The sequence below is a fragment of the Protobothrops mucrosquamatus genome, unplaced genomic scaffold (assembly GCF_001527695.2).
Source record: "Protobothrops mucrosquamatus isolate PMUCROS unplaced genomic scaffold, P.Mucros_1.0 scaffold156, whole genome shotgun sequence".
In the NCBI taxonomy this organism is placed as follows: domain Eukaryota; kingdom Metazoa; phylum Chordata; class Lepidosauria; order Squamata; family Viperidae; genus Protobothrops; species Protobothrops mucrosquamatus.
The window spans coordinates 94,381-166,469 of record NW_015386520.1 but is presented as its reverse complement, the minus strand read 5'-3'; the positions used below and the strand labels follow the sequence as shown (position 1 = coordinate 166,469).

At 39.9% G+C, this 72,089-nt stretch overlaps 3 protein-coding genes and 1 pseudogene across 3 annotated transcripts in view; 2 read left to right on the top strand and 2 right to left on the bottom strand.

The window, feature by feature from the left end:
- SFXN3 (sideroflexin 3) overlaps positions 1–2,391 on the bottom strand; it is an 18,850-nt gene extending 16,459 nt beyond the window's left edge. Inside the window, exon 1 of the mRNA XM_015813433.1 lies at positions 2,301–2,391. The gene's annotated coding sequence lies outside the window, so the exon portion shown is untranslated. The remainder of the gene's footprint in view (positions 1–2,300) is intronic.
- Positions 601–9,534, top strand: LOC114922388 (annotated as a pseudogene).
- Positions 9,535–13,337: 3,803 nt separating this feature from the next.
- Positions 13,338–35,060, top strand: PDZD7 (PDZ domain containing 7). The gene is made up of 15 exons (XM_015813427.1): positions 13,338–13,527; positions 15,016–15,156; positions 15,758–15,932; positions 19,107–19,283; positions 20,952–21,099; positions 21,530–21,590; positions 22,313–22,780; positions 23,135–23,320; positions 24,861–25,006; positions 26,421–26,512; positions 27,256–27,347; positions 27,542–27,628; positions 28,193–28,795; positions 32,013–32,113; positions 34,914–35,060. Exons 1-15 carry the CDS (start codon positions 13,338–13,340, stop codon positions 35,058–35,060), a joined length of 2,814 nt encoding a protein of 937 aa, XP_015668913.1.
- Positions 35,061–38,454: 3,394 nt separating this feature from the next.
- LZTS2 (leucine zipper tumor suppressor 2) lies at positions 38,455–45,263 on the bottom strand. Its single transcript, XM_015813431.1, has 4 exons — positions 44,861–45,263; positions 42,888–43,478; positions 41,205–41,474; positions 38,455–40,220 (listed from the first exon to the last, which is right to left on the bottom strand). Exons 1-4 carry the CDS (start codon positions 45,239–45,241, stop codon positions 39,552–39,554), a joined length of 1,911 nt encoding a protein of 636 aa, XP_015668917.1. The 5' UTR covers positions 45,242–45,263; the 3' UTR covers positions 38,455–39,551.
- Between the last annotated feature and the right edge of the window lie 26,826 nt (positions 45,264–72,089).

The following is a 72,089-nucleotide window of genomic DNA, read 5'->3' as shown; positions in this document are numbered from 1 at the left end:
TCTCTGGCATGGTTCGCACCCCATGCTAAATCAAATTGTGATTTGTGTGGCAGCTCACAAGTTCAGGAATATTTCTGGAGGACCATACACTCCCTTCGAAGGAGCAGGTGACCATCAGTGGAATTCATCTGTCACCCAGATCCAGGCGATTTCAGTGATCCACAGTTTGACCAGCTGCAACTGACTCATTGACTACAATGACTTTGATGGAGGGGTGAGCTAAACTAAGCTAGTCCATTTCTGGCCTGTCAGATTACAGTATTGCAATGTGCATGGAACTGCCCCCTTGAAGGTGGCTTGGAACTCACACCTAGAAACAGGGGTGTCCACAGATTTTATCAGAATGATGAAACAACATTACCATATTACACTTTAAGTTCTTCAACTTTGAGATGTGCATAAGATGCCACGCAACACACATAGAAAAGCAGTTGGATTTGTGTTGCAACCCCAAGATACTATGTTAATTTCTCAGATCCCTTTTGCACCTTCTCTCCCATGCAGACACCGTTGGCTAGAGATGATAAAACACTTAAATAGATCCTAAGGGAACTACCACTGACTGCTACAAAGGTCTACAATGAACTTTAAAATGTTGTAATGTTCTTTAAGGGAGCATCTCTGCCAGCATGTACCAACTCAAACATTAATATCTGTGGACGATTGCAGCTCACTGCCTCAGAAGAATGTCCTGGGAAGATTCAGGAGAGCACCTTCTCTATTGTGTCATTTCAGTTTTGGAGGTCAGTGTGGGCCAACACTTGCTTCTTGATGCCAAGTGAAGAGCTGGCTTTTTAGTCTCATGGGCTGACAATGAGGCAAAAGGTGACATTGTGAGTTAGGCATATTTTCTAGGTTCAGTTAGCAGGGAGTCTTCACACAAGGGATGAATCCTGTAACTACTGCTGTTTTAATCTTTGATCATTTATTTTTTTTATATTTTTTTATAATTTTATATTATAACTTGAATACACTTGAAATCCTTAATTTGTTTTTCTCTTTGTTTTTTTTCTTTTGTTAGTTTGTTTTGTCTTTGTTTTATTTTGTATTTTAACTTTGGAAATAAAATAAATGGTAAAAAGAACATACCTGAAATCATAAAATACCAAGCAAGCAATATTTTAATGAATAATAAACATGTGTGCCTATAATATGTATGCTTTGAAGGATTTACAGGAATATCATATGATCTGTGGTTGCACAAGTGGCAGATGATCTCAAGCTGAAGCCTATTTCAGTGTCGTGCACAGCAATTTTCATCATTTTAATTGTTTTCTTAATAGACATTGGCTGTATATGACAGTGAAACAAGCACTGAAATTTGAGCACTGAGCACAAAACAGTCCTTAAATTATAGAAGAATCAAAGCTACTCTTAGACATCACCTTTAAATTGCTATAACCCAATGGGTTGACCAAATGGGAGAAGCAATTCCAAGGGAGGATTTCTTTCAAAAAAGCACCTCTCCCTTTTCCCAACAATTTATTGCAAGCATACAGAAAACCTCAATTCTATCAAACAGAATTCACAACCCAGGTTGCAAATTAGCTTTTTAAAAATCATTGCCTCCTACATAATCATTTAATCAATCAGAAGGTGTAGGTAGCCCTTCCACCCAACCTGCTCGATCTTCATGGGACAGCAAAGTCATCCCCTGAGGTATCACTTTCAGATGTTGGGGTTCAAGTCCCAAAGAACCAACAGCCGTGCTGGACAGGTAAGTTAGATAAGAGAAAGCGGGTGTGATGGGCGATGCAAGCTGAAATCCCAGTAAAGTATGACGGTCACAACGCAGATTAAAGCAAATTTAAGCCAATCCTGGAACTTCAACCAAACCCTTCAGTTTCGCAAAACTCACAGCCTTGGTGCGGGTACAAAAACGGGGAAGCTGCGAACACAGAAGAGCAGAAATCCCTGTGCCGTTGAAAAGAAGGAAAGATCCTCCGTTACGGTCGGGATAAGACCTCCTGGCGACGCGGGGCTAATCTGGGAGGGATGGACGACGCCCCATCCTAGATTAGCCCGCGAACAGCGCTCCCTCTCCCCTCCTACGGGACTGGTGGGCGCAGGCGGCCGATCTCCACCCAAAGCCCTGACTCATAGGAATGGATGGAAAATATCCGGCGGCGAGAAGGGGAAATCGAAAGAGGCGGTGGACAGCGCCCTGCAAGCGGAGCGCGAAAGGAGGAAGAGGCTGGATCCGCAAAGGCGCCGCTTTAAGAAAAGGCAGGAGGCAGAGACAACGGCGAGCAAACGATGGGCTCGGGGAAGCGCGCGACCTTTACGACTAATCGACTCACTTGTTCCTGCGAGCGGCGGCTGCAACCCGATCGCGGCGCTGAGACTGCGGAGCGCTCTCCTCCTAAGACCGGCCCCTCCCTGGCGCTCTCCTGGCTCCGAGCGCAGCAGCCCCGGGGGGGGGGGACCGAGAGAGCCAATGGTCGCCGCCGAAGCCCATCGAAGGGGCAGGGCCGGGACAAGCACGTTACTTTGAGCTACGGGGCGAGAATTAGAGCGGGGAGGGGCCGGGGCCGCCCGGAGAGGGAGGGAGGCGGGAGGCGGGAGGCCTCTCCTTGGCACGGCTCGCCTGAAATCGGATTAGGACGGGTGGAGTGGAGAACGGCGGGCCTGTAACCAGCCGGCGCCGCTTGTTGCTTTTACCCGGAGGGAGGGCTGTCCCCTGCTTATGCTGCGGGCTTCCTGATACAAGCCGCGGAAGGCACCGACAAAGCCTTGTGCAGTGCAATCCCTCGCAACGATTCGCACCCTGCAAGTGAAAGCTGTAGACTGCAAGATCGGGGGGGGGGGGGGGGGGGGGGCAGGATTCAGCCTGGAGGGAGACTTGATGATTAGTACCTGGTTTATCCTCTGGAAAGGATCTTCTCAGGATGTGCAGCGTGCCTTCTAGTAAAAACCATTACTCCAAAGAAATGTCTAAGACAAGACCAACTAGTACAGTGGTTCTCAACCTTTTTAATGCCGCAACCCCAACCGGTCGTAAGTCGAGGACTAAACCGGTCGTAAGTCGAGGACTAAACCGGTCGTAAGTCGAGGACTACTCAACCAGTCGTAAGTCGAGGACTTTCCCTGCCCCGGAGCGCCGCACATGTGTGGTTCCGCCCCCTGTGCCGGCCGAGGTGTAGCTGGCAAGTGGCAGTGACGGAGCAGGCCGACCACTAGCTGGCCCAGCCCAAGGGAGGTAAGGCACCCGCCGGAAAAGGGGAAAAAATGGCGGACAAAAAAAAATGGCGGACAAAAAAAAATGGCGGACAGCCTTGCTTGGCGACCCCCGTGAAATGGTCGATCGACCCCAAATGGGGTCCCGACCCACAGGTTGAGAACCACTAGACTAGTAGAACAGTTTCAGGAAACCTATTGACTGTGCCAGATACAAAACGACCCCCAAGAACTTTCTCAGGGCAGGTTGGGGAATTCTGACAAGCGGCTACATCATCGTTTTCTCCTTTTTCGTAAGATGAAGCGGGAGCATCTAAAATGCTGGGAATCTGTGGAATCAGCAGCCGCACAGTAATCATGAGATCATCTAAGCAGCTTAGCCTTGAGTAATTTAAGTATCTTTGAGGATAGTGTGGAATAGGAGAACAGAGTGGTGATGCTCCTTTCAGATAGGGATATTGGTCGTGGTTAGTGTTTGTGAAATATTTATAATATTTGTTTTCCCCATATATGGCTTCAATATTGTTCATCCCTGCTGTTTTGTTCATGATGAAATTTGGGAAATAATTAGGTTATGAAAATATGTTCAGTGGGATTAAATGTTTTGACAAAAAAATAGGCTGAAATCCCATAAACACTTTCTTTCTGAAGAGTATGTTCTGAACCAGGTGGGACTTCTAATAAACAAATAGAAGATTATGTTGTTAATGTTACAGTACTTGAAAAAGTATGGGGTGTTACATGCTTTGCATTCTGTTTGATATTTTTAATATTTAATCTGAGTAAAATTCATTTTGTCATAATTTATAACCTAATACGATTAAGTGTGCTGTCATTGTATTGAACCTTGCGATTATGGTATTTTTAATTTAAGCAATAACAAATATAAAGATGTATTGTCTTGATTACAAAAAATAGATGTTTGAAATGAAATACTTTGAGATTTATTTCTTCAGGCAAGTTAAAAATCATTTACTTATTTATCTGCTTGCTGCAATTCAAACATCTTTTTTGGGCTGCTCATGGGAAACATGCCTGTTGGTTTATCTAGTTGTGTAAGGCATGATTTTAAAAAATCAGCATTAGAGCCCTTGCTGTGGACACCATTAACTTGAAAGCCGGGAAGGAGCATAGAAGGAAGGAGCAAAAACAACTGAGAAAGTCTTGATCTGCTCCAGATTATACTGGTGGGGTGGTCCCAAGTTCTCCCCTCCCCCAGACCATCTTCACTGGTATGTTAATATATTGCCTTGTCAGGTGGCAGACTTGTTAGTTGATAGGAATGCATGCAAGAATTATGATCCTAGGCAGTAGGACAATAACAGGTAAGTGTCTAATGAAAGGGGGTTGAGAAGGGTGCTGTAAGCTGTATCTACATCTGTTTATACAAATACATGCAAGGATTCCAAAATAATTATGGTTATTCTTGGGTAAAGACACTGATTTCATTTTCAGGAGTTGCAAAAAGGGGTTTCAGTACAACAGTTATCAGTGTTAATTTGCAGATGTTTAGTTCATACATATGAACTACATACAAACACATTTGTTTGGATAAAATATGAATAGACATGTATGAAAGATGGAGTACATGAGACCTGTGCAGAGCAAACATACAGGCAGATGATTGTGTTTTGGAAGACTTCATCTTGCTGGTTGGAAAATACTAGAATGGAGATCACGAAGAATAACAGAATATCAGAGTTGGAAGGGACCTTAGAGGTCTTCTAATATGCTCAGGCAGGAAACCCTATACCATTTCAGACAAATGGTTGTCCAATCTTTTCTTTAAAATTTCCATTGTTGGAGCACCCATAACTTCTGAAGGCAAGTCGTTCCACTGATTAATTGTTCTTGCTGTCAGGAAATTTCTTCTTAGTTCTAGATTGCTTCTCTCCTTGATTAGTTTCTATCCATTGTTCTTGTTATGCCTTCAGGTGCTTTGGAGAATAGCTTGACTCCCTCTTCATTGTGGCCACTCCTGAGATATTGGAACACTGCTATCATGTCACCCCTAGAGCATCTTTTCATTAATCTAGACATGCCCAATTCAAGAACAGTTGTGTATATGTTTTATCCTCCAGTCCCCTAATCATCTTTGTTGCTCTTCTCTGTATTCTTTCTAGAATCTCAACATCTTTTTTACAAGATTCAACAAGAGAAGGTAGACATGTTCACTGGATGAGGGAATAATACTCATGACAAAATACCAAAAGGCATGTTATTGGTTTTATTAAAAGTGATAAAAGTGGCTGAGAACTGATGTGGTTTGGAGTCATTACATAAAAGATGTTAACATGCACAGCAGATGCACACCTCAGCTGTTCTGAAATTCAGGCCTGCAAAACAACTTTCAATTGTGATGCATGCTTGTGATGCATCTTGTGAATGAACTTCTAGTTCCTAAATTAAACAGTAATAATCTCCATTTGTTTCTACATACAAGGGCAATTTGGAAATAAACCTCTGTTTGGTTATCAATGACAGACACTTTTATTATACACATTAGAAAACTACAACATTACATTACTTTCCGACGTAATCACCATTCAAATTGAGGCACTTGTCATGACATCTTACAAGGTTTGAGATTCCTTAGTAGTCGCTTGGCACCAAATCTGGGTTGGGGGGATCAAAAACATCCCAACGGAACTACTTCAACAGTACTTGGGTGCGTCTAGCAGTGTGTGGGCGAGCATTATTGTGAACCAACTCCACACTGGAAGTCAGCATGCCCTGACGCTTGTTATGGATGGCTCGTCTGAGTTTTCATAATGTTTCACAGTAGACTTCTGAACTAATGATCAAACCACACTCCATGAATTTCACTAGCAGTACTCCTTTGGCATCTTCATATTTGGCGAGATTTTCTATGGCACCACTTCCAGTGTGGTGTTGGTTCACGATAATGCTCACTCACACATCGCTAGACACACCCAAGAACTTTTGCAGCAGTTCTGTTGGGATGTTTTTGATCACACCCCCTATAGTTTGATTAGATAAATAAAGCAAGAAAGTAGGATGAAGAAAGTGTTTCTTCTGGTTGGGATAGGCATCTGCAATGTTTACCTTTTGTTCTATTACAATTAAACAATCCAGCAAGCATGTTTTTCATGGTGTCTCTGCAGGTGGTCCCTGTACAATAGCTGCATCTGTACCACCAATCTTTGCCACAATTTCTCAGAACGTGCTGCCTATCTACATCCCTTCAATATTGAGTTCGGTCTATTCTCNGTATTGTTATTTGCCATGCTCTTGGCAACTTTGATAAGCATCATTACCTACTGGATGAAGAAAAAATCTGTCACTGGACACTCTAAGAGTGTGATAAGAAGGTTAGATGTGACCTTGCTTTTGGGAAGCTCTTCTGGACCACTCCTGATATCAATCTTCTCTTTGGTTGCCATATTTTTTCTTCATGCCAATGACAGCTGCTATCTTCTGGATTTCTGCTTCTCCCTCTGCAAGACTATCCAGATCTTAGGTCAGAATCTGTTTATTACTGAAGCCTTGTACTCTAGTCTGTATCATGAACCAAATGCACAAGACAACACTGACTGTATTAGTAGTAGCTGGGTCTTTTCCATTTCTGGAGGTCCTTAACAGGACAATAATGGACCTTTCTCCAAAGCCCATCTACTGATCAATTTCATGTCCAGTTTGGATAATCAGTCATCGATAAACCTACCAGATTATGGAAGTGACCAGTCTCTCTTCCAGAGTTCACACATCAAAGGAGAACAGAGGCAATCAAGGAAGATTCTACAAAATATTTCAATTCTTCTTACTTTTATAACATATTGGTGAGCTTGGTCATATCTAGCAAGATTCCTAGATCAAATGGCAACTGGAATTCTGGATAGGGGCAGCCTCTTAAGGAGTCCAAGATCTATAGTCTAGAACACTAGACTAGTGTCTTCTTGATGTCATTTTGAGAACATAATTGACCTGTTTCACTGTGGCAGGTCTTAGCTCAGGCCTAGTGAAGCCATGTGCTCTGTGGAGATAAGAATAGCTCCAATTAATTGGGCCAGGCATTGTACACTACCATGGAGAGATGCCATTTTTCAATGGTTAATTTATGAACAGTTATTAAATTACAACTATCAGCACATCTACTATAGAAATACATTAGAAGCATTTCATAAATAAGATTAACTATTAAAAGAGAAAGAGAATATATTAAATGCCAGCTCATGCTTAATGCTTACAAACATGGGACAGAATTAGAAACATATCAAAACCTTAAATAAAGTCTTTTGAACAAAGGAAAAGAGTTATTTGGCATCTAAATGTTCTCTGTTCTTGTTTTCCATCAAATTAAGTCTCCTTAATTCTCTCTGATCTGAATAAGTGAAAACTATTTCCAAATCCCACAGCTTGGCATCACATTTTCATATTCTAGGCTTAGCTTGTGGTGATTATGTAATAGCTTTATGATGGATTTCCAAGGCTGGAACTGATTTACCCGTGGTGCTATCTCACCACAAAGGAAGGGGAAATGATGGGAGTGATGGAGAGCAGGTGGGAGAAAGGCAGCCAATGGGTATTGAAAATGTGTTACTTTTATGGAGATAATTAGATATTTTCAGTTAAATATCATCTGCAAGCAATCATTTTAGCTAAGCTTGTCAAATCTGAAGAGGATAAGACAGTGGGAATTTTGCTTTCTTTATAGCTTTTTTTCCCTACTAGTGAATTGTTTACAAGTAATTCTTGGTGGCTGTGTTCATAGAGAGCCAGTTTGCTATGACAGTTAAGGCGCTGCCTAGAAACCAGGAGACCATGAGTTTCATGTCTCCCACCTTAGACATGAAAACTGGCTGGGTGAATCTGGGCTAATTGCTTTCTCTCAGCCCAGCTTACCTCACAGCATTATTGTTGTGGGGAAAATAGGATGAGGAAGGTGGCTGTCCACCACCTTGAGTGACTTATAAAGTAATAAAGGATAAAAGTAAAATAAATAAATGACCAAAGATAAGACATGCAGCACATAAATCAAATAAATAAATTACCAACCCAGTCAGTCAAAGTTCCATAATTTGTAGCCTATGGTGCGCCACTGAGATTGAGCATCTTCTTGTTAAAGTGGTGCCTTGGTTTCCAAGACAAAGTGTTTCATTGCAGTTTCTGGGTAATCTTTGCATATAGAGTTATGTTTTCAAACAACAGATGAAAGAGCCCATGTAGAAGATTGTTGTCTGACTGTGGTATTTCCAACTATGAAGTTTGGATTAAGAGAAAATCAAAGAACTTGTTTATTAATGGAAAGTTTAGAACAAAAGACATATTTCCATCACCCTTTCAGGATGACTCTTCTAAAAAAAATACTGTCTGGGGAAAAATAACTATTCTTTCCATGATCATGAGGTGTACATTGTGTAAGTGCATGAATTAATATATAACAGCATTCAAATATACATCACCACCAATTTTCTTTTTTGAACATATCTGTTTTATATAAGTTTACTTAATATATCAAACTGTTGGCCCCAATAAGACAGACCAGCACTTCTCCCTCCCTTTCTGTGGACTAGGAAGGGGCTTTTTTGAGACATTTTCTCAAGTTATTTTCTTGGCTCTGGCTCAAGCCTTGCTTCTCTGATCATTGCCTTGGTAGCAGCTCTTCCTCCTGATCTTCAAGGGCCAGACCATTCCCTATGCACCCTCCACAAACTTTAACCCTGCCACAATCCATTTATTCTGAGTTGCTTACATAGCATAGGTAAGACAAATATGAAACCATCCATAATCATTGAAAACCAATCACAATTACAACTATAGCATAAACCCCATGCAAAAATAAATTCGCCTCCAAAAATAATAAAAAATAAATGTGTCAAATTAAAAAGTAATAGGTAAGAGGAAAAAAGAACAAAATGTTATCAAATATAAACATAAGAAAAAGTCCTCAGAAATGATTCCATTTTTAACAATAATCAAATGTGCTAGGGCAGTAGCAGGGTTGGGTAGACTAATAAAAGTGGGATGGCAGTGTCATGATACAAATCCGGCCTGTTTCTACATACCTTGTGATGTTGCATGTCCAATGTAAAAGAGGTGAAGCTATTAGCTTCAAAAGGTTTCTACTTGTATCCTAAAATACGATGGACCTTGACCTAATGAATGCCTATGCATAGAGCTTCAAAGTTTGCTTTACTAACCTGTCTCCTTTTCTTTGGCTAGGTGTGGATTCTACACACCTATGGAACATGCCCATACTTTGTGAGCCAGATTGAACAGTCTTTCTATGGTTTTATTTTCTGGGCCATTGTGGTCAATATTTCCCTGCCATTGAGCATATTTTATTGCATGCATTCAGTGGCCAGTCTCTTTGAAGTCTACTGCAACACCTGCTGAGAGAGAGCATACCAGCTCTGAGGATAATGAATGCCTAATTACCTCATGAGGATGATACTAAAAGTGGATATATGAAGGAAAATAGCTATTATTTACTTGTAAATCAAACACATCACAATTCCTCTCATGTATACAAATATAACAGTATATATTATCATCATCACCATCGGCATATAATTTATGGAAATAGATTATTTGATATATTTTCTGGAGAAACCAAAACCAAACCAATTGACCCAAAATGATTCAGAAATCAGTTTTCATAAGTCTCTGTATGCGCAAGTGGGAAGTCCAGACTCAAATTGGTTCCAAATAAATACTTAGAAAGAAATTAATATCAGACTGGTCACCTTTTCTGTACAAGGGGTTATAAAGATGTTCAACTACAGAATCTCTGCTCAAAAGCTGCAGTCTAAGTAAAATTTCAATATATCCCTAGGTATTCCTAATGATAGAAATCATGGGGTAAATAGTATGAGGAATTTCTAAAGGCACTGAATTTAAGGAAGAGTTTGCTCTGAATTATAAAGTGATTTCCTCTCTATTATTGCTCTTTAGTCAGACTAGTGTCAAAGAAGAGACAGATTGATAAATATTTGGCTGTCAAAGTATTAGGAACAGACTGTTCTCCCACAGCTGAGTCTGAAAATTGGGATAACTGAAGTAAGTGGAACTTACGACTATTCGGTTGGCTTCTTAATTGAATGTACTTATTCTACCATCCTCAGTTAAGTTTCACCTGATAATTCCATCTTTCTCATTTAATTGCAAGACAAATTCCGGGAAAAATCTAATTTATTTCTGCATCTCCTATGTTCCATCTGATAAAAATCATCTTTCCCATTTAGCTGCACATGCTTTAAGGACCTTAATATAGAAGGAACAAAAAGGTGTTAATTATTTTAATAAATTTATATGTTTTAATGACTTTGTTACACCAATGTGTCACTTGCTAAAACATAAGTACATTTTAATCTTTTGTAATTAACCCTTTTGCTAATGAAAGTATAAATATGATACATAAATAATCAAAGTGCTCAAGACTCGTGTAGCAATTCCAGTAAAATTTAATGGTATCTTAAAAAACAATCTAGCAATTAGTAAGCAAAAACTGTTTTCTATATTAAAATATATGCATCAGTTCAAAACTTTAAAAACAAGATTTTGATGATTGGTTTTGATTTCTACAGCTATTTGGGTTATTATCTAAAGTGCTCATATTTTTCTCTGTTAAACTCCCAGTCCCACATTTTACTCCTCCACTGAGCTGTTTTTTTCTACCTACAACTAATGCAGTGAGGAAATACTGTGAATAATTGACAGGTAGTCTAACCTATGAGAGCCTTTGTTCCTAGTTGGATTAACCAATCCATCTGACATGGTGGGAGGTACCTGTTGCAAACACTAGCTCTGCAGGTATCGGTGTGTGTTTTTCCCAGGTAAGGAAGTTTACTGAGCAACGTGGAAACAGGTGAGGCATTTTTAACGGGTTAGATTAGACATTTTAAGGGTTTATCTTTCCCTTTCTGTCTCTTAACTATTTTCATTTTTTTTTGTGCTAAGTAAGGATGAACTGTAGTTTTAACAAGACAAGTAAAAAAAAAAAAAAAGGATTACCTCAACAAGGTAGAGCATAATTTAATCCAAGTGGTTTAGAGGTTCTGTCCAAGGTCCTGAAAATTCTTGCCCCTCTCAAGCAAAAGGAGCAGAAGAGAGTATTCTTGGAAAAATATCTACCAGTGGCCTTGTATTAGATGCAACATGCTCCGTATCTCATCTTCTCTCATAGTTCTTTGTAAGTTCCCCACCCTTGTGCTGTGTCTCTAATGGAAGGATGAAATCACTTATTTATTAGGGTCAGGTCACTGAGCAAGCAAGCTGTTTCCAGATAATGTGCAAGCAAAGAGGCTGTTGTGGAGGGAGGGGAGGGGAATGGGCCTAGTATATCATTCATGCTGAAGAGCCTGGAAAATCCCTTCTCTCTTTCCTGTGTGAGATTATGTAGCAGAAGGGAGAACTCTCCTGATTCTTAGACATAACAATGCTGTCAATTCTGCTGCCTATAAACAAAGGGCACGTATTATTGAGAGTACAATAGAGCTTGTAATTAATAAAATTAAAATGGTATATATTAAGAGCAAAATATTTTGCTGTGACATGTTCAAGTCCTAAGCATGTGGGGCTTAATGAATATGGGATGCCAGATGTTTCAGAGATTGCAACAGACTTCCCATGTTGTCAAACAGAAGTACTGAATGAATTTTAAATTCAAATCCAGCTTGATGTGCAACTGTGAAATAATCTTTCAGTGTAAGCTTAAAGTGAAATTTCAAAATAAGATATTGATCTAAATGAATATCTGTGCTGCAGGTTCTGTAATTTCATTTTGATGAGGGTCTCACTGTTTACTGTTTAATATCCATTTGTCTCTACCCGCATTTCACATCTTCCTGATTTGTAATTGGTCTGTGCCTGCCAGTAGATGTGTGAAAAATGCCTGTTTTAGTTACTCCTGCTCATTTAATTTGTACTAAGCAGGGAACAAAGTGGTATATGTTTAAGTATAAGAAAGTAATAGGGTGCAAACAAAAATATAGTTTTAATTTCTATAACTTCATAAATCTTGTCTAATTATTTGTCTTCTCTGCCTTGTTTTTATTTTTGTGAATATTGCAAATTGAAATGCTAGGGTAGCGAGCATTTAGCTGGACCATAGCAACAGATTCTTATGCAATTCAGTAAAAGATTTTGAAATATATTCCTGATTTCTAGTTTCTGATTATTTTCCAGAAAATAATAATAATTTTAAAAGAATTGTTTTTCTTGTCATTAAAACATTTAAATTTGCACTGACCCCAGTCAATTACTGTAGAAATGTCAGGGTGCTCTGATGTAATCATGAAAAAATGAAATACTTTCAGTCTAGAATTCAGTTCTGGTCTCAGTTGAATATGGAACTATGGGAACTCACCAGATTTGTTTGAAATTTCCAAGCTATACACCTAATGCTACAGTAATAAAATAAACAGGTACACTAGGCTTTCATTTCCCAACCTGACAGATGTGTATGTGCTGCAACTTTTGGAATCTTGGATAATTCCCACCCAACACATTTGGAGAATACCAGATTGTGTAAAGTTGCTCTCTGTTTAACTTCTTCATCGGACTGTGATCTTGGAAAGGAAAGACTCTGACCTCATCTTCCTTTCAGTTTTAAGTTTAACCATTTTTTTCCTGAATCAGCTTTATTCATAACTCTCTGCTCTTTGTTCTACATATACATTTCTTGCTGCATAATACTTTTGCTACTTTGAAACTGTCCATTCATCATGTTAATTCCTAATAATATGTCTGCAGAGAGTATATAAATGTTGTGTGTGTGTATGTATGTATGTATGTATGTATGTATGTATGTATGTATGTATGTATGTTTACATATTTGTGGTTAATATAGCACAACTGTATGGAAGGGAGAGCAAATCACAGATCAAACCCACTGAGAAGCAAGATGTTTTCACTAGATCCACTATTTTAAAGATAAGAACATTTTCTGTATTTTTTGTATTTGTATTTTCATGCAATTTTCATTAGCAAAATGAACTCACATGCCCAATAGCAAGATGCACTGGAATATGCCCAACAACTTTTTCCTCTGAAGAAAACAACCAAAGGGGCCAAAATCCAACTCTGTCCGCCTTCATGAGGAAAACAGACTCTTCCATCACCCAAAAGCTTCTCCAAAATATCTGTAGAATCAGATGGCTTGAAAGTCTCTCCAGGAGCAACCAAAGTCTGATCTGGCCATGGCTCATGTTTCTGATTCCTTCCGGAAGTTTTTTCCTCCTGCTCATTCTCAGGACTCCAGCAGTGACATCAGCACAGCTAACCTCCTTTTGCTGAGCAGGCAGAATCGTCTTATGAATGGGAATAATCAAAACTTCCATCCATCGTCACCTATGGGAAGAGTTATTCTTATTAACACACCACTAGAAGGTACTTTTGGGTTGAATAGGGGAGACAGTACACAGATGACATTTCTCATATCTTATTTCTGATTTCATAGCTCTGATTTCTGATGTAGTTTATGAATATTCACCAAAGATGAAAATCAAGTTTCCAAATCTTATTAGCAGCTTGTCTTCAAAGTTTAGTGTCCTTTGAATGGACAATAGTGAAAAGTTCTACCAGTTATGCATTTGCATAACATAGATAACCTTTATTCACAATTACGTAGCACTTGTGTATTCATAGACCTCTGCTCTACTTTTCTATGTACACAGATCACTGGATTAGTAAAGAAATATGGTTTAAAGATTTAATTCCAGTAATGAAGCATGACCATCTTCTAAATATTGTTGTGGATTTTAATATATGGACTTCCACAAAAATCTACACCCATCCAGATATGTTGGGCTATGACTTTTGCCAGTCCAAGCTAACAGGGTCAACAGATGCACTAAGAATTATCATCCCACACACCTAAAAGGCCTTTGGGAAGGAAAATTTGTTCTAATAGAAAAGAAAAAATATATGTATGAGGGGACAACTGCTAAATCTCCCTAGATTGTAATCAAGGAATGGATCAGGACCAACTTTACAGTTTGGGGAAACACAATGAGTGGGAAAATGATGGAATAGGCAGGCAGATGATGATAGATTAGATAGATAGATAGATAGATAGATAGATAGATAGATAGATAGATAGATAGATAGATAGATAGATAGATAGATACAACTATACAGATAGATGTAATTATATGTAGATATAGAGACATAGACATAGAAATATGCACAAATAGAGAGGCAGTTTGGTCTAGTGATTAAAGCAATAGGCTAAAATGTGGGAAACTGTGAGTTCAAGTCCCACCTTAGCTATGAAAGCTAGCTGGGTGACTTTGGGTCAGTCACTCTTTCTCAGCCTAACTCCCAGCATTATTGTTGGGGGGGGGAGGTAGAAGTGTTGGATGTGTTCGCCTCCTGGAGTATCTATAAAAATAAGAAAGGTTGGGTATAAATAAATGGACAGAAGCAGGATTTTCTTTTTTTTCTAAATCGAATGAGATATTTTTGTAATTTGTAAAACTATTTCAGGATTTAAACCAAATTTTTGTGTCTTACTTCAAAACAAAACCCATGGTATCCATGAGGAGAGCTCCGGGGTTTGATCTTATGCAGCAGCCATGGAGTCTTGGTTATTTGCTTTTTAAATAACCTGTCTGAAATTTATAACACAGTCTGAGGCCTTTGGCTCCAGCCTATTTCATTATTATTCTTAAAATTGGTCATTGGGGGGGGGGAAGGCTGATCTGCACATAGTTCAGAAAGATGTCTAAACATTTCTCCTGATTTTCTGTCTATGGAATTAAAAATGTCTTTTGGATGCAAGATTAAGCATCCCCTGGGCATGCCAGTATATTGAGGGGTTGTTGTTTTTTTGAAGCTATGCCTTCTTTACTATTTTGTCTTATATTCCCTTCACAGCTAACAGTGATGAGAGTGATGCTATCAATGCCTTTACGGTGGAGAAGAGCAAAGAGGGGAAGCTGGGTTTCAGTGTGCGTGGGGGCTCTGAACACGGCCTGGGTATTTTTGTCAGTAAGGTGGAAGAGGGCAGCAGTGCAGGTCAGTAAAAATGCTTCAACATTCCCAGACTCAAGCACGGGCAACAATCTGCTTATAAATTATGAATATAAATACATATTCTGGGTTCAATGCTGTCACTTCTTCACCAGTGCATGTGTCTGGCTATTGTAACAAAAAGATAAATAATGTCACTGAAAGGTCACTCATCAGATATTTTTCTTTGTATATCCTATTGCTAAATCTGACATTTTAGAATGTTTTTACGGATGTTCTGGGAAATATATGTCAGGATTCACATACTTGCTTATGACTATCATGAACAATCAGCATTTTGATAATGTGAAGACAAAAAGTTATGTATTTCAAAACCCTTGAAAAAACCTACAGCTTGACTGTATTTATCCATATAGTACAAAAAAGAGATAACCCAAAACTGATATTTACCTTAATATTTGGGTAACATACTATGTGTCCTGCAATATACTGCATATGAATGGATAATAATTCAAAGTTCTAATCTATTTTGATGTTAATAAGTTGCTGTAGTTTGTCTCTTTGTTGTTTAAGTAGTTCTTTAATTTTAGTAAGCCCAGAAAAAGAAAATCTATGACGCTGAGCATTCTCTGTTTAATATAAACAGAACAAGCTGGACTTTGTGTTGGGGATAAAATCACAGAGGTGAACAGTGTGAGCTTGGAGAATATTACAATGGGAAGTGCTATCAAGGTCCTGACAGGGAATAACAGGCTGCGAATGGTTGTGAGACGTATGGGCAAAGTGCCAGGGATAAAGTTTTCCAAAGAAAAGACTACATGGTAAGTTGAACTGCCAACTTATACCCATTGCCAATTTGTACCCATTGTTGTCAACTATGGATAACCCAAAAATCACAATTGTACTAATTCAGACAAACATACTGGCTTCAGAGGAGCCGTGACCAAGGGATCAGGTTTCCTAAGATGCAAGGAAGTGCTATTAAAGTGAACTGTGATAGGGAACCAGACAGGGAAAGGTCAAAAGGATGTGAGATTACTGGGCTAAACTTCCTCTTCCAAAATGAATTACTTTAAAACTATGGTTAAGAGGGGGCTTCATTTGTATAATGTGAAGGTAGCATATGAAGATTATATGTAGAATGGGGGAGAACCACCTAATTTAATAAAAGGTAAAAAGGGAATTGATGAAAGAGGATAATCATGCTGCCTGAGATCTGGCTGAAAAATTGAGTCCATTGGAACTCACCGCAGCATACAAACTGGGCCCAAGTAATCCCCTTGTTTGGATACTAACTTCCTTTGCTTCAGCAAGGCAGGTGTGTCAGATATCCTCAGATCATGCCTTGGGAATTGGTAAACTTGGGGTAAAAAACAACAAAACAAAACACCTGTGATGAGAATATTGGGAGAGGGGAAGTCCAAGCCAGAATGAATTTCTTGATGACATTTTATTTAAAATAATTTCCATCTATTATCAGCTCTGAAAATTCTCTGTGACATGTAAAACTTGAATACAATGCACCATTTAATATCAGATTATGGTACAAAATGAAGATGTGATGTCAGTACTAGATATCAGGCAGTTAATATTTGATAGGGCTTGATAGGTAATTTGAAATGCAGTGTTATTTAATATTGGGCAATACAGACAATTGATATACATTGATGTATTACAGTAGTTTTTGAACTTCCTGACTTCAGAGGAAGTTTAGAGTCTTAATATCTATGCCATAAAACCAACAAACTTCATAGAACTGGCATGGAATGTTCAGCTCATCCAGAAATGTGTTTTAGCCTTTTCCTTTCTCAACTGTGTATTTAGAATTGGCTCTGACAATGGGATACATTTTTGCTCTGATCATATTTGAATAATGTCTTGCAATAATAGCTAGTATGTAAGCTCATTTAATAGGTAAAAGGGAATGGTTTGTGATAACATGCAACTGACAAAAATAACAACATGTATATAGTAGAAACCTTTGAATTCATTTGTAATGTAAAAACAATTTTTAAAAAATAGAAATCAAATTAGTATTCAAAACACTTTAAATTCAAAACACAAAATAGTATTGAATTTGAATATCTGAAAATATTTATTTGTATTGAAGAAAAAATATTTCCAGATGAGCAATTTATAATTCATTTCTGCATTAATAATTTATATTATTATTATTATTATTATTATTATTATTATTATTATTATTATTATTATTATTATTCAGTCATCACTGTAGAAATAAATCACTAATAAGGAGATGGTTTATTTTGCCACAACAATTAACTACAGTTCACTAATGCAGAAATGCTCTTGTCTGGCTACTGCTCTTCATATACTAGTACAACAGGGGTGTCAAACTGCTGGCCCATGGGCCAGACGCGTCATCCAGAAGCTGCACCCACCCCATTGCCGGCAATGGCAAAACTGTCCCGATACGTTGCGTGACGTCCTAATAATCGCGAGTTTGACATATCTGTAGTACATTCTTCCCCAGCCTGGATACTGTTCAGATAAGTGACTAATTTCTACAATATGGTTGAGGAAATCTGGGAATTGAAATGGGAATTGAAGTCCATACTTTGGACGGCACCAAGTGGGAGAAAGCCTGCTGTCATTTGGTAATGGCAACAATTAGAAAATAAACACAGGTCAGCCTAGTGCAGGGGTAGGCAACTTTGGCTCTTTTATGAGTTGTGGACTTCAACTCCCAAAATTCCTGAGTCGGCTGACTCAGGAATTCTGGGAGTTGAAGTCCATAAGTCATAAAAGAGCCAAGTTTGCCTACCCCTGGCCTAGTGGAACAAGTTTTCATTCAACAAAATAATTTTATTTACAAAATATAGGTAGTCCTCAACTTACGACCACAACTGAGTCCAACATTTTTGTTGTTAAGCGAGATTTTGTTAAGTGAATTTTACAACCTACTTTGCCACAGTTGTTAAGTGAATCACTGCAGTTGTTGAGTTAGTAGCATGGTTGTCAAGTGAATCTGGCTTCCCCATTGACTGTACCAGTCAGAAGGCTGCAAAAGGTGATCACATGACTCCGGGACACTGCAACCGTCATAAATATGAGTCAGTTGCCAAGCATCTGAAATTTGATCAGGTGACCCTGGGGAGGCTGTGACGTTCATAAGTGTGAAAAATGGTCACAAGTCACTTTTTTCATTGCCATTGTAACTTCGAACGGTCATTAAATGAAGTGTTGTAAGTCCAAGACTACCTGTAAGACATATTTTAATTTATTCATACTATAAAGATATTTTAAGTGTTCTATTTTTCTTTAAAATTATGTTTCTTTCCCTTTCATCCAAATTCCACTCTACCCTTTCTTCCTACCTGTAAGTTCTTATTTTTCTTTTACCCTCTAGCCATTGCTAAATATCCCTTCATCAAGTGCTGATTTTATTTGGCCCTATTGCTGCTCACCTTGTGGGAAAGTTTTCTTAACTTCAGTTAACTTGGCAAGCTATGAGGATGTTTCTTTCCCCTTGTAAAAATGAGGCTGCAGTCATGCTCTGTTTCATTGCCTACTGCTTGCCCCCCTCCACCTCATATTTGGATCCCTGCCAATATGTTGATTAGTCACATCTTCAAAGTCATTAGGTTGTGTCACCATGTAAGTTTAAAAAATACTGTATATACAAATAAATAAAATCATAGGTATTCCCTTCCTGCTCTGGCTTTACACATACAGAGGTACAGGAATAGCTCCTGCTCCCCCTGCCTCCTTTTTCTGCCATGTGTTGGGAGGTGTTGATTATATAAATAAGGAGGGAGGGAATCACATATGCTGAAATGGGACTGTTTATATAAGTTTGAGGGCCACAGCCAGATATGCTCGTGCATTTTGATCAGCCTTGATTGAAAATAGCATCCACTCCCATGAAGCTGGAATGAGTTATCTATCAAAGTGGTAAAAGGGCAGTTTGCAGGCCTTTTCAAAGACTTCAGCTGCTTAGGAGAAATTATTTCTTAATTCTTTACCTCTCACAGGGTTGATGTGGTAAACAGGCGCTTGATTGTGGAGAGGAGTGGCTCAAGTCCCTCAGATACCAGCTCTGAGATAGCAAGGCGACGCATCATCCATCTCTACACCACATCTGATGATTATTGCTTGGGTTTCAATATCCGTGGAGGGAAGGAGTATGGCCTTGGCATCTATGTCTCCAAGTGAGTCTTGCTCTTCCTAGAGCAGGGGTGTCAAACTCAATTTCATTGAGGGCCGCATCAGCATTGCGGTTGCCCTCAGGGGGCTGAGTGGGTGTGGCCAGGGTGAGTGGGCTTGGATGGAGTGGGTGTGGCCTACTGGTTGGGTGTGGCCAGCTCTACATCGTTCGCATCAAGGGTGCCTGTGGGGGCCTGGGCAGGAGTGGGATATCTGAGGGTCTCTGGCAGAAGGGGGTGGGGCCAGGGCAAGTATCAAGGCATGGTCCACTGGAGGAGCCTCACTGTTCATCTCAGGCCATGGGGGGCGGGCTTATGGAGCTAAGACTGAATGCATTTCAGCATAGATGGCCACCACAAAATTGTATATTGGCTCCCAGCTGGTCTGGCCAGGGCCAAGGCAGCGGGGGCCGTTCCCTCACTGTTTCCAGGATGGCTTCTCGGGCCACATGAAACCACTTCACGGGTTGCATCCAGCCCCCGGGCCTTGTGTTTGACATGTCTGTCCTAGAGCCTTCTCTGTTGAGTATTTCAGATCCTGATTTAGATTTAAATTTTACTTTAGCTGTGATGTTTCCTTTTCAGGGAAATAAATTGCCTATTGCAAAACAACAGTGCCCAAGATCTTCATTGGTTTGTTAGTGGCTGAATTGATAACCTCCACTTCAAACACTGTTTAGTTTCAATAGGAGATTTTATGTTTTTGCAGATAGTAAGCATGCAGGGGGATGATCCAAACTGGGATTTCAGAGGGAACAAAACTTTCAAAACCTGATCATGACTGCCATTGCAATTATAGATTTGGGCTAAGGCTTTCCCCCCCTTATAATTAGAATATAAATCACCCTTTAGGGGAAGGTAGAAAGGTTAGATAGACATTATGATTATCAGTTTAATCACTTAATCCATAATAATATAATCTATAGCATTAGCATGGGCCACCCTAACCCCATAAAGCGTTATCCTTTGGTCTTCTTTCAGCCCAATTTCTTCTGTTTCACTTATGGTTGATTTTTCAGAAGCCAAGAGGAACTGTATGTTTTTTTGGCATACTAATCACATCCTCAGGGTCAGAGATGGGAAGACACTTCTATAAGCACGTAGCTCATGGTCTGATACAATTTGGGAATCTAATCATATTCAGCACTGTATAAGCTTGGATTTTATTTATCCAAATATTCTCTGTTAACTTAAAGCATGTCATTATCTGTACAATAAAATATTGAATATTAGGAAATTTATCAGAAATGAATGTTTATTGTCTACCACACTGATTGTTGGAAAAATGTGCAGGCTGTTATGTAGCCTTCCACAACCTATATGCTCACCAGATATGCTGAATTATAACTCACATTATTCATAATTATTTACAGTGGAAGATTTCAGTCATTGTCCAATATATCTGGCAAACACTAGGCTGAAAAACAGTTTTATTTATTGAATACTGACATCAAGATTGGTAGAATGCTATGAGAAAGCCGGAAGAAACTGACCTAGGGGAACTTGCCTTCCCATTTTTAACATAGACATTTTATTTCTTTTCAACATTGTTGCTCTCTTTCCCATTCTTAAAATGTGCCATTTTCTTCTGCTCCTACCTTGTTTGCTCAGGAAAAGCCTGATCTTTCTCTCAAATGCCCCCCTTGTGCTTGTTCGATGTTGTATCATTCCCAGAGTGGATCCTGGCGGGCTGGCTGAGCAACATGGGATCAAAGTTGGTGACCAAGTCCTTGCAGCCAATGGAATCAAGTTTGATAACATCAGCCATAGCAGGGCAGTGGAAGTGCTAAAGGGGCAGACCCACATCATGTTGACCATTAAGGTGAGGCTGATGTCTTCCTAAGTATTAGTAAAAAAAAAAGTGATAGCAAGGGGTATTAATCATAGAAGGGCTAAGATTATCCAAATTATATCCCATTCTCATTGTTATTAAATAAATGATAATTGCTAGGAGGAGATAGAACTTCATCAGTTCTGGATTGGTGCAGACCAATCATCTCAGCCAGCTAAGCTTTCTAGTATACTTTTCTCCACTCCAAGTGTCCTTGGATTTCTTTTGCCAAGTGAATCCCTCCTTAAGTTGCTCTGGGACAAACATAGCAGATCCAATTTCATCTAGAAAAGGACTAACCATGAGACAAGTATTTATCAGTGTTTCTCCACTTGGTTAGTATCTTAAGCTTTCACACATTGTTTCTCAGGCAGCAAATGACCCCATGACACATTGCATCTCTTCTATCCCTCCCTTCTAGGAAACAGGGAGATTCCCGGCATACAAGGAAATGGTGGCTGAATACTGCTGGCTCAACAGATGTAAGACATCTTTTCTGGAGAGGTGGTTGCTTTATTAAGGAAGAATAAGGGATGCAAATCAATCTGCATTTTTTTCGTTATTGGATTTCAGAAAACATTCTTTTGCTCTGCTACCTTTGTACTTACATGAACCCAAGAACAGGTGCTGTGTTGCACAGAGAGATATTTATGTTGGCCAATTATCACATCCCAGTAGGTTCTTTAACCTAAATATTTCCTTGCAATATCAAGGATCAGTATACCAGTGGGTATCACTGTTTATTTTTATCCTTATGTTACGATTTTTATCCTAATACATAAACTACCTAAAGCTGTCTCTGTGATTGAGGCAATATACAAACTGATGAGATGATAGATAGATAGATAGATAGATAGATAGATAGATAGATAGATAGATAGATAGATAGATAGATAGATAGATAGATAGATAGATAAATATATAAATACATGTATGATATATATTAAAATCAAAATATTCTACAATACCATGTAGATATCAATGGCATCCACATAGCCAACTGAATGCAGCAGTAGTAATGGCAATACTTGCATTATCTTGCAAAATAATGTTTTTTTTCTTTATGCAAAATAAATATAGCACATTGAGTGCTGGGAAAACCAAACCAATGAAATGCATGAAATATGTACACCATGTGCAACAGCTATGTATTTGTTGTATATTGAAGTCCTCCTAACAGCCAACTTTTTCTTTTTCTTTGTAGTGACCAATGGCCAGTTGCAGCAGCTGTCCCAAACCTCTGAATCCAGCTCGTCCATGTCATCCTATTCCTCAGGGACCCCCTTAAGCTCCATGAATGGCCTATTTATGGCCCCAGTTCCCAGCTCAGCAGAAAGTTGCATGGTTGATGTTGGCATCTCCACAGAGTTGCCAGTTCAGAGCCATTTGTCACAGAGGGCAGAGACTGCCATGCAGACGGAACCATTGCCTGATGGGGCCTTCTTTTCAGGGAGCCTGATCTCAGAAACCCAGAGGATTGTGCAGCCCATGGAAATCCTAAAAGACACGGCCATTCGCACAGAAAGCCTCAAGGAGTCCTTCCACCTAAGAAAGCACCAGCCATTTGTTAGCAAGGAAATCACAGAGCCATCCCCCAAAATGGCTCTTCTACTAGCGCTCAGTCATCCCCGTCTGCCCATTAAGCGATCACAGAGCTATCTGACCATCTGTGGTATGTGTCACTAAGCCATTATGTCTACCTCTATTTGATTATTTACAAGGATAGATTATCTCAAAGGGCAACACCACATAAACAGCCAATTACTTTTTCAGCTCTATTACTAATTTGTTATTCTCTCTCTCTCTCTCTCTCTCTCTCTCTCTCTCTCTCTCTCTCTCTCTCTCTCTGTCACACACACACACACGCACACACACACATTTTTCTGATAATCTTTGAAAATGGTAGCTATAATAGTTTGTTGAAACGATAATGCCCTGAGGGCTTTGGAGGCAAGGCTCAGATGTCATGTTATTCCTATAGTTGTGATCATCTGATTTGACTTCCTGGATTTCCCCCCCCCCCCAGAGGAAAAGCATCAAAGAAAGAAAGGGAAGCTTGTATCATCAGAGAAGAAAGTCACTCTCCAGCGCTCCAAAACCCTGATGAACCTGTTCTTTAAGAGCACCCGAGTAGGGAGGCCAAGCTCAACAACTGGATCCCTGGAATCACAGAAGCAGCCCAAATTACCTGCACAGCCTGACGGGGAGAAAGGTAATAAAAAGCCAGCTTTTTAAACAAATTGCTAAGGGTAGGGAGTTTTTCAAATCATAGGCTGTATAAAAGCCAGAGGATTGTCAGGGTTCAGTTTTCAGTTTTCCAATTTTCTAAAGGGCTAAAGTAAACATTGGAGACTTTGGTTCAGTAGGTCCTTGGTATGCAAACAGTCATGTCTGGAGAAAGGTGCTAAAATCCTGTTCAAATGTTTTTCATTTAACTCATGCAAACAGGAGAAAAGATATCTGACAAATTGTACCCTGGCATGGTAATGCTGCTTTCCTTGGATTTCTGATGCAATTGGTGGCAGTTAAAAAAAAAATCAGACTTACAAGCATCATTTGCATAAAAGAATGCAAAATGAGAGGCAAATATTGCTTTTGCTCCTGAGCCCTATTTCTCAATCTTGGCAACTTAAAGAGAGACAATTCTGAGAGATGAAGTCTACGCCTCTTCAAATTGCCAAGGTTGAAATACTCTGATCCAGAAGCTAGCTCAGAGTTAGCTGCCCTCCAGGGGCTATTGGATCTGAGCTGCAAAAATCTGGACAACCAGATTTCTCCAAGGATTCAGAAAACACTTTTGGCTAGGTATCTTTCATGGATGGCAAGTACTATGTGCAAGTACTATGATAAATAGTACAGTATAGTAGCTCTATGCCAGTCTCTGCTCATCCACTCTTCTTCATTAGAATCATAATCCCTTTGCTGTCGGTCTTTCTCCCACTGCCCTTAACCTGCAGTTAACATTATCCAGCAATTTGTGAACCGGACTCTGAAACGGGGTAAATGAGCAGGAGTGCAGCATGTGCTTTGTGTAGTGTTCATATGTGTGCTTGGAAGTACAGAATGCTCATTGCAAATTCAACATTTGTTATTTACTTTCTTTAGACCTTGTCTTTCCATAATCATTATTAAGGGAAGGCAGAGTATAAATTAAACTAATCTCTATACCAAAGCATATATTAACAATTTATTACAACATAAGAATTTGGTGATCTAAGGTCACACTTGTTATAATTCCGTTAGTTTGCATGCCATATTTGTTCATCTTCCATGACAAAACTTGTCATTGTTTTTTTCTACAATAGTCAAATATAGGTTTTCCTCTGGTAGCTGAATCAGTATAAGTAACCCTTACTTGAGGATATTCTGGAAAAGACTGATTAACCTATCTAAAAACCCAAGCTCATTTAGTTGACCTTCACAATTGTCCTGAATCATTCACAAAATTTCATAAGGGCATAGGCAGTACATTAGTGTCCTGTTTTTTTTCATGCTGGCGTGCAAAACTGAAATGGCATCATTCCATCCGGTATCTGTATCCATATCCTGGCTCTGATAATCTTTCATTAGAGGATTTTGTGTGAGAGGGTTATTGGAAATTGCATGCAGAAATCTGGCAGCTTATTCAGACATGAAAGAGCATGTGTGTGACTTGCAGCTGTGCGCTTCCAAGTTTGAGCAGAGCCAACATGTTTTGTTCAGTGCTGATAAAACATATACACTCCTTGACCTTCTTTGGTCACCCTCTCCAGGAAAAGGATGCTCCTTTGTGTCTCTGAGCTCCAAGGCATCTAACAAACACAGTGGTGGTGACAGCCACCTGCTGCTCATTGAGGACATGGCCAGGAAGCTGCTGATGGAAGATGAAGTGGCAGCTGTATTGCGACACTGCACCCGAGTAAGGAGCATCCCTCATGCATGCCAAGGGGTTCTGATTTAAATATCATGCGGGGATTTCCAGCAGCCTTCCAAGTACTGTCCTCTAATTGTGCTGAACTACCACTGCTGTAAAGCTTTAACTCAATGTTCTATTTTCTATAGTTTCTTGCAGAACAGTATTGGTTGGCTTGCTTTCTCGTATTTGAGACAATTCACCCAGAGCCCCCTGTTTTATAAATATACATCTATGCACATAGACAGTATACTTACATAGTGTGGGGATGCCTTAGTTCAGGATGCCTTAGATTAGCAAAACTTTTTTAAAAATATTTTTTATTTAAATTAAATACTAAAGGGGGGGGAAACACAGAGACAATTATGGTGTGAATACATGCATTCTCAAGAAAAAAGGCAACACATAAAAAGTGTTTTTTAAAAAGTGAAAAAGAAACAAAATATATTGTTTTAACAGTTAACATGATTACAAAATATAAATATTATTCAAATGTACATATACTTATTTCTAATACACTTATACAACTATCAATTTTTAACGTGCTATATGTTGTATAAATGAGTTCCATATTTCATTATACCTGCCTATACAAAGTCTGTCGATAGGCAATCCACTTATAGGTGTCAAGTGCAATTAGTTTTTCCATTCCTTGAATAAATGAGCCACATTTATCTTTCCAAAGCTGTGTTATTAATCTTTAGGCCATAGTTAAGGCATGGAGAACCCATTTATGTTGTCCAATTGTCAAATTCCATATAATAGGTATATAATTCAAGAGAATATTTTTCTCTGAAAATTTTAGTTTTTCTTCAGATTAGCAAGCCTGTCAATCAAATGGCAGTATTGATTTTCACCAGGTTAAACTAGCTTTCCACAACCTTGTTCCCTCCAGGGAAGATTCCAGAATTCCCAGCCTGATTTGGCCTTTAAGCAAATACATGGGGTCAGGGATCAGGTTGGAGAAATTTTATTTAAACTACTAGCATCTCCCATTTCTCATCATCTGCAGAACGGCCATTAGAGGGAGCTTTGAACCAAGGCACAGTAGGAATTTATGTCCAGAGTGCTGGTAGGAAGTTATTGAGAGACACTAGTTTTCAAAATTCATAAAACATGAAAGAGAATGAAGGGAAAAGACAACTATGCAATTTTATATTTAATGCTGTTTGGTGTCTAGTAATAGAGTTAATATTTTCCCCTTAAAATGCCTGTGGGGATTTTATATTCCCTGAATTCCTGAAGTCAAACTATTGAATAGGAAGCATAAGTCTTAAGTGACACAGGTGGCCATCACACAAGTGATAGGATAACAAGGATGGTTGGGGGGGGGAGAAGGCAGTTCACACAATTTCCATACCAGAATAACCAAAAAAGCACCTATTCTTTATTTGATGTTGATCGTTTTTCCTTCCAAAAGTACATCCGAGAAGGAGGGGTGGAAGACCTGGTGAGGCCCCTGCTGGCAATTCTTGACCGTCCTGAGAAGTTGTTGCTTCTCCGAGATATCAGGTAAGAATAAGGTCAGGTATCCTGACCCCGGTTTGAGATCCCATCCAGCCACAGAGCTCAAAAGGTAATTGGGGCCTTTCTTCTCAGCTAAATATAACTCACCAGGATGGTTGTCCTGAGAGTAAAATGAGAAAAAGCCTTGAAATTCCTGAGGAGAAACAGGGCATATATTATGAATAATGTCATACATAAACACATACACACACATGAAAAAAGAGTATATAGGACATGTTTAAGATACACCTATTCAGTGGTGGGATTCAGATATGTGAACAATCGGTTCTCTGTGTGGATGCTGCTTCTGGAAGTCCATTCTGGGCCTGGGCACCAAAATTAGGCACCGGTTCTGCAAACTGGCTGAATCCCACCACTGCACCTATTGCTGTGATTCTTTCAGCAATTTAATAGCCTTCCCCAAGTAGCTATCTTCTCAATGTGTTGGACTACAATGCCTATAACAGTCTCCCCCAAGCATCTATTTTCCTAATGTGTTGGACTACAGTTCCTATAATGCCTATACGATGCCTGCAGACATTATCTTAGGCAACATGACCCTTAGCTGCTGTAGGTAATGGAATATGTATTGTTATATATCACAATTATGAAACTATGGTGGAATAATGTTATATGTGAGCTCCTTAAAATTATGGTTATGTTCATCTATATTATGTCTGCATTATAGATGCAAACACCTATCTGCATTATAGATCAATGATCCAGGATTTTCCTCCTTTTTTTTTCAGAAATGTGATTGCCCCTACAGATCTTGGCCGCTTTGACAGTATGGTGGTGCCCCTGGAGATGGAAGCCTATGGTGCACTCAAGAGCAGAACAGGCGAGGAAGTCTGTAAGAATTACATTTATCATTTTTATTTATATTGGGTTTATTTATATTGTGGATAGGCTGGATTTCAGAATTATCTCCTTTAGGGTATATGGCTTTTTTAAAGTTGAAGTTTTATAAAAAGAATTTGAGTATATAATATGGGAAAGAGAGTGAGCCACTCTTTTTTTTCTCTGTGTCTACAGTGAGATCACCTGCCCTCCGCCCAGCACAACATGAAACACCCCCAAAGAGACATCTTATCACTCCAGTGCCTGGTGAGTTTTTCTGTTAACTTCCCTTCCACCCTCCTGTCTCTCAAGCCGGTTTAGCTATAATTGTAACACAAGAGTTTAAATTCTAGACTTGAAGAAAATTATACAGATGTAATGATTGTGCACAACTTTAAATGTGCACGCTTCATCTCAGACACAGCATTTGTATGTATGTAGGAGAATATTTTGTATAACTGGATTTATAAAATAAAAAGTAAGATGGCAGATGTGAACAATGTGACTCTGCCACTTAAAAATAATTCAAAGAACAATTAATTTGACAGAAATAGTGTTGAATCAAAATACTATTGGCATATCTGGTATAAGCTGGCAATACTACCTACCAAATATGTCACAAGGGGGTGATCTGAATTTGATTAATTAGGTGGGAACTAATACACACACACAGCAACATGTTTATATGTTCAATATCTGGGGCCAAAATTTCACTCCAAGACCTACACAACAGTAACATTCACTTCAAGCAGCAAATACTGGATATGTTCCCTTCTGTAATTTTCATAATACTGGGGGGGGGGGGAAGGAAATGATAATGATCTGATCTTGTGAATCTGGTTACAGATTTCAGGGGTAGTTTTCTTCTGAAACCAGTGATGACCAACAGGGCAAATGGGGAGGAGGAACACAAGGAAATACTGAAAGATGCCATGGAAAGGCTGCAGCTCTCTCCCAGACATGGACAGACTCAACCTCAAAACTATATTCCTCTTGCTGATGTGCCAGTGGATGCCTACACTCCCAACAGGGTCTCTTCCTCAGTGACCAGTAGCAAAGAACCCCTTTGGAGTCTAACTAAACCTACAAAATCCTCAATGAGCTCCCTACACACTGTATCCTCTCAGGTCCAATCCCTGGAGCATGGACAACCTGGCAGAGGGAGGCCTCCTTCTTCAAAATCAAGCCATAGACATGCTGTAGCATGGGGACCATATGAGGAAATCTTGCCTGCCAGGGATACCCTCTATTCTGTTATTAATCGACCACACAGAGCTAGGCCCCTGGTCTCACAGCTCTTCAAGGAAACCTCAGCTACTAGCAAGGTAATGCAAGCAGAAATGGGAGATGAGAGCCCAGAGAACCAGCTCCAAAATGGCCCCAGTGACAAGGAGGAGGAGGAATATGAATTGGTGACTGTCAGCCTATCCAAGAACAAGCAATCTCTGGGTAAGCAGACCTCTCTAAGTTGAAATGGAGAGAAACAGACCTATTGCTAGGTAGAGTGAGAAGCCTCAGCAAATCACATTTGGTGTCATAAATGGATAGCAAATTGTGAGTTATTACACTGGTAACAATTGCATTTGTTCTTACTTTTCAGGGACTGCTCTGTTTTTCTGCTTCATGTGCCAAAATAACTTGAGCAATACTTCTTTAGTAGTCAAAGATAGATCATGGGGGAAAATAAACAGGGAAGAAAAGGAAAGAATGAAAGTAGAGTGAAAATAGAAGAGCTTCAGGGAGAGAAAGTACGACTCTTCTGATGAGAAAGTATGAGAAGATAATCTCCTAATACAAATATATGGGAAGTGGATGTAAGGAAAGGCAATGTGGAGGCTGCTGGGACACATAAAAAATGATAACAGAGGCATGTGGAATTTTCTATAAGGACTACTGGGCAGCCAGTGACCTGTTGGGTCATCCTTTGAGAGAAAGGAAGTGCAGCAACCAGAAGGAACATTAAATATTAGAATGACCATATTTTTTATTCTAATGCTGAATGGTGCCATGATCATGTAAGAAGAGTATATATCATAAACAGAAAAATAATTGTAGTGGCAAATGAACTTCAATAATAAATCAGTATTTACTTACCTAATTAGATAAACAGAATAACCACGGGGGGTGGGGAACAGTGGGATTGGGAACAAATCTGACTTCCTGCTGGTTTCCCCATTGATTTTGCTTTTGGGAAGATGGCAGGCAGTGTTGGAAATCATATTCACACGACTGTAGGGACATTGCAACAGCCACAGTTTTGCAAATAAAACTGTTCTGAACCTTGTGGAAATTTCAGTTCCACAAGAGTAATGGGTCCTATAGTTTTTACATGTTCTTTAAATTAGTGGATTTTAGATACCTTGATTCAAAAATGGTTGTGGTATAATGCACCCTTCGGGCTAATATAAGGGTGCAAACAGACAAATAGATAAACACAATTAGATTTTTAGTAGTATGCAGAGGAAAATGTTTTCTTGTTGGAATTATGATGTGAAAGCTGTAATGGGAAAAGAAATGCATGTAAAAGAATGAATTCTTGAAAAATGAAGAAAAACAGAGGATACTGTGCAATGCTTACAGAGAGAAAAAGATAGTAAAAATGTAATCAAAGAGAGCAAGTAATGCTTAAAACTAAATAAAATAGAGCAGGGGTCTCCAACCTCCAGTTTGTGACCAGTTTTGAATTGGGCTGTGCAAGCGGCGAGTGAGCCCGCAAGCGTGCGCAGCTCCATTTGTACAAGTGGCAGGTGCTCACGCTCATGCGGGAAGCTCTATTTGTGCAACCAGCAGGCGCTCAAGCACGAAGCTCCATTTATGGGAATGGCAGGCATGTGCAGCCACTTGTGTAAATGGAGTTGCACGCACGAGCATGCACATCCGCTGCTTGTGCGGAACCGTCCCCTCTCCCCCCCCGCTAGTCCGCAAAGCCAGAAAGGTCAGAGATCCCTGACACAGAGAACATGTAAAGCTACTTTGACTGAAATTTTCAAAAATTTTCAGAATTGGGTGAAAATGAGTGAATGGAATTAAGAATAAAAGTGATAAAATGATTGGGAAGTAGGTATGGAAATGCTAGAAGAATCATTTTGGAGATTGTGAATTATTTTAGAGTATGAGATTGTGATATGCTGAAGAATGCAATTGAAATAAATATTATAAAGATTGGTCTCTAAAAAAATGACAAGAAGTAATAAATATGGAAAGAATGTTTAAAAATTGTTAAGGCTACAGATGTTAGTACGAGTAATGTCAAAATATGGATGGGGCCTCGTTATATAGAAAGGCTGTGTGGTTTTTTATATATATATTTGAAGCTTGCATCCAAGTCAGAGAAATGCTGTTGTTGTTCTCTTATAGAAAGCACAGGGTTAAAAAAAATGAATGTAAAAATTATAGCAGGATTATTTTTTAAAGTATGTCTTGGGAGAAGTTTGGTAGAATTCTACTCAAAAGAATTTGAAAGGTGACAACAAACAAAATTTAGAAATGTGCTTTCATGTCAGGCAGGGGATGTGCAGATCAGACTTATGGTCTTCAGCCGATGACTGGAAAATATATGTATGAGATAAAGTTTGTTGCATAATAAGAGGAACATTTTGATAATGTCTTAAATTATGGAAGGGAAGGAAGGAATGGAATTGAACAATGATTGCTAACTGTGGTGAATGCATGATGATAGAAATAAAATAAAGTAAATGTGTACCTTTCTGTGCAGACATGATGTTGTGTGGGTTGATAATCCAAAAGATTTGCAGCAAATGTTAGACTGTATGAAGCAATGAGTACTATAGAACTGAAAATTAATGAATCACAGACCAGCTAGTCCCAAAAGAACAATTGCAAGCTATACACAAAGGTGAAAAACTAAAACAAGTAAATAAAGTATGATGATGCTATGTGTAAAGGTGCTTGGGCTCACTTGCAGAAATAAGAGTTGAGTATGTCAGAAAAAAACAAAAGTGGGTAAGGGTTACTGAAGAAATGTGATAAACAAAAAGAGATAGGGCCAAAAATGAATGGGTACTAAATGATTGTGGACTGAATACAAAAGTGAGACTCCAGTACAAAAGAACTTTTGAGTGGGTCTTATAAAGAGAATGAATGAGGATTGATTTGGGAAAAAAGAGTGAGCAAGATGAGAGCAAGCAGAAGACTGAGAAAGTTTATAAGATCGTGAAGAAGAGAGTGTGAAAGTGTATATAAAATATAGTAAAAGTAAGGATAGTTTACTAGAAAAAAAAAGTTATGGAAAAGTTTGGTGTTGGTGCCAATTAGATTGCTCTTGTCAAATGGTTGGAAGAAATAATATTGCCATTTGCTGATTAGTACAGAATCCTTTAAACTACACATCTCTCTGGCCTTGACAGCTCTCTCATAAGGAAACAAAGTCTGATTTGCGTAGTTCTTGTGTGAGAGACTAACAGGAAATCCCAGTTCAGAATATGAGGTTAAAAAAACATCCTGGAAGAAGACAATGACAAACTATTTCTATATTGTGCAAAAAAAAAAAAATTATGCAGGCTTGTTGGTGAAGTCATCAGTAGCCAAGTTTAATGTGCAGGATGCTTACTTTTAAGATTGGTGTAATTCTATCTTTGAGATGGATTTACAGAAGCTCAAACATGCCACCACTTTCTAAATACTCACAGCACTGTTTGTTTTCCAGGCATCAGCATTTCAGGAGGAATAGAATCCAAATTGCAGCCAATGGTGAAGATTGAGAAGATATTTCCTGGGGGAGCAGCATCTCTGAGTGGAGAACTGGAGGTAGCTGAAGCAGTAGGGAAGGGAAAATGTGGATTTGTCACTACTACTAGCTGGACAAATAGGAGGTCCAGATACTCCTTGTTTCTTCCTTTAGCAGCTTAATGATATGTTCTAACACCATGATCAACTTATTCCATTGCTACAGCCATCCATATTACATAATGAGTGAGCCATCACTCAAGTATAAGTCTTGCACAGGTTTCAGTAATTATATTTTTAATCACCTGCTTGTGAACTTGTAGTAACAGACTTTAGTTTCTCCAAGTGTTGCATAGATCATTTTCTTTCAAAAGAATTTTTTATCAATTAAACTGCATAAATTAATTGCTTCAGAAACTCTACTGAAAACTACATTTCTTCACACATCCAGCAGGAGAGCAGCAGCCCTACTCTTCTTGTCCCATTATAGCAAGATTATAGATGTAACTGATGCAAAATCACTCAGGAAAATAAATATTGGAACAGGGAACATCACTTTGCTGTCTTGACCGGACTATATTCTTTGCCTCTCCTTCTTCTCTGGCACTATGCATGCTCATCTCGCCCAATCCTACATATATTTATTCAAAAATAAGACCCACCATGTTCATGGGGGCTTCTTCACAACATCAACCCATGTATGAAATTATGAAATAATTAGTAGTTATGTTCTTACCATTGAACACTGTCTTTACTGTATTCCATTTCTGTAACTAAAATGGTGAGTAATCTATTGGTGTATTGATATACAACTTTAATGAAAAATGCACGTTGCATAAGTAGAATTGACTGATTTTTCTGGGAGAAGAAAAAATAGTTTTAGTTATACAATCAAGTTCTCAGTTAATAAAATTAATCTTGCAAATGTAGCAATTCTATCATTATATCAAGAGGGCAGTTTCATAACCATACCCTGAATCTACTTGTTTTTTTTTAAAAAAAATCAGCCTACCTTTCTCTTGTAATATGAGGTACATTTAAATGTAACCAAGCTAAAGAAATAAAATATAAAAGAAAGAGGTATCAACTTAGTAGACAGAGTTTAGAATGACTCTACAACTTGCCATTTTTATTTTGGATTATTCGGTCTGGGATGATTTCCATACTGTAATCACAACAAATATGGACTATTCCAGACTGTCCCAGACCTGCAGAATGAGGATAAAAATGAATTGATCACAATGTGAACAAAACTTTATGCAGAATCAGATTCAGATTTGAAGGACTAAAGAGGACAATTGATCATCTTCCCTCCTTCTACTCACCGCATTGAAGACTTTGCTGTTTTTTTCATACCACAGCCTGGCCATTTTGTTCATTTAAACTGATTCCTACCCTACACGAAACAAACTTCATTGTGCTTTGTAGCTAAGGCCTAGCAACATACACACCCCATTGTGCCATTCAGGGTCCCTCATAGTTCAAGGCACTGCGCAACATTTCCCAAGGCCTCTTTAATGAAGCTGGGGGTTGACAAAGAACCATTGTGGACTTTTGCCAGCCTGCCCGCCCACCAGGCTGCTCTAATTAGATTTTCCTCTTTGGGGCCTCTTTCCTTTAGGGGTTATAGGTCTCGTTTATGCTGATTTGGATTAAAGACCCAAATGGCTTTAGGATGCTAGGGCAAATGGGAATGGGAGTGACTGGTAAAAACACAGGTGAAACTCCTTTGCAGTTCTTAAACTTCACTAGAATCTAGAGTTTCTAACCTATTAAACTGGAACTGGCCAATATGGTCATGTAATGCTAGTGTTTTAGTGGCTTTACAGGTATCCAGCCTATTTCTGAACCCAGTTTCAAGCCTTGGCACACTTTTTTCAAGCCTCTAGCATCTGCGAGCTGTTCTCAGGAGTACAGAAAGAGGCTGAAGGCACTTCTTGCAGCTTTCTTCTTGCTCTAGATTGTAAAGGCTGATCAGACTTGCCGCTGAATGGAAATATCAAGGTTTGAGTTGGTGAAGGCCTATACCTAACAGGACTTTGCCAATTTCCAAGAATCCTTAATCCTGTTGTCTCTTCTGCTTGTTCCGGAAACAATATAAGTATAAAGGAGCTTGTGGAAATTAGGACTAAGAAAACCTTTAATTTCCTACTTATTTACTCAGGATTGAAGTGAAGGTATAGATTAGGAGTTGAGCACAGGTTAGAAGATCCAATTTGGGATCTTTTTTGGTGACCTGGAGATGCCAATTTATCTTGAACTAATTTAAGAGCCTGCTCGACCCATTGCTATACCATTTAAATGTTGGAAGGGTTCAGATTAGGCTTCAGAAATACTATCAGTACTAATTGAACTATTCACTAATATTAGTGCTTCAAAATTCCCATGTCTAATATATACAGGCTTATGACCACAATCGAGTCCAAAATTTTGATTGTTAAGCAAGGCAGGCGAGTGAATTTTTTTTTGCCATAATTGTTAAATGAATCACTGCAGTTGTTAAGTGAATCATGTGGTCATTAAGTAAATCTGACTTCTCCCATTGACTTTGTCAGAAGTCAACTGGGAAGGTTACAAATGGCAATCACTTGACCCCAGGATAATGCAACTGTCATATATACATGTCAGCTGCCGTGCGCCTAAATTTTGATCACATGACCATGGGAGTGCTATGATGTTCATAAGTGTGAAAACTGGTCACAAGTCACTTTTTTTTCAGTGCTGCTGTAACTTCAAATGATCACTAAACAAATGGTTATAAGTCGAGGACTATCTGTAACCAACAATGACACATCAAATCTGAAAAGGGTAGAATTGTAATTTGCTATGCTTTTACTGTTTTTCATTTTTGTCCCATGCTTCTTTTCTTTGTTTTTGCTAGGCTGGCTATGAACTGGTTGCAGTAGAGGGAGAGAGTCTACAGAATGTAACACACCAGCGAGCTGTGGACATAATCCGCCAAGCCTACCGCAACAAAGCTAAGGAGCCCATGAAGATTGTGGTGAAGGTGCCGAAGAAAATCAAATAAATATTGCAAATCAAGCAGTTTACCCTGAAGAATGTGGTCAGTTCAGAAATCAGAGAGTGCTGCAATGCCAGTGTTAATGAAGAATCTGTTTAACTATACCTGCTTATTGTTCAGAAAAATATGGCACTCGGGATACAAATTGGTAGCAGTTACTAAAATATCTGCCAATCAGTAAAGCTTTCAGGCTTAATGGAGCAAGTAATAGTTTCCCAGTTCTAGAGAAGCCTGGTTGGAACAGAAGCAGGCAAGAGATCACATTGCCCAATTCAAGCAACAAGTATTGTTTCCAAAACTACAGTTAGCTGCAAGTGGACAGCTGTCACCAAGAGCAATTGTTTTGAAATGAGCTGGCATCTCTATGGAGGAAATATTGTTTTTGACATTCCGATCCACCCCAGTTGACACTCCTAGATGATAAGGCCATCTCCAGCTAACTGGAGCCAGAAGGAAAAGACTACAAAGAAAGGTCAATATTTGGTCAAAGGGATATTTGTTAACTCATGTTCAGTAATGCACCATAGCATTAAATTTAATAAATTTACCTAGACTCATGCATATGTAAGTGAACCATAAAGTTTGAAAGACAATAATCCAGTATCTCAGATTGTAAATTCAAGACTCTGGATATAATATTCTCACTTGAATCTCCTTAAATCCATTATTGAGTGAATAGCAAACTGGCAGTGATCCCAAAAAGAACACCCAACAAAGAGATAGTCATTGTTTTGTATCCGGCCTCAAAGTTACTCTCAGTGATTGCAGTGGTGCAAGTCACCAAGGTACATAGATTGAAAAAAAATCAAATTACTGCTTTTATGGTCTTCTCTAAAAGCCAGATCCAACAGTGTCTTCAAGATCACCTAATTAAGAAGATTAACTAAAGAATATTGTTATCATTATCTCACTCCTGAGCTGAAGTAACTATTGTGGATCAACACTGGCTGATTTCCAGATCAATATTTCTCATATGGAACAATTGTCAGCTGTTTACAAAGTGCCGCCACCAGCCAGAGTGGAAGAAAAAATGCAATAGTGGTAGAAGTTCATTTAGACCCAGTTTTTGTTTTTAGACCCAGGAACAAGAGCAGGAATGAGAAATTACTAAGCGTACTCTGTGCTAGATATCAGATAAATTTTCATCTCTGCCTTTGTCCACCATTAGAATAATTCCACCCTCTGCTCATTCTTCCACATTTCATTGCCCCAGCCATCAAATTTACATGTGACTTTTCTCAAAAGAAAAAAGACATTTTCTTAGTTTTTTTTTTTTATTTCACACTTTTCTTTTGGTTTGTACAAGAAATTTACACCACCTGGAAAATATACAATTTCAGAAATAAAGTAAAAGAAAAATATACAGTGGTGCTTAAAGTGGGTTAAGCAAGAGGTATAGGTTGCTAATAATTACAGAAGTAACATGCACCAAGCTTTTCCTTTGGTCTAATGTTATTTGTCTCAACACACCCATTTTGCAAGTTCCTCTCATAACAATGGGCAAAAGGGAACACTGTCTAGAAGTGAACCAAGATTGCCTCTTCTCTTGGAATGCACAGAATTTCCAGAGTGTAGCTAAATGCCATCCTCTTGCAAATAGTCCCAAACTCTAGCTGGGCTACACCCTTCACAAATGTTTGTCTGTTCATTTTTTGTGTGAAGAAGAACAAGAGGACTTGAAGCAAAAGTTACACTAAGGTAGCAGAAAGCAGGTTCTCTCTATTCTAGCAATATGGCAGTTCTTCCCAGATTGGCCTAAATAATTGGTATGCTGTACTTTGGCTGCTTCCAGCCAAAGCACCAATTCTGGGCAGTTGCCTTTTTTATAGCCAGAGGAAAAAGGCTAACAAAATTTAACCAAGCTGACATAGTGAGCATGCCTTGCACTATCTGGTTTGATTCCCAAAATATAAAACCTGCTCTGAGGCTCCTTTATTCAACCCCACTGATCCAAATCTCTTCAGCCTCTTGTAACCTCAAGGAAGTTTGTTTACTTAGCCTGAAAAAAAAGAACTCGCATCTCTCCAGCAAAGAGAGCACTTCAGTTTGTAGTTAACTGGCTATTTTGTCAGCCCAGTTCCTTTGGGAATGGCTTTTCTGCAGTCCATAATTCTGACTTACCCTGTTTTCACTGACCATTTTTATCCTGAGCATACACTGGAAGACAAAGAGAGGAGGTCAGTTAACAATTTATAGCCCCCCACATCTTTTTTTTATAGAAGTCCAGATGAGTCCATGTTACCCTCTGCAAACAGAACTTTTTTTCTTTGAAAGGAGCTCCTTGCAGTTGTCACTGGCCTGCGAGGGTAGGAAATCAGCAGTAGGTCTGGACTGAGTACCTACTGAAGTTATTGTATCCAAATGCAATCAATAAACTTGGTTCAAGTATAGATGCATGGACAGCTTTAAAAGAGAGGAAGCTGCACAGACTAGGAACCATATTCTAGTATGCAATTAGTCTTGAGCATATTACAAAAGTAGACAAGTAGTTATTGTACCTTAACAGGACACATTGCCCTGCAAACATTTGTAGGACTTCACAACGATCATGGTTCAGACTAGACCAGATCTCGCAAAAATCATGGGAAGGGAATATGGATGCCTGGGAAACTGAGCTTCTGGAACTATAGAGGATACTGTACAAGGCTATTATCAGGGAAATGCAGGAGATTTAAACTCAGCCATCTTTGACCCTGAAACGAACAGGACGTGGATGTTGTTGGGCAAACAGGTAGAGGCCGGATGAAGGTGAGTGGTGAGAGAGACATACCCAGGCAAGCAAGGTCATGACAAAGACACTCTGAGTAGCGTTCCAACCAAAGACAGAAAGGTAAGTAAGAGAAAGTGGAAAGTCATCCAGATCCCATCATAGCAAATAGGTATGCTATGCTTAGGCTGTGTTTTTTTTTTAAACTCACCCTTCAAGAAGGGGGAGGAGGGTAGCAATGGCAGTGGAGCCAAAATATTTGGTATAGAGCTGGGATGAGGGGTTGAGAGGAACAGATATTCTGGATTTTTTTAAAAAAACAAAGAAATTAAAATAAGTGCACAAAATCTAGTGCCTCTGAATTCCAACATTTTATCTGCCAAATTTTGGTGCTGTAATCTAGAGATAGGCTCCTGGGATAACCAAATAGATCCTGAGTCTGTTTTAAGAATCTTTGGCTTTTATAATACACTCCTATATATGCCTACCGAGAAGCAAGTCCCACTGAGTTGAACAGCCTTACTCTCAGGTAAGTCTATAATATGGATGCAGCAATATGTTTGGGGGGAGGGGGATTAGGTGAGAGAGAGAGAGACTAGGTCTGTTTCCACAGTATTGAAGTCAATATGCTTTCCCTTAAAAAACACTTGGCATAGGGTCTTCCTACAAAGCTTTAAGTGGGAGAAGCCAAAGGATTGCAAGTATTCCGTAATATTTTTTTTTTGGCTTTTAAAAATAACAGAATTTGGAATACTGAGAATCAGCTTTGAACCTAGTATAATTTATTAATATTTTTGTCCTATAAAAAGAAATAAGTTTGGACTAATGCCCAGATCCCTAATTCTTTGGCCCACATCATCTATTGGCCAAAGAATTGCCTACAAAGGTCCTTGTCCTTCATAACTACAGGAAGCATGTGCAAAAGAGGAAATAAATGCAAATGTATTTCATATGCATAGTAACAGGGTCCATAGTACAGGTTTCGGTTGTATGCATTTACGTGTTTGGATTTCAGAAAAGATATACTTCACATACAGCAGAGAAGTGGGCTAAAAATCCAAGAAGAGCCTTGTATAGACAAAGCTTCCTCAGCCAGTCTAAAACCTGCATCTAACTGGATTAGCAGCTAATTAGCTGTTGAACAGCCAAATCTCCCAAAATTCAGCAAGTGGTGACTGACAGTCCATTGGGTCATTACATAAAGGTAACAGAAGAGCAGAGTAGAAGCAAAAGTGCTCTACACAATCCTGGCAGTCCCATCCATGCTAGTCTCATCTCCAACTAACCCAAAGAGCAAGAGGCAAGTGGTGACTCCCAAGGTCTTACGGAAAGCTAATTAACATTGGGACTTGAAAGGCAGCACCACTTAACAGCCTCTTGCAAAAGCAAAGGCTATTCCTGCTTCATTTCCAGTGAAATGCTGGAACAAAGGCTGCTGCTGCTTTCAAAGGAAGGATTTGAACTTTCCTTCTAGGTTGACCAGGAAATCTTTAACCAGGTCTTCCTGTACCTCCTAGAGTTAAGGCCAGCTGCCTAGTTTCACACACTATTCTACTTTTAATAGCCATTAAACTGTTGACTTACTGAGAGTTCATGACCAAGTTTAAGTGACAGAACAAGTCCTATCACTGGGATTTATGACTGGAAAGGTAGCTCTTTCCACTACTGAACTGAGGCTCACTGCATTCCCAGTTGCTCAGTCAGACAAAATCCCAGGGAAAAATGCTCCAGCCTGACCAGTATCCTTTTGTGGCAGTGTGACCCATTCAGTACGGCTTCCACAGGCATGTTCAGATCTCAGTAGCTGCAATCTCCTCCAAGCAGATGCCTTCACTTCCATGCAGCTCATATTCATCCATGTCCCGGGCCTCAAGTTCAAGACTGAGATGGCGCAGTTGGCACTCTAAATCACGATTGTGCCGATACATCTGGATGTAATTATGCTGCAGTTGCTTCTGGTAGCGGATGACCCTGTCCTTCTCACTTTGCCAAGTGATACGCTCAGCCTGGAAAACCTCCCGTTGCTCCTCCCCACGGCGTCGCTCACACAATAGCTCTGTGCGTAGCCGTTCAGCTTGTGCACGCAAACCCTGCAGGGTATCCGCTGCTTGTCGCTGAGCTTTTACCTCATCGCATTCAGCCATCAGGGGACAGAGTTCTCCACTAGTGCTGCGCAAAGTATCTAATTCGCGCTCCAACCGCCCTACCTTCTCACGCAGCAGCTCTGCTTCACTCTTGCGCCTGGCCAACTCATTGGCACACACTTCTAACTCCATTGCCTTGGTACGGGCCATCTCCTGCAAACTCAAGGCCTGTTCTTCGCTCGTCTGCAGATCAGCCCGTGCTTCTCTCAGCTGGGCCCTTAGTAACACGAGCTCATTACCCCTCTGCACGACCTCTGCCTGAGACTCCTTCAGCTGTTGCTTCAGCAATGAGATCTCACCTGACTTCTGGCAAACCTGGTGGGAAGGAAAAGAGATATAAGATGACAGGGAACATGCCACAATGTTCCATTTCAAGTTCAGCAGAGCTAAGATCTGATTCTGTGATGTGAATGATGAGAGTACCTGTTTGTCTTTCAATTCAGGAACAAAAATGGACAACTCAAAGTTGCCTTCAGGTCAGCAGAGAATGAGATTGAAAAGACTTCAAACAACCCAATAATGTCAATGTGAACATTCTCCTGTACTTCTCCGTAGATCAGCAAACAGAAAGTATTTCAGGGTAACAGAAAATTTCTTCTCTCATTATTTCCCCTGTTCTGCTGTCCTTCCCCACATTATTTCCAATACCATTACCAGAATACTATTAAAAAGTGAGTGTTTGTTTATCTGGGATCATATTAACCCTTGCTTTATTTAATTATTATTATTATTTTTTACAATTCTTTAGTCCCTTAACTCGTGGTAGAGTCAGGATAGAGCTTGAGTGTTTACTGGCAGGATGCCCTTCCTGACATCTACATGGAGCAGATATTTTTTGTCTTTGTGTTCTAGGAGAGAAACATCTGCCTCTACCTAGGATTGAACTCTCAACCTTCTGAGAGGGAGGTGCGCATCACCACCACTAGACCACCACACTGCTCATTTAATCACAATTAACTAAGTAAAATACAGTTGGTCGAATCTATATAATACACTGAACTATAAACTAGAGATAAAAATCTATACAAAACAGAATCATATTTTATGACTTAATATAATGTGTGAACTGTGTGTTAGAGAGTGAGAAAGTCGATGGGAGCGCTAGTGTGACCGATTTGGAAAAACATTTAAAAAAGTGGTGCAGTATAATTCTATGGTACAACCGGAAAAGTAAGCTTGATCTCTCCAAACTGTCCTTGTCTAGCTGGAGGGAGAATGAGAATCCCCATTCCTAATGCTGATGCCTCGTTCAGTTCCACGGCTTTCAAGAACTATGGAAGAGCATCCCCTCCCACTTACCTCCCACTTGGTCTCTTCCAACCGGGGGCCCAGCTCGGTGTGTTCCCGCTCAAAGTTGGCACAGCGTTGCTCCAGCAGCTCACGCTCTGCCAGCAGCTGCACAAAATCCTCCTGGAGTTTCTTCTTCTCCTGCTGCAGCTGGTAAATCTGTAGTTGCAACACCTGCTGACTACGCTGAGCCTTTTGGGCTGATTGCTGCAGCTTAGCACTAAAGCCCTGCCGGAGCTCTTCCATCTCCTCTTCACAGCGCCTCTGCTTTTCCTCATATACCTGGAAGGAAGATGGGGGAAACCAATGTTAGAAACTAACATTGACATATAACCAAGTCCTTGGATTCTTCAGTTCATCACAGAATAGTCCCTTTGGATCCTGGGCTTTCTGTAACTGTGGTCCTCCTTCCCAAAATTTGCCTCAAACAAGGAGGTCAATGTTACTTCTTTGCAGAACTGTAGCTCTTTTAAGTTCTAAGGAAGACAGTAAGTTGTGGGCAGCCTGTTAAGGAAGACCCTGGACTATAAATATTAAAGGAAGACAGAATTATACATCTAAGAGTGCCACAGTTGTTGTTTCGAGACAGAAAGAGAACAAAGTTTCAGAAAGAGATCAAAACAGAGATGAAAATAGTGCAAAAACAAAAACAAACCAACCATGATCCAGAGGGTGAAGCAAACAACACTGAGATCTATTTGACCATTTTAAAAATAAAAGCAAGAAGGATAGAAATATATACAGTTCTGTATGGTGAAGAAATTGGAAAGGAAAAATGGTTTTACATCTTTTCTAACACTACTCTCTGAGATTAACCAGTGAAACTGAACAACAGAGGATTCAGGAACCAATGTTTATTTTCATAGCACCTAGTTAAACTGAATTTTATTACAAAATGAAGTGATGAGAGCTACCAACTTAAGATGGCTTTAAAAGGGAATTAGACAAATTCATGAAGCACTTCACTATTAGTCAGATAGTAATATGCCATCTCCAAGATCAGAAACAGCATGTCTTTGCCTACTAAGATTTTCAGCACATAACAAAGCTATAAACACTGACATCTAGCTGACCACACTGAAATACAAGATTTTAGACTAGGTAACTTTTTAAATGCCCAATAGCGGTCTTCTTAACAACAGGTTTATTGGCAAGAAGATTTTGGATGTAGGTACATGCAACCATTCTTAGGTCACATTAGATCTCAGCAGAAATACTCCAAAATTAACCACCTATATCATAAATGATAATAAAATTATAAGATAGATTCCAGGAATTACTTATATAAAGGAAAGATCAAAGGGATAAAAGTTGAAGCAGCTAATAATTTTCACAATAATGAAAATTAAATGATATTGCTAATTAATCCTTACAGAGGACAAATTGTTTTACAGCAGTATTCCACTCAGTGCTGTAAACATCCACCCTTTTTTTCCATCAAAGCTGCCAAAAATAAGGGAAAAACAAATCTGGCGCTTGGCCTATCTGGCCCTCAAGGAAACTCAGATTTCCTGCAAGTTATTGAATATAATCCAACCAGTTCCAGCCCTATACCAGCTGCTACATGGAAGTTGCCTATCAGTCACTGATAAAGGCAGCATTCCTGCAGAAGCAGTCTTTAGAAAACAAACATTCCCTCCCACCCGGTATATTAGAAAGAGCAATAAGATACCCTCACTCCCACCCTCAGCTTACCTGGCAAATGGCCACCTCATTCTCATCCAGACTCTCTCTTAAATGCTGCAGCTCGGCTTCACGCTCCCTCAGCTTCTCTTCAAGTTCATGGACAAGAAGGGCTTCATCCGCGCCACTGTGCATAGGGGAACGCCCCCCACAGGAGCCGCTGTCAGAGGAAGGATGCCCGCGGCCACTCAGGGAGCCCGTGCTCTTGCTTGAGGATGACCGCCCACTGTCTGAATTTGATGGGCCAGTAAGACCGCGTGAACTGCCGCTGCCGTGGCTGTCAAGGTTATTATGGCCTATGGAGATACTGACTGGCTCTATTTGCTGGCTGCCCCCAGTGCTGTATGTGGGAAGGCTGGAGAGGGAATTACGCCCGGAGTCTGACATTGTCCCAGAGTGGGAGCTGGTATGGCAGCTCAAAGAACTGAGCTTCTCTGCAGTGCTTACAGCATTGGCACCAAAGAGCTGAGCTAGGCTGGATTGGCTCTCAGAGATCACCGAAGTCCCAGGACGCAGAACCAAGTGGCTCTGCAATGGCAGGTTGCGGTTCTTGGGCATAACTGGTTTGAAGGCTGTGGGGCGAATTAGTGTCTTCTCCATATTCTGAGAAACAGCAGAAAGCAGAACTCAATGAAGGAAGGACATATTAACTAAAACCCTCTCCCATTAATATGCTTTCAGTAAGCCTCAAACAGAAATAGCACATTTCACAAAGAAAAAGATGGCTCCTCTTTATCCTCACACAAGGTTAGCTGAGGTTCGTTTCAGATAGTGTGTCGGTCTTCTTTATCCAGCTAGAAACAGTTCCCAGCCTACGAAGGCTATCACAATTGGCCACTTACAGCCAACAGAGATAGAAACAACTCACAACATTATTTAATCAGTGTAGATCACAACATTATTTAATCAGTGTAGATCACAACATTATTTAATCAGTGTAGACTGGATGGCGGATCTTCCTTACTCCTCTGTTCTAGGGAAGTAGGGGGGGGAACCCTCATTGATATTATATGTTTTCTCAAAAGGTGAACCACTTGCTTTCACTACAAGATTAAAGTGTAGGGAAAGTTTGGCAGGCCCACTTTTTTTTTTTTTTTGCAGTCCCCCAAAACATTCAGGATTGTGCCAAAAAGATTCTTAGCACACATCTTCTATATATAAATAAAAATGTAAATGTTCATTTGTTCAAAATCTTAAATCTCCGAAAGTTCTTCACCGATTGCTTTGAAATTTTGACACAACGTTGCATTCGAATACGCGCATGTTTTTATATACCTACTATTATATAGATGTCACACCTGTGACAGGTAAAAACATGCTTTTTTTGAAAAACAGCGCCAAAACCAGACAATCTCTATATCTGCACAGACAATGGAACAACAAAAAATATTGTATACCCACAAGCATTGTGAAATTAAACATATTACAAATGTGAGCTTTCTCTTTTCTTTCTTTTCCATTTAACCAGACTGAGCCACAGCAACGCGTGGCCGGGTACAGCTAGTATTGAATAAGAATGGCATAGTTTTCCTCCATTATTTTATAAAAATCAAGTGAAATAAATATGTCTCCCAAAAACTGAGCCTATCCATTTCATTTGTGTGGGAAGAACTAAACCTCAAAAATGATTAAAGGGCCCCAAATTCTAGGTTTAGCTCTAAGGTAAAATCATCCCCCTTGGCTACCAGGAAAAATAAAAAATCAAACGAAACATAAGTTCTCAGAGCCTAGTCACAAATAGATAGCCTATCTTTGCTCTAGATCAGGGGTAGGCAACCTTGGCTCTTTTATGACTCGTGGACTTCAACTCCCAGAATTCCTGAGCCAGCATAGCTCAGCATGGAAACCTTTCCCGTTCCCCTCAGCATGGCTGGCTCAGGAATTCTGGGAGTTGAAGTCCATGAGTCATAAAAGAGCCAAGGTTGCCTACCCCTGCTCTAGATGGAAAGATCTAATGGTCCTGCCAAAATATTGTCTCTTCTTACCTTCTCAAGTTTCCCTGAAACAGGAACCAACTTGGGAGGTGGTCCACGGACGATGCCACTCCGTGGCTTGTCATCCTGAAGATCTTCTGCATCACTACAAGGGCTGATGGGGGAGACAGCTTCAGCCCAGTCTTCTTCATTGCCGTAAGCATAGGTGCTCTTCTTCGTAGGGAGTCCATGACACAGAAGCTCTTGGGAGCCAGCATTTCCACGCAGGGGGAAAGCACCAAACTCAGAGGTGGCCTTATGGCAAGGCCGGCCTGAAATAAGGCTACTGACACTCCCCATGTTAGCAGGGGATGAGTTGGCACTAGCACAGAGTTGGGAAGCCCCTTCAGTGGCAGATTCAATGGAGACAGGCAAGGTCTGCACTATAGCCATGATGGTCACAGTAGCGCCTTTGCAGATGATCTTAAAGAAAGAAAAATATATATAAACTGAGAACAGGCACTAAGGACGGTTAAGATTACTTTGAGCTTTGTGTTTTGGCTATTTTTATGAAATGCATAAAAATATGAATTTCTGCAAATCTGGGCTAAGTCTTATGTTCTGTGAAGCTGGGTTCACAGAACAAAAAACTATGCCTTAAAAAAATAATCTATACTTTACCTTAATGTGGTGGCCTGGATCATACAACATATTAACAAATGACCCAACCCCATTTTTTTTCTCAGTCTAGTGTGCTGTCTGATTCCCAGTTACTTTTAAACTGTATCTAAGACAGTTGTTTGGAACTATGGTATTAATTTTGTTTATGACTTAGATGATTGGCAAAAATATTTATTTTCTGTTACCTAAGTAATTAAAAGTTTAAGGAGATATCAAATTGCAATGAAGCATAATATACTAACTGCAGCTGAAGTCAAGACCCTCATTCTCCTTGTCCCATTTCAATGTAATATATTATTGTCAGTCATATTTAGAGAATGATTTTTAATAACACTGGAGAAAAGAAATAGCAGTAGCTGAAGGATATATACAGGTTTATTGAAAAACTTTACCACCAGTTTCATTAGAAACGGTTACTGCCTACTGTGCTAAATTAAATCAGTTGAATGGCATTTCTCAATATTATTACTGTAATCTTAAGTCATAGAAATTTGGTTCTTTAAAAGGAAACGGAGGATAAGAGTTTTGAGAAGAACATTCTTTTACCAATTGCTGCTAGATAACAGAAAACAATGGAACTTCTACCTTCCTCCCCCTTCATTCTCTCTCTCTCAGACAAAAACACACACAAAGAGACACACACACACATAGACAGAGAGAGAACACAGCAGCCTGTCTAACCCTCCCAACATTAATTTAATTTCCTATATATAAAACAGTGCATGTCCTCCCTCTGTCCCCTGCCACATAAACTGGTGTTTTATGAAAATGGTATCAGAAGAGATAGTAAAGAGATTCACACTCTTGCTATGTCTAGAGAGAAATGGGGGACAGGGCTCAATTTTCTGACTCAGGATCCAATTCCCAGACTTGGCCTCTATTAAGGCCAACACAAGCCAGGCCTGGGACACCATAAAGTTGTTTATTAGTTCCCAGCTCCATGCTCTACCAGACTACGGGTCAATGGAAAGGTCTGTTTAAAAGGCTAAATGGAGGAAGATGAAAAAAACAGCTTTGGGGAGAATGGAAAACCGCAACAAGTAGAAAGTGAAGCAAAGCAAAGAATAAGCTGAAAAGCAGAGACTTTGCATATTTCACATTTCATTCACATAGGAAACATTAGTGATCCATCTATTTCATTCAATTGTTATGCAGAGGCTGGTGTCAGTCACAGAAACATGCTGGAGATTTTGGGCCAGTCCAACTACTGCACAATGTTGTTCGGGAAGGGGAATTGGACAATAAATATAGTATTATGTATGGACTGCCCTGAGCTTCTGGAGACTAGATAAAAAAAACCTTTCTGAATTAGACTAAACTAAGATTGGGCAATTTATGATTTAGCATATTACAGAAATCCAGCCTATATGTGCCTTTACTGGCATTTTGTGATCATAAAGTTATCTGCAACTCAGTTATAATAGTTATGATAGCCCCAATTAAACCATAACATGGACTACTTATTTGGATGCACCATCTTAGCATACCATGCCAATGCAACAACTATACTTTGTTATATTAAGTTTAGCATGTTCCGTGAATCCAGCCAAAACACATCAAAGTGCAGATTAAGAGGGCCAAGAAATGATATTTTAGCTTCTTGCAAACAGAAGAAGGGAAATCTTCCTAGAATAAGATTAAAGCCTACTTTCTTTGGATAGTGATGGTAGGGTATGTTTTTTTTTAGTTCCCTTGATTCAGGCAGACTTGCTAAATAAAGCATCAGACCTTAGAGATTATGGTGTTTGCAAATCTTCCCATACTTCTCATGCCCTGGAGATGCTATGTTTATATGAAAACCTAACTCAATTTTACTGGAATGAGGTGTTTGAGTGGGAGGGGTGGTTTTTTTTTTGTTTTGTTTGCTGAAAATGCCTCAAGTCTAATTTTGTTTCTATTCAGTGTTGTTCTAAATAGTTGCTATACATGAGTTTCTGTGAAAATATCTGTGCATATGTGTATTCACAATATCTAAATCAGAAAGATTCAGCATAATTAATGTTTCATTGCCGACCTCACAATTATTCAGCAGCAGTGGAGCTCCTATGCATGGGTCACAGCACATACATACATCTACACTCACAAATGTTCAGACACAGAGGCCTCTTGCACACATACCCAAGTGGCAGGAGTAGCATAAGATCCATTGTCATTTACAGAGCATTTTAACCTTCTTTCTGGGCAACTTGGGAAGGGGTTTCCTCTCTCAGGCTTTTATTTCAAAGGAGCATAATGTCACCCACCAGGGGAAATAGCAATAGCCCAAAACAGGCTCATCTGGAAAGAAGATCAGCCTCTCCTGGCCCTTCAAGCTCTGGGGATTAAATGTGGATGACCTCTACCTACACCGTGACCGTTTATTCCAGCTGCCTCTCCTAAGTATAAAGGGCTGGTATGGGTAATTTTAGTAAAAGATTTATATGCCTCCAAGAAAATCTGAGTATGTCTGTTATCCACTTGCTTTGGCACTGTGAACTGTTTACAAGCATTTTCCTTCCGCAGTTGTTCCAAGTCTCACAGGGATCAGAAACATTTCTACTTAACAAAATAAAACAACAAAAAAAAATCATGGACCAAAAATGTTACATAAAATATTTTCGTAAATCCGTCCCAGAATACCACTTGTGCTTTCTGCAAGAGCATTCTCGTGTTAATTAATGTGAAGTGTAGGAGGCACTTTATCCATTCGGGACCTGCAAAATACTTGTCTGGTGTGATAAATGCAAGGATTCCAGGAAGGTTTTCCCTTGCTTTGCCAGCAACAAAGGAGAGCACTGGGGGGGGGGGGGGGAGGGAAGTCCAAGTAGCAGCAACAGTAACAGCTGCCCTCCTCCACTTCTGCCAACTCGGCCTCCCCCTCCCTTTGCTGCTGCCTATAGTACAGATTTCCTTTTTATAACCTGCCCTCTGTAGTGTGCTTTAAATAGAAAACGCCTGTTATCTCCTGCTCCTGCTGGCAGTTCAGGATCATGAAGTGGAACTAACTCGCATTTATTTTAACCTTAGGCACTAGACCAGCCCTTGCTCAGCTCCCATTTTGGGCAGAGCTGGATGTCACTAGTACTGCAAAAACAACAGATCTGCTGAGGAGATGAGAAAATCTACGACCTCTGATTTAATATTTTGGCTACGCTTCTCTTTCTTTTTGCAGACATTTGCTTCTGTCCCATTGTCCGCTCTCTAAGGAAAGACAGACTCCTCCAATAATCCCCAGGGTAAAGGGGCTCAGAGTTCATTGCCCTTTTACTGGAATGAATGAAAATGAAAGACTCTGTTCTTTATTTTAAAGCAAGGACAAGTCTCTGGATAAGGCCTCTCGAGTTACATCTATAAATGCAGATATGTAAATTAGAATTACAGGTAGTCCTTGACTTACAACCACTGTTTAATGACCATTTCATGATTTACGACCAGTCCTCACACATTTGTGATGGTTCCATCATCCCCAAAGTCACATGACCAAACTTTGGGTGCTTGGTAACTGGCATGTATTTACAATGGTTTCAGTAGTCATGGGGCCCTGAGATTGTCATTTGCAGTCTTCCTAGGGCAGGGGTAGGCAACCTTGGCTCTTTTATGACTCGTGGACTTCAACTTCCAGAATTCCTGAGCCAGCATGGCTGGCTCAGGAATTCTGGGAGCTGAAGTCCACGAGTCATAAAAGAGCCAAGGTTGCCTACCCCTGCCCTAAGGAGTTTCTGATAAGCAAAGTTAATGGGGGAAGACAGATTCACTTAATGACCGCATGATTAACTTAATGACGTAGTAATTCTCTTAACCATGGCAAAAAGGTCGTAAAATGAGGCATAACTCACTTGTAATAACTGCCTTGTTTAGCAAAGGGAATTTTGGGCTCAATTGTGCTCATAAGTCAAGGACTATCTGTACTTAAGACTGAGGCAACTATCAATTCTAGAGGGAACAAAAAGTGCAATTTGTATGTCTGATACAGTAACCCTTTTCCCCAAATATGGTCAGGAACTTTACAAGACATGAATACTGAACAAAAATTACTGAAGAGAAGGAATAATGACCTCACTGCTACAGATTGTCAAGCAAAACCTAATGTATAAATACAGAGTCATGTTACACAAGCTTTAATAAAACAAAGAAAATACAACGATAGTACGTAAAATCAGATTAAATTGGGTTCTGAATGTGTCATGATTCTATGATCTATAATTCCAATAGGGGGTCCCTCTGAATATTGTGAATGTAGCTCCTATTATTTCTAACCATCCCCAGCCATGTTGACTGATGCTGCCAGAGCTATAAAAAACAATCAAAAGACAATTCATTCAATTATTACTAATTTTCACAGATCAAACACTGACCAAGTTTTCTTCTTATATTACAATTATTCAGTTCATTAATCCAATAAGTTTGCATCATTAATGATTAATTCTATATTATTTCTCTTTTCTGTATCATCCTGTATCCTTTCATTATTCCTCTCTGCCCTCACCCTCACCTTCACCTCAGCCACAGCTGTGAGTACATTTAACCTTCTGCTGTTAACTATACTCCATGCATCAGATGAAGTGGACTGTGATCCATCAAAAGCTTGTGCCATAACAAACTATTTTGTCCAGTACATCATATAAGATATTTTGTTATTTTTGCCACCAAAAAACCCAAGCACAGCTACTCCTCTAGAAACATTAGGAGAGAATCCTCCTGGACCATAATATGGTACTATCAGGATATTCTGGACTGTAGCTCACATAATTCCTAGTTAGCATGGTCACTTTCTTCTTAGGCTAGAACTGCAAGTTGCCTGAGGTCGAACAATTCTGTTCAGTTCAGTATTCTTTCTATTCACTGGCAGCAACTCTGTGTTTTCCAATTCTAGTCGTAGTTGTACCTGATGATGCTAGTTAGTGGACCCAGAATTTTAACAGAATAACAAAATAACAGAGTTGGAAGGGACCTTGGGGATCTTCTAATCCAGGGCTTTTCAACCTTTTCACCCATTGTACCACTTTTAGGATATGGCAACATCCGAGTACCACAAGTCGCCTAGCAAGGTGTCAAAAACTTGACCAAAAAAAAAGAAAGGAGAAAAATGATAAAGTACAGGTAGTCCTCGAGTTAAAACAGTTCGCTTAGTGACTGTTCGAAGTTACAATGGCACTGAAAAAAGTGCCCCCCAAGCCACAGCCGAGCAAGACATCTGCCTACCCACCCGGCGGCACTCTTCCTCCTGTCTGAGGTTTCCATTGTTGTGAGCATTTGTTGAGGATTGGCAGTGGGGGTGGGGTGGAGGGGTGTTTGGTTTTTATTCCCCCGTCTGCTGGGTGTTTGCAGCAGGTTTTGGTCACTTCACATGACCCTGGGACACTGACTGTCATAAATATGAATCAGTTGCCAAGCATCTGAATGTAAATCACAAGACCCTGGAGATGCTGCAACATTCCAGCTGATCGGCGCTTCTTCTGGGCTCAGCAGAAGCACCAGGATCAGCGCAGAGCTCCAGCTGGATCCTGGCGCTGATCCTGGCGCTTCCACTGAGCCCTGACAGTCCCGAAGAAACATTGATCCTGGCACTTCCGCTGAGCTCTGACAGCCCTGCAGCTCCAGCCATCTCTCGCTCAGGCTTGTGCGGTGCTGCCACCGGTTCAGCTCATTCCCCTCCCCCGCTACCATTTTTCTAGGATGGTCGCGTACCACCTGCCAGGTGCCAATGTACCACAGGTGGTACCCGTACCACTGGTTGAAAAGCCCTGTATCTAATCCAACTCCCTGCTCAAGCAGAAACCCTATACCATGTCAGTGAAATGGTTGTCTCTTCTTAAAAACTTCCAGTGTTGGAGCATTCACAGCTTCTAGAGGCAGGTTGTTCCACTGGTTAATTATTCTGTCAGGAAATTTCTCCTTAGTTCTAGAATGCTTCTCACCTTGATTAGTTTCCACCCACTGCTTTTTGTGTTCAGGTGCTCTGGAGCAAGGGTCCCCAACTCCTGGTTTGTGGCCCACTACCAGGCCATGGTTTGGAACTGGGCCATACGAGTGGCAGGCACTTATGCGCAGCTCCATTCATGAGAGCGGCGGGCGCTTGTGAGTGGAGCTTCACAAGCACCCACCACTCGCAAAGTTGAGCTGCGTGCATGAGCGGAAGGTACTTACGCTCACACGCACACCTCCACTTGCGCAAGCAACAGGAATTTGCGCTTGCACAAATGGAGCTATGTGTGCATGCATGCCTGTGCCTGCCACTCACATGGAACTATCTTCCCTTCCCCCCCTTGTGCTGGGCTGCCAAGCTGGAAAGATTTTGGACCACTGCTCTGGAGAATAGGAGAAATGAGCCCCTCATCTTTGTGGCAGCCCCTTAGATATTGGAACACTGTTTTCATTTCACACCTAGTCCTTCTTTTCATTAAACTAGCCACACCAAATTCCTGCAACTGTTCTTCAGATGTTTTATCCTTCAGTCCCCTAGCCATCTTTGTTGCTCTTCTCTTCACTCTTTCTAGAAATTCAACATCTTTTTTATATTGTGGCAACCAAATCTGGATGCAATATTCCAATGTGGTCTTATTGAGGCATTATAAGGTGGTATTAACACTTCACTTGAACACTATCAGCATTGACAAAATGACCACCAGTCAATTGCAAAAGGCAGCTCTACTTGGAACAGCTTACATCCTGCAAAAATACTTTAACACCATCAATAATATCTGCCTATTCCAGGCCGTTAATGAGAACTCGATAGGTAGATAAAAATGCCAAATCCAATCTAAACATCAGGCTGACTGTGCAGTGAACCATAACAATCAAAACTGAAAGATTATAGGATAAACCAGCCACGGTGGCTCCAGTGGTTACCAGTACCTTGGATACATACCAAAAAGTCTTGGGATAGCAATTAGAAAATATGTGCATTGACAAAATTTTCAACTGTCAATTACAAAAGCCCACATTTCTCAGATCCAGACATATTCTATATGATATCCTAGGTTCTTGGGAAGAACCAAAGCTGTGGCAGGTATGGTTTCACATTTTTGTGTATATAGTAATAATTCAGAAATTTGCTTTGCAGAAAACAATCTTCTTTTTCAATTTATTTTTAATTGTTTAAAATATTAGCAAATACAGCAAGGCAAAGAGTGGTATTTGTAGGCATATTGGTACCCCAGGCACTACACCAGAGACTTCACAAAAAGACCCACGGACAGTCAATTTTGACAAAGGGAACACATGATTGGATCAAAGCTTTGACCTGGTAGAAATAAAAGATCAAATACAATTTGCCCAGGGTCATGGATATCTGTAGGCAGAAATGATATCATGTGCATCATGATGTCATCATTCAAATGATGTGAATTATGTAGTAGGCATCAATTGCATCCCAAAGTAATTAACATGTCAAATAATCCATGTCATTTGCATAATAACATCATAATGTACATGATATCATTGTGGCTAATGGTCACTTCTAAGTTTGAAATTAGAAAAGTAAAATCTGGGAGGCATTTCAGAAGGAATTAAAACTGAAAGGTCAGAGGAAACAATAGAATGACCACAAGTAGAAAAAAAAGAGGGAAAAAGACAACTGCACTTAAATCATAGACTGAAAAAATTGAGCAGAAGAATAACTTTTTTGTTCTGGGTGCTCCAAGGGCATTAGCGGAAAGATGTCAACAATAAACAATTGAATTTGGGGAGGTGTACATTTTTAGAGTAGCAATTTGAGTATTCAGAACAGAAAAGATTTTATCAGTGAGTCTTCAATCAAATGAAAGATTTCACTCCTACATACCCCAAAACAGCCTGTGACTATTAAGTGGGCAGAACGTAAGATCTGAGCAATGAGATCTTGTGATCTGTGTTAGAGAGAACCTGCTTCTTTAAAGATATAATAGTGATAATAAGCAAGCATATGAGATTATCCAATTCTATTATTCAATTTATCAATTGACTTACCTTGTTTTAAGATAAGTCTCTATGTCTATGTCTATCACAAATTCATTACTGTTCTAAGGGGAAAGGGGATCTGTAGCCGCTCTATTAAGGATGCCACATCCAACTGCAAAGTCCAAGATGGCAGAAAGGGAAGTTGTTTTTATTTGTTACTGTTCAGTTATTGTCCAGATTTTTGAAGTTCAGAGACTTGCTACATTCCAAGCAATGGTGACAGAATGTAATTGAGAAAGTAGGCCAACATACTCACCAATCAGGATTAAATAGTGATGAAAAAGTTGCAACTCTATACATTTAGTGACCCTACAGTGGGGTCATCCACAGTTGGAATATAACTTTTATATTTGGAAATAATGGTAGGCTTGATTCTTTATCATTTGATGAATAGGATACACAACACAATAGAACTGAAGCGAATTATCTTAAAGTCTTCATTTCAGTGAAGAGAACAAAGTTGATAACTGATTATACTGAGGAATGACATTCTGAATTAATCAGGGACAAAATCACTCTCACAGTTAATGATTTAATTTTAAAATACAGGTAGTCCTCGACTTACAACAGTTCATTTCGTGACCATTCAAAGTTACAACGGCACTGAAAAAAGCAACTTATGACCTTTTTCACTTATGACCGTTGCAACATTCCCCACGGTCACGTGATCAAAATTCAGATGCTTGACAATTGGTACATATTTATGATGGTTGCAATGTCCCAGCATCGTGTGATCACCTTTTGCGACCCTCTGACAAGCAAAGGCAATGTGGAAGCCAGATTCACTTAACAATCATGTTGCTAACTTAACAACTGCAGTGATTCACTTAACAACTGTGGCAAGAAAGGTAGTAAAATGGGGCAAAGTTTACTTAACAAATGTCTCACTTAGCAACATAAATTTTGGGTTCAATTCTCATTGTAAGTTCAGGACTATCTGTATACTAGTTCTCCTGGTTACACCTATTAAACCTATTAAATCTTTTAAAGCATAAAAGCAGCATGAAATATAAAACTCAGAAGGGTTTTCTTATGTTCAAATACCAAAGTGTCTTATGTCCACGTGGCTGGATATATAGTTTAGAGATCTGAGGTTCTTCATAGGGTCACTACCTAAGGGAGGGGTCCTACTTCCTTATCAAAATAATTACCTTGTGGTCAGATGGGCAGCCAAAAATAAATAAATAAATATGGCTTAAGAAAACTTACATTAAGCATGCCAAATAAGGATTAACCCAAAGGTCCCCAACTTTTTGGGCACCAGGGACCGGTTCCATGGAGAAAGATTTTTCCATGGACTGGAGGTGTGTGGTTCTGGATGGGGCTTTACTTGTTTGTGCGGCCCGGTTACTGGCATGCCGCAGTCCGGTACTGGTCCACGCCGCAGGGTTGGGGACCCCTGGATTAAACCATTCAGTCTGGACAAATAGAGGGCTAAATTAAAATCAAACCAACCCCTTCCCCAAAAATTGAATGATAAAGCAGTTTTCTGGTGGGGGGTGTCCCAAATTGTTCACTCACAGTGTGGAAATTAAGGAAAAACTTTTCAAGTGCTCATAACAAATGCTGAGAACTGTGGGGGGGAGGGGGTTGGGGGTGCTGAAACTCCCAAAAGTTTCAGAGAAACCAAAAATGTAACCACTATCTTATTCCATATGTTTTAATCTAAAGGTTGAGAATACAAATTCAGGTGTACCTAATTCAAATTAGCTTCCCTGATTAGATTTGTCATATTTCCAAAAGTGCTAGAAGATGGCAATTGCATATAAGGAACTGGAACAGTGAAATCTGCTGTCATCATTCAGGGCAGAGGGCTTGTCCATCTGGCCCAGCTTGGTCGATCACCAGCAGCTCCACAGGGTCTCAGACAGTGACCTTTCTCTCAACCGCTATTTCATCTTTTTAACAAGAAATGTCAGAGAATGAAGGAACCTAAGACCTTTTGTGTGCAGTAGCCTATCAATGAGGGCAATCGTCTCACGCCTAACATGTACACCAATTCACATACAAGTATTCCACGTTCCTTAACCTGGTACAACCAACATTTTCTGTTCTCAGTCTGATGCAACATAATACATTTTTAGTTCCTATAAGCATGCTTTGAAAAGGACAGTGCTGCTGCCAACATTTTCTTTTGGTTGTGGATAAACCCCTTGGAGAAGCAGCTCAGTCACAAACCAGATTGTATAAACAATAAGATCTGAAACTCTGAAGTTAGAATAGGCCCTCAGAAAACTACCCAAGGCAGGTCACAATCTGATAACCTGACCACAGGGGCACCAGATCTTGAAGAGAAGATCAAGATTACATGATATTACCTTAGTTATCTATGGAACCTTCATCTCCCAATAAACAATTGCCTACAGTTGGCACAAATCAGTTAATCTTACTCAATGACCTTCAAGGGGATGAATCAAACTGCAGCTCCATCACTCCTAATCAGAATGGCATTAGTTAAGACTGGTGTTTTTTTTTAAAGCCACAATTTTTCTCAAACCCTTAGGCAGTAATAATATAAAAATAATATCACAAAAGTAATCCACAAAACCTGCAGAAGTATAAAAAATATGAGGCTACCCACATATATCAAAGCTGATACAAAATCCTTCTGCTGTAAGCAGAGCCATAAAATTAAAATTTTCATGCATGTACATAACATAAACTGACAAAAAATACAGAGATTTACTCAATGGGCTTTATGACTGCATAATAGTATTCCCAGCTACAGGAAACAGTAAATATTAATGGTTTTTAAAAGATTCTACCACGGACAAGTATTTTTCCTGCTGTATTAACTAAAGTATCCAGATTTAAAAGCAATTCCAAATGGAGCATGTTATAATAATCTAGTTTGGATAAAACAGAATTCACAACTGAAAAAGAAAACATTTATTGGTAAATTTCAGAGAAACATTTTCCAACATTTATCTTTTGAAGGAAACATACCCTCTCCAGCCCACACTTGCTACTACTACTCATCCAGAGTAGACATATGTCCCCAAACTAGATCTGTATTGCAAGCAGTCTCCTGCTGCTTTAGGCCCTGTTTGAGGCCAGGATCCTCTTGTCTGTGGCATAATCAACATTGCCCAGCAACCACAGAGCTAAGGGATTATGGGTGAAATAATCCACCAACAACAGTAAGGCAGAAGCTGAAGTAGGAAACAAAGCTGCTGTTTTCATGCAAATACACCTTGAACCAATGAACCTGGAACTCCAGGGAGGTCCCGAATGTGACTTCACAGCAGGGTCACTCTCAGAGACAGCAGCCTAAGAAACTTGCACACTGAGCTACTCAGGCCTAACACCTGGGAAACCCATTATCCAAGATGAGAGAGCTCAATAAGAAGGTCAGTTCAGGGGAGACCGTTTTTGAAGATAGAAATAAAGAAATATAGAGACTAAAATATCAGAAGAAAACATAACTAGTTTTTTAATAAGCAAATCCCCCAAAAGGATGTGAAATCCTACAACTGAGAAAGTAGAACTGACAAGTTCTTAGTTATGGAATGCATTTGATGATGAGGGTTAGTAACTGTATAATAAGTAAAGTCAATAGCTTAATGGAATTTCATAAAATCAAAATTTAAATAGTCTATACCTTATAATTATTCCTAAGAATATGTCATGATGTTGTTTTCCTTCCACATTTAAGAGGACAATTCAAAGTGTTCTGGAAAGCAAGGATTTGAAAATACTAATATTGTAGCTTAATCAATGAGATCTTAGAGATTGTTTTTAAGTGTGATCAGTATTTGAGTGGACACAAGGATTGCCTCCAGTAGTCTCTGTTTATTAAGAGTGGTCTACAATCTCTATCAGTCATGATCAAACCACATGAAACCATAGTTTGCTTAACTACATTTTGCTGAACGAACATGAATTGATTAAGTTCACAATACTTACTAAGCCTAAATCAATCACATTACAACCTAGTGGAGTATGTAAACCTACCTCTTATTAGTAGAATGAAAGTATTCAGGGCCCCAATGATAATCAGGTATTCTCACTAGATCCTAGGAAGGTAATACAGGCATTTTCTAAGTCATATTGGATAGCTTTCAATGGACATATATTATTGCAGTTGGCAGCCTGTTTTGTGGGTTCTGCAAAAATGCCTAATCAGAAGTAATTTTAAAGGCCATTAATGTGTTCCACCACAGTCTTCTCTAACCATAAACCATCCAGTTAGACTGGACATACAAAGACACCAAAATGGGTTAAGCTGGGATAGTGGCACCAAAACAACAATACCATCTCTGTCACTTTTACAGCCTATGACCCAAATCTTATCTCAAGGATTCAGTGGACAGATTTTATTTAGATCCAGAAACTGATCAATTGTAAAATGCAAAAATATTGTTTTCTTCCCTAGTCAAAATTATAGCCCCTTACAACACAGCCATCATTTTGTGCCCTTTAAGCACTAAAGATATATAGCAATTTTTCCACACTAAATTTATTAAGCATTAGCCATCACAAAGACACTGTCACTGTCACAGTAAGAGGCTCTGTAAAGAATAAGGCAGAGGTTACACAAAGGGTACACATAATGGGATAAAATGGCATGGAGAATCTATAAAAACACATTAAATCTCAGACTAAAAACAAGCTTCAGGAATGGAATAAATCCCTTGAAGAGCAGTTCCATATCAGGATAGGTTTTGTAATAGCTGCATATATGCAGCTAATGAATTATGTTCACAGTGAATGCTGGCTAGATGTGAAACAGCAGCCCACCCAGAAAAGCACCTACTGTATGCCAATCAGGGACATTATTCAAAAGGGGTATAATTAAGTTAACTCTGCAGGGAATCTCCACATGTATTTGAGATAAGGTAATGAAAACAATAATTCTTCTCCTTTCATTTATATCTATGTAGCAGGGGAGGATGGGATTTTAAGTCCTGCCATGATTTGCAGTAGCATAGGAAAGCAACTTCTGCTTCCAGGCAGATGATTTCACAAGACGCTGCCCCTTTCATTTCATTCCATTCTGCCCCAACGATGTCTAATCCAAAATGAACAGGAATGATTTTATCTGCAAAAATATGTCACAGAGAATGCAGAGAATCAGGAGCCCGGTAGCCTCTTTTCTACCACTATAAAAAAAAATTAGTCAGAAAAGATGCTACCAGATGCCTTCCGATTTTTTGCTACCATAGACCAGTGGCCCCCAACCTTTTGATCATCGGGGGATCAGTTGCGTGGAGAGAAATTTTTCTGTGTACCAGAGGGGATGTGGTTTTGCGTGCTGCTTGCATTCTGTGGATGGGGCTTTGCTTGTTTATATGGATCGGTTTCTGGCATGCCGTCCAGGGGTAGGCAACCTTGGCTCTTTTATGACTCGTGGACTTCAACTCCCAGAATTCCTGAGCCAGCCTCCCAGGAATTCTGGGAGTTGAAGTCCACGAGTCATAAAAGAGCCAAGGTTGCCTACCCCTGCCGTAGACTGATGCCTATCCACAGTCCAGGGATTGGGGACCCCTGCCACAGACTAACGAGCTCTTCTACAATGGCTTGCAGGAGAGTCTTCTACGTTTGTCCACCAGCTGCACACTGTTTTAAGCAAAGTTGCTTTTGAGATTCTTTAGATACACTAAAAAAAATGAAGAAGAATAAGCCCAAATGTGCTCATTCCTATTAGTTCTTTTCTGTTAGTTCATATCCCACCGCTCTTCAGTAAATCAGGGAGCACACTAGGACTAATGTACAGAAAGAGACTACTTTGGAACAATGGTCTCACTTTCTTCACATTCCTGGACTCAACAAGGCCACATCTCTGGGGAAAACCTCAAGCACCTGTTGAAAATCCAGAGGATAAATTAGGTGCCTGGTAGAGATTATTCTAATTGCTTGTCCACCGAACTGATAGGGGACATGACTGAGATGGATAAAATTATGCATGGTGTGGATAGATTGGACAAGAAGAAGCTGTCTTCCCCTTCCCAGAATACTAGAACCAGAGGTCAACCAATGAAATTGAATTCTGTCAGACTCAGCACAGACAAAAGGAAATACTGTTTTACATAATGTGTAATTAAACTCTGAAATTCACTACCACAATATGTGGTGTTGGCTACCAGCTTGGCTGGCTTCCAAAAAGGTTTGGAACAAATAGTCATGGGAATGTCTATTAGCCTTGATGGTAGTGTGACTGCCTCTGAAGGCCATCTCCTGGTAGACCGGCAGTCTTTTTGTGCCACTATTGGAACAGACTGCTGGATCAGACGGGTCAGGGGTGTTTGATCCAGCAACACACAGTTTTCTGATCTTGTGTACCAACAGCCTTGTGATGAATTCAGGGCCATTCAGGCAGCAGAGTAGAAAGTATTTGCACTGTAGCGTAATTTGTATCTACAGCCCAATTTCTAATGCAAGCACAGATAATAAGTCATGTGAGGAGCAGGACACCAGCTCATAGTTAAAGTGTCACACAAGATCATCACCCTGCCCCCAACTCCCCAAACTTAAATTTGCATGGCTTAGAGCTAAAAATAAGAAAAGCAAATCTAGGACATTCCTACTCCTGCCAGCCACATTTCTGTGATGCATGTTAAGTCTGCAAATTCATCTACTACTTTCTTTTTGGAGAAATACAATATGCAAATGTTTTCAGGAGAGAAAAATATGTTTTATACTTTTTTCAATAAATGTCCCAAAGCCATCTTAACAGCTTAACTCAAGAGCTGGGCATTATTACCAATCTTCCAAATTTATTTGTGTGTATATATATATATTTGTTAAAATAAGGAAGCTATATTAACCATTAAAATGAGAACATATTATCCTGCAGATAATTAGATACATCTAATACTGCTCAGTATAGGATAAAATGTGAGGATGATTTTTTAATTTGTTAACAGCAACAGCTTAAGCCCTCCCTGCTCAGCACTATACAGTACAGGTTTTCATAATATTTAATCTGACAACCCAAAAAACTATACAAAGCTGCAATCCTTACTAGCCATAACAGAGTAACAAAATTAGCATTTATATAAAAGTTTAGAATGCTTCAAATGCTCCACAATTATTACTTCAGGAATGATGATGCAGCAAGTAGGGACCCTTACATAAGGAACGTGAGAAAGTAATGGCATGCCTGAAATTGCTATGGGGATCTGTGCACAGGAAAGATTTAAACTCAGGACTTCCAAGTCAACAAGATAGACATATTTTACTACATATTCTTGGACAAATGTCTGGACAACTAAGGAAACACAAATCTTCATACACAAGCAAACAAGTCAACGTATAATCTCAGGTCAGCAATTACACTGGTCCATATTGAGAAATTTAAGAGAGAATGTAGTGTAATAATGAAGGTATTTCACAAAGATAAAGGAGACCCAGGTTCAAGTCCATCCTTAGTCACAGAAGCTCACTGGTCGACTTGGGGCTAGTCACACTCATTCCAATTTGCCTCACAAGGTTGTTGTGGAGAACATTGAAGGAGGAAATGCTATGTATAGTGCATTGAACTCCTGTACAAAGACTAGGATATAAATTTAAAAACAAAAAATAAAAATGATTCCTTGGCATTGGAGCTACAGACACAGTTGAAGAGACACATGCAACACATAAAAGATTATGATCCTAGAGAACAAATGAAAATCTGCCAGCTATTTGTGCCTTATAGGGATCTAACAATCAGCAGCAGAAAGCAGAGATCTCCACATAAAAATTGCATGCTCCACTGGAAAATCAAGAAAACGAAACTTCCTAGTACTTGAGTTACCCCTTGCAGTTTTAGGACATGCATATTTCCAAGTCTCAATCCACATCATCCCCAGAAATCCAGTCTGGCTGTTACACATCAGTGCCCATACCCAGAGCACTTTTGTCATCATGTTTTGAAATCAAATATACCACCTACATGGCAAATAAAGGCTTAACAAAACCATCAAAAGAGCCTCATACTTCTGTTCTGAAGCATCAGCCTTCAACTCTGTGCTACTGGGTGAACAAGGCACTGCAGGGAAGAAGAGGAGGAGGGATCAAGGGGTTATACCCACCCTTCCCCCATCAGTTTCAGTTCAAAGCACAGAGAGCAGGGAGGCATCTGCTGAAGCCATCATGCTCATCCAGACGAAAACTGGGAAACAAAGAATATGATCAAGGCAGGCAGCCCCTTAGCGAACTTCCACAATCCTCTCAGCTATGCTGGATGAGTCTTCCCAAGGAGAGTCTGTTTTATTCTTTGCATGCATGGATGAACCAATCACCAACAATTCCCTACATGCATGCTACCCTGGAGCACTGCCCAGACTTCACAGCTCTTCAGTACTTTTACCACTGTCTTCAACTGGTCAGCACATAGATTGGGAGAAGATTACTAATAGCACAGCTTTCCCCATTATCACCAATCCCTAACGGGGGACCAATTGTGCCTGTGCCAAAATGTCTTAGCAATATCAGCAGCTTCTTTGGAGAACAAAGCAGGGACTCACAAACATATTCCAAAAAGAAGGAAGTTGGCCACAATAGCAGAACTCTACCAAGTGATTCTAAGGTTCAGGCAGGTCTTCAAAGAGCATTAAACTCTCAGAAAAACAATCAAGCATCCAGTTGTATGAGATAAAATGCCTGCTTATTGGGATGTTTCCAGTCCAAGGGCTCCTTGCATTAGCAACTGAAAGGGATGAACAGAAATTGCATTTTCTCCTCAAAGATATTTTTTACACACACCCCCAAAATGATGGGAAAATTTCCATCATATGGAGCAAGACTACATTTTGATAAAGGGAGTCTTGCACAGTAAAATCCATTGTCTAGAAGTTGTTTGTTCTCACTCCTCCTAATTATTTCTCTCAGAGGGTACAGAAGGGCCCTTGTTACTTCTCATCTACTGAGCAGGAAACAACAAACTAACACAATGTGTATTTCTAGACAAGATGAAGATATTTCTGCTCACTTATGTTATGTTGTTTACAAGATACAAGTCATTATCTGTCAGTGTAACTTATTTGAGTTGTCACATAGATAAAATGTGGAGGTGAACCCATGTGCACATCACGAGGTGTTTTTTTTAAAAAGGAAAGATAAGATATCCCACATTCTGACAAATACCTTTCTGCCAGAACTAAACATAGCAAGAAGAATGGCATTAGATGTAGAACTCATGAATAAAAATGTGCATATGAAGGCTGGGACAATCAGTGCTGCACACGTTCCAAAACGAATCATATAAACACATTAAATAACCCAATTGCCTTCAGCCACAACCTTTATTAGAGGTTTCCATGAAGAGTTTTTAAAGACCTCCCAGTTTAGTTCATTAGAATCCGTGACTTCACTTCAGACAGACTGTCTACCCCAGTATCACTTTTGCATAGAAAATTTTCTCATTAACCTCTCCCATGTGTGTTTATCTACCTCTTTTGCCAAAAGCAGCATACACCATTTATCCACCCTGCATTTCTTGTTCTCAGGTATTTTGCACAATCTCATATTGTAATCTAACAAATCTGCTTGGGAACTTTATTCTACAGTATCCTGGCATCACGAGACCCCTGGACAAGTCACTCTGGCTATTAATACCACTTCAAAGGACCTTCAAGTGTCCCAATATCCTTCCAGGTACTGACTCTGACAGGCATCAAGCCCATCTCAGCCCACCCTAGTTCACAAAAGCCCAGGGCAGGGGACTGGAGAGATGCTAGGAGAGTTTCCAGCCACAGGCTGTTGACAATCATTAATTGTTGCTGTTGATACACATTCTCAGCACCAGCGAGGTGAGGGTTAGTGTGGGCCATGTTTTTCTAAGTGAATTTAAGGAGAGAGGCAGAGAAGTCCGGTAGGCCCCTTTCAAGAGGTTGTTCGGCAAAATGTTGCTGGAGATCAGCAGAAGGGAAAGGAGACCTTCTCCCACACCGCAAGCCAGATGGGAAAGCACTTCCTCCGTCTTTTCACGACAAAGTAATAGAGGAAGCCGTAGGCAAAGCACCCGAAAACAAAGATAAGTATCCCTCTCTTTCTTTTTTCCACCAGGAAACCAGGTATGCGATGGCGACGGGAGTTTCAGACCCCAGCAAGCTTCGCACCCGTCATCCAGGGCTAGACTAGGGCAAAAATCGCGCAGAAACCTGAGCGGGACAACGCAGTGAACTGGACGAACCGGGATAGGAGACGAACCTGGGATGCAAACCCGACTCGGAACCCAGGAGAGGCTACAATGCAAGAAGCGCCCCAACAAGTCTCCAACTGCAACTCCAATTGCACCCCAGGCAAGTCTTGGCGCCCAGATCGCCCGAGCTATTTAAAGGGGGGGGAGGGGAAGGAGAGAAGGTCGGCGCGCGCCCTGCTTCTACCGAGCCTAAAACACGCTTCCCTCTCCGCTTTCCGAACGCGGGTCGCCCCCTGACCGACCCCTACCCGCCCCCGGGCTCCCAGCCCCGCACCTCGCGGGGCCTCCTCCATGATGCCGGTCCGCAGCTCCGCCGCTCAGAACACAGTTCCAGCCGGATCAGTCCCGCCGCTTCTCGACAAGTTTGAACAGGCTCCTCCCCTCGTCCGCCCGGGACTCCTGGTGCCTGGATTTCCCCTCCCCTGCGCTGGCCCGGCCCCGCTTTCCTTCGCCTCCTCTTCCTCTTCCTCCCCCCCCCCCGCCTTTCCCCCACAAGCAGGCAGCAAGCGCAATGTCGGGCGCCATTCGTGGGCTGACTCGAAGCCCCCTTTGTATCCGGACCTCATGAACGGGCGGCCTACTGAAAAATGTACTATCTTGGGAGCTCCACTTGAGACTTAACAATATCCAATCTACTGGCAGACAATATAGAGGCCCTGCACTCAAGCCCTGCATCTCTATCCCCTCTTAATTTCACCAGCTCTTTCTTTGATACCGATTATCTGATCAAGTCCTACAGGTTCCTGGTGTCATGCTAAGATCCGCCACAACTGTGATCTGTCACTATTTTTTTTAATATTTCTGTCTGGCAAGAATATCCATGCCCGAGTCAGAATAGACCTTCAGCAAGCCTTGGCAAAGGCAGCTTGAAGTTTGTATTCAGAGATACATGCATCAACATCCTGTTTTCTGTGCAATTACTAATCAATCTAAAGAATTATCTTTAGATCACCACCACCATAGCAACGATAGTTACAATAGACCCAGATAGAAAAGTTGGGCATAGTTCTGAAAATATTGAAATATTTTTAATTACAGAATCTCTGTTAAGTTCTCCCTCACAGTCTCTGCCCTTCCCCGACCAACATTAAGGAATAATTCTGATGTTTTTGGGACATGTTAGATGGGGATGACAGAAGGCTATTCTCTGCATTTTGCTGAGGAAAAACTCGATATATGGTACAAATGAGTGTTACATTCTGGTGTGTTTCATGGATTACATCCTCCACCCACTTCCTATTGTACAAAACAATAAACAAAAGGTTTGGGCTCAGAATGCCACACCAAAGAATCATATCTTTATTCTGTCTGCCTTTTCTCAGGAAAGAAGGATAAATTTCCTTCTCTCAAATATTACTTTGCTAATTAGGGTCCCTTGCATAAAATTTATTCTTGAACTGAATCAAGGTCTATTGTTCTTTATTAGATATATCAGCCTTATAACTAACTAGAACTTTATCTGCCTTCCCATATTACCATTTTTAAAAAAAATCTTCCATTTCAGTTTGCCTAGAATTTGAGCTTGCTAGATTAAATCAACAGAGATAGAGCAGTGGGGCTTAATTCTATCCCATTTTAACTCCTTCCTGGATTTCGCAAAGTTTAATTGACATTGAAGAAAACAAAGTCAAAAATATTTTTATTTCCTTGATCTTTTTACAGCTTAATTTTAGAACACAGACCTGATCATGGTGCTGAAAGTGTACATCTAGCAAGAGTTCATTTTATGAATCAAAGTCTTCAACATCATAATTCTATTAGGCCTGCTTCTCATCAGTAATCAACACTTTTATATTACATCTATTTCACACTGCATACTATCTTTTCCAGATCATTTGCAGTAATTTAAAATCAAGGAATAAGTTATGACTTTTAATTTTTTCATTAAATATGTTTATTCTTTTTTTTATTGTTGCTGTTTTGTGCCTTCAAGTCACAGTTGATTCCGGACAAGTGCCTGGACTAGTCCCTGCAATTTTCTCAGGAAGATTTTTTGAAGTGGTTTCCATTGCCGCTTTCTTTCTAGGGCTGAGAGACAATGATTGGCCCAAACTCCCCTAACTGGCTTTGTGCCTTAAGTATGACTAGAACTCATGGTGTCCTGGTTTATAAGTTGGTTCTTAATCATAACACAAAACTGGCTTTCTTATTCTGCCTTTCAGTCCAATGAAGGTTCTTATAAAATGATTTACAGGAAGAAAATACATATAATATGCAATAAACAAGTGACATTGAGAAAATCCAAGAGGGAATTAGTTTATTCTGACTGCAAAGTCCTGGAAAAATCAGAACATTTTAAACATTCTATGTTGTTAAAAGCAGAGGAAATGAACTACCCCCAGAAAAAAAACCATTAATTTATCATGCATGCTGAAAAATACTTTCCAGAGTAAAATTTTATCTGATTATTTTTTTACATATAATAATGGTAGACAAACGTTTGTAGCAGGAAATTGAATTACTTTTGAAAAATTAATTTTTTTCAACAGCTAAGTGATGCTGCAAGCACCATGATGATGAAACTGGAAGGGATGATGCTATTTTTCCCCTCTCCCATTGCAAGGTGATTTGTGTGAGTGTGTGTATGTGTTTAGAAAACTTGAAAACTTCTTATTGCTTTTTTGACCAAAAAGACAGGAAATTGTTTCATTTTTACAGTTTTCTGCTGTTTTAAGCTACAAATATTGAGTTACAGTAACTGTCAGTAAAGAACCTGCAATAAAATATATTGTAAAATGCCAGCTGTCTAGATTCTGCAAAAAACAGAATTTTGTCACAATCTTTAGTCTAACGTGCAAAAGCATCTGTTTATAGCTTCCTCCCAGTTTAATGATCTGTAAAGGAGAGCTACAATATATTTGTGGAACATTCCCCAGGAACAACGTCTTAGTAATTTCAATTATGTGAGGCAGTTTGTGTTTATACATTTACAAAGCATATAGTAACATCCTCCATGGAACTACTAAGCATGCACATTAAACATGCACAGAACACAGGACATAAGTGAAAACTTGGTTCAATCAACATACAGCCTGCTATATCTCTCACAGTCTCATTTCTCCATAAATAAAATGGAAATGCCAGCATCCAACTTCACAAGACTTTTACAGGAATGAATGAGTTCTAAAATACCAAATAGTAAAAATATTTTTAAAAACTTTCTATGTGCATGTCTTATTTTGGTTCAATAAATGTTTAAAAAGCTGACTGATTTTAAGAAGACCCCAAATTCTCTTCTCTTGCTTCAGTGTAAGAAGAGAAATCACTCATGGTATGCTTAGTTTTTCCTTGAAACTTAAAAATGTGGTTTTTGTGTGGGGAGAGGGAAGAAGAAAGCAGGAGGAGGAAGTTTTCAATAATTTTTATTATCACAAGAAACTCAGAAGAAACTGGTATTAAAAGAAAACATCTTCAGCTCACTCAGTTCATGATATCATCTTCCACCTGATCATTCCATCTAAGTCATTGCTGTGTCCTGTCCTATCCAGCCACAAGCTCTCCCCAGCTTTTATATCTCTCTCTACTACAGGTAGTTTGTTCCAGTTGTGCCAGGCTTTTAGCAGGCAGGTTAGGAAGACAGCTCATTGCTGTCTGAACTTATTTACATAATTGCAATGGAGGAGTTGGTTGTAGCAAAACATATGCAAGAAGCTACCTGCTGTCGTGTTGACATTTACAGACTATTTTCTCTGCAGATGGTTAATCTCCCATTCCTCAGGTTTTGTTGAATCCTTCTGTATATAGTACAGATCTTCTCCCATTACTCCAGAGCAGGGCTTTTCAACCAGTGGTACGGGTACCACCTGTGGTACATTGGCACCTGGAAGGTAGTACGCGACCATCCTAGAAAAATGGTAGCGGGGGAGGGGAATGAGCTGAACCGGTAGCAGCATCGCACAAGCCTGAGCGAGAGACGGCTGGAGCTGCAAGGCTGTCAGGGCTCAGCGGAAGCGCCAGGATCAGTGCCGCTTTTCAGCTGATCGGCGCTTCTTCGGGACTGTCAGGGCTCAGTGGAAGTGGCAGGATCAGCGCCAGGCTCCAGCTGGAAAGCAGCACTGATCCTGGCACTTCTGCTGAACGCAGAAGAAGCACCAATCAGCTGGAATATTGCAGCATCTCCAGGGTCTTGTGATTTACATTCAGATGCTTGGCAACTGATTCATATTTATGATGGTCACAGTGTCCCAGGGTCATGTGAAGTGACCAAAACCTGCTGCAACCACCCAGCAGACGGGGGGGATTAAAAACCAAACACCTCCACCCCACCCCCGCTACCAATCCTCAACAGAAATGCTCACAACAATGAAAACCTGGGACAGGAGGAAGAGCGCTGCCGGGCAGGCAGGCAGGTGTCTTGCTCGGCTGTGGCTTGGGGGGCACTTTTTTCAGGGCCATTGTAACTTCGAAGAGTCACTAAGCAAACTGTTGTAAGTCGAGGACTACCTGTACTTTATCACTTTTTTCCTTTTTTTTGGGTCATCAAGTTTTTGACCCCTTGCTAGGCGACTGGTGGTACTCGGATGTTGCCATATCCTAAAAGTGGTACAAAGGTTGAAAAGGTTGAAAAGTCCTGCTCCAGAGAATCTGCTTTTAAAATTCTCTGACAGCTTTTTCTTTTTCAACCACAAGAGGGCAGCATTAAATTGCATATTCTTGTAGGTATGTGTGCTTGATTATACACACTTCCTAGTCAGTGTGATCACACAAGATTATTTAATGTGTTCCAAACGTTGGCATTTTAAGTCAAATAATATTCATATGTATGTACATCTCTAATATTTTAGAAATGACAACAGATGGCAGGTATCTTGTGGGTAAAGCGTTTTTCCCATTGGCATTTTTGTTTAAGCATCTCTTTGACATACAAGGGGAAACAGACCTCTGAATGCACAGTATAAATGTTTTAAGTGAGACACAGACAAGGCTGGCTAATCTCAAAAAGTAAGCAGGATTGGATCTGGTTAATACTTAAGTGGGATACTAAAGGGAAAAAAACTTAGGCTATAACCTAGACAGAGAAATTAAAAACCAACCTGGAAAAAGGCAATGGAAAAACACACTTACACTGTTGCTAAGAAAATAGATACAGATATTCTTTGGATATCAAGTTCAACACAAAGTTATCATTAAGCTCTTGAAGGTATGAGCTGAATACTTAAATTTTAGTCAGTGTTTATAAAACAATGCTTGCTGACGATACATTTTTCTTTAACCCCAATTTAAACAACTGCGCTAATTAGATAGTTTTTCCTTGTTTATTATCCTTTGTCAAGTGGCTTAGCCTGGTTCATGTGAATGAAAATGGTTCCTTCTGTCATTTATGATATCTATTTAAATGTCTGGCAACTGTCAACACGTCCTTTGTTCCATTCCCTTGAGCTAAAATAACTATTTCCTCTTTCTGTATAAGTCATTGATCCTCTATATCTTTTGTCTTTTGGGAACTTGTTTCTAAACTTTTACAGTTTTTCAAGATTTTTTTTTAATTGCAAGAAGTTGAAACATTTAGGAGGTTGGAAATCTTTGGTACCAAACTAAGCATGTAGCAATTCCTTGTTGCTCTATCAAACATGATTTTAATTAATATGTAAAAGTCTGTCTCCCACGCTTCCCCAAGTTTATGACCTCTGGATGTGCCATAATTTCCTGGCAGCATCACTGCCTAGGCTGATTAGCATTCAGAGATTTGCCACCCAAAGCATCTTGGGGGGGGGGGGCATCATTCTGATATGGTTGCTTTAGTTTAGGCGTTACCTTCTGTTCATCCACTACAGGCAGGCAAGAAGAGTCCACTGGCCTCTAATGATGTGAAAAGGGGACCCTCCTGCAAATAAAAGAGAAGGAGTAAACCACACTTAAACACTCTAGAAGTTAGGCATGTTAGAAGAAGTGTTCTGGTTTTGCCTACCACACATGGTTTGCGATAGAAGGTTACAGTATATTGTAATGCTATTTTCGAAAATGGTAAGAGAACAAGCAGATATCCGATTTATCAGCAGCAAAATATTTAAGAAGTGGTTTTTCAAATAATTTTTGCCACTTTTCTGCCTTCCAGAAGTGTTGGATTATAGTTTCCAACATTCCCAATCCAAGTAGGTTGTTCTATAAATTAATTACATGCAACAATTTTTAATTGTTCTGAGCTTATTACCAATCGATTTCATCAAATGGAAAAGATGGCAAAAAAGGGGGGGACAAAACTTTTTAAATTAAATGTAAATAAAGTGAAATTCTGTTTTTATCTTGTCTACATCACCTACTTTTTAGAATGCAGCTCTATCCCATTGACCTGTCATTTGAAGGCATTATTAATTTTTGTACCTCTGCAGTAAAATAATTTACAAAATGTGTATGAAGATTCTCAGTCATCCAGGTCATGATTGTTCCAAAGGTGCTTTTTCAAGAGGCAACTGGACTTTCTTATTTTTCTTTGAAGATGTTTCGCTTTTCACCCAAGAAGCTTCTTCAGCTCTGACTGGATGGTGGGGAATGGAAGGATTTATATTCTTTACGGACAGCTGGTCATTTGCATTCTTTTAGAGCAGGGGTATCAAGTTGCCGACCCTCAGGCCGGATGCATCACGGCGAAACCGCGCCCACCCCATTGCTGGCAATGGGGGAAAAGTCATGATACGTCGCAACACGTCATGTGAGTTTGACACCCCTGTTTTAGAGCATCATTGAGGCCATTTGGAGGTTTACCTGTGTCGTCAAGGTCACCTGAGTGGTGCAAATAGGTGTGGAGCCTTCTTGGAACTGCTGAAAGGATTGCGTTGTAGACTGGGAGATAGATGATATTGTATCCCTCCATGGACAGAGAGGACCGCTGGTTTGAAAGAGAGGTCAAAAAGGCCATCTATGTCAAAACTGAAGGTCCTTCTCTCAACAGAGAGGGAGGGATACACATTACAAGAAACTCCAGTTGGCTCTTGAAAAAGCACCTTTGGGGACAATTTACAAAATGATTTGATGAAAACAATATTCCTGGTTCAAATTAGAGTTATCACTTTGCTCATCAACCTATGCTGAAAACATGAGGAAAAGGCTCACAGCTTTCACAGCTCTCTAAGTTGCTTGACTGCAAGCATGAAAAGACATTGAAAGAATTTTAAATCAATTGGCATGAACTGGGACTCAGTTTACATCCTGTGACATCATATTAATCTATGCCTCTCCTTAGGAAGTAGGCATGTCTCTTTTGCTTAAACCTGGAATTTGGGAAAGACGCAAGGAAGCAAATCAAGCAAGAAGAAATTTATTTCTAGATCTATTAATTCATGGTGCTGGTGATTAATGTTAAAGCCTTGCATGACATAAGATCAGGTTATTTAAGTGAAAACCTTTTTCCAAGAATATCTGCCTGCCCCACACACTCTCACAGGGAGGACATGCTCCAGGTTCCTTCTTTTAGATCTTGTCATCTTATGGGACTTAGGATACCTGTGTTTTCTGTGAATCGCACCGCTCTCTGGAATTATCCCCATATACAACAGGGCCAAATTCTTCTCACCTCTAGAAAAGCTCTGAAGACGTAGTTGTTTGTAATGGATTATGAAAATAACCTTGAGAAACAGAAGGAAGAGGCCATCAAGAGGGAAAGACAAGCTGCTCTTGTTCCTCAAGATTATTCCCTCAGGCAGTGGGGACAGTTATGTGGGAGTATCCTTTGTGGTTGTTCTATTGTGTGCTTGGTTGCCATTTTACATTTTGTATTTATATAGAGTTTGTTTGTGTGTTGTTAGATAATTTTGGGGCTTTTTTTCTCTTGGATACTACCCCAAGTCACACTATCTAACTTGGGCAGCCTTATAAATCATGAAATCAATAAGAAATAAAATAAATACTAAGAAAATTTATCTTGATACCACAACAGTTGCAAGTGAATGCTGCGATACATGAGTGAGCAAGGAAAGGGCTCTGAGTTAAGGGGGATTCCCGTTTGCCAGAGCTGCCTAAGCTGAGATTGGAAGTCACTGGAAGATCAACAGCTCTTTGGGTTTTCAATGTTTCTGAGTTCCCTGGAGCTGTTGCCCATCATCTACTCAAGAAAAATAGATGGTTTTAAGACTGGCTCACAGAGAAGGTAAGATATGTCCACAGCTCAGCCTTTTGACGGCTAATGGCTGTAATAAAATTGAAATCAAAACCTGTAGCTCCTGTAAAAAAGCAAGCCTGTACTTTGGCATTTATGTCGACTTTTGATGTTTGCTGTTTATAAATAAGCCCAGCCCTCCAACCCCTTCTGTGTCTGGAGCAGCAGTGTGATTGGCCCAGCAGGGTGTCTGGAAACTCACTGAACAATCTTGCTCCATGATAGATATTTGGGCAGGTGGGGAAGAGAAAGTGAGGGAGAAATAAGGGCAAGGCCATTCTTAAAAAGCAGAAACACCCCACAATGAATGTAAGTGGAATTCAAGAGGCAAGTGTTGTACTTGGGTCTCTCCAAATCTTGCTTAATATCTCACATACTCAGGAGGCAAAATTAATAATTTCAGTTGGGTCAATTTCATAGGGCTGGTGAGAGCATCAAATATAAAATATTTTATACTCTGAAAAAGTCATAGGAATTATGAAGAC

What these genes read in the sequence shown, in the direction of transcription:
- PDZD7 (XM_015813427.1), top strand. Translation starts at nt 13,338, where the DNA reads ATGGCTCATGTTTCTGATTCCTTCCGGAAGTTTTTTCCTCCTGCTCAT. An exon ending in TGCACTCAAGAGCAGAACAG is followed by an intron (nt 27,348 to 27,541) that starts GCGAGGAAGTCT and finishes CTGTGTCTACAG; the next exon opens with TGAGATCACCTGCCCTCCGC. An exon ending in CTCTGAGTGGAGAACTGGAG is followed by an intron (nt 32,114 to 34,913) that starts GTAGCTGAAGCA and finishes TGTTTTTGCTAG; the next exon opens with GCTGGCTATGAACTGGTTGC.
- LZTS2 (XM_015813431.1), bottom strand. Translation starts at nt 45,241, where the DNA reads ATGGCTATAGTGCAGACCTTGCCTGTCTCCATTGAATCTGCCACTGAA. An exon ending in TTTCAGGGAAACTTGAGAAG is followed by an intron (nt 43,479 to 44,860) that starts GTAAGAAGAGAC and finishes GCTGTTTCTCAG; the next exon opens with AATATGGAGAAGACACTAAT. An exon ending in ATGAGGTGGCCATTTGCCAG is followed by an intron (nt 41,475 to 42,887) that starts GTAAGCTGAGGG and finishes TCTTCCTTCCAG; the next exon opens with GTATATGAGGAAAAGCAGAG.